Source organism: Panthera pardus, unplaced genomic scaffold (genome assembly GCF_024362965.1).
Source record: "Panthera pardus isolate Hobbes unplaced genomic scaffold, ASM2436296v1 HiC_scaffold_16, whole genome shotgun sequence".
Classification (NCBI taxonomy): domain Eukaryota; kingdom Metazoa; phylum Chordata; class Mammalia; order Carnivora; family Felidae; genus Panthera; species Panthera pardus.
Genome location: NW_026526721.1, coordinates 19,182,449 through 19,254,537, shown reverse-complemented (window position 1 = coordinate 19,254,537; position 72,089 = coordinate 19,182,449). Strand labels below are relative to the sequence as shown.

Here is a 72,089-nt window from a genome sequence, read left to right as displayed (position 1 = left end):
GACTCTGCTGACCTTGGCCAGGCTCACTTGATATTGGCTGGCTTTGCCCAGGCATCATTAGGCAATAGGCAAGTTGGTTAGAGGGTTAGAACATGCTGATCTGGGTTAACCTTGGGGAGAATGACTCAGTTCTTCTCCACGTAGTTTCTCATCCTTTAGTAGACTACCCACAGGCTTATTCTCATGGTGGCGGCAAGATCCAAAGAGACAGCAAGAAGGTACACAGCGTCTTGAGTCCTAGATTCGGAGCAGACATGTGTCTCTTCTGTCACATTCCACTGGCCAAAGCAAATCACAAGGAGAGCCAAAACTCAAGATATGAGGAAATAGATGGTATCTCCCAGTGGGAGTAATTATAAAATTATCTTTTAAAGGGCACACATTATAAACAACGTTTTTAAAATGGGATCACTTTTGCAATAAATTTACCACATCTAGCCACTAAAAATGAATAAACTAAAAACATCTGAAGATTTCTGAACCATTTGATATGCTGTTCTTATTTTTTAAATTAATATGGGGTGCCTGGGTATGTCTCAGCCAATTGACCATCTGACTCTTGATTTTGGCTCAGTTTGTGATCTCACAATTGTGGGATCAAGCCCACATTGGACTCATCACTGAATGTGGATCCTGCTTGGGATCCTGTCTCCCTTCCTCTCTCTCCGCCCCTTCCCCACCCACATGTGCACTCTCTCACTCATTCTCTCTCTTTCTCAAAGTAAATAAATTTTAAAAAATTAATACCCTTTTTATGTATAGATGGCAAGAACTTCTAATTTTATGCTAATGAAAACACTGATCTAAATCATCACCTGGATTTCATATTAATTTAAAGTACAGTAATGTCCAAGGTCAATTATTTTATCTAGCATATATCAGAAGGCAAGATAAAAAGCCAAGAAGGCAGATGATAAAAGCGATTTGTAGTTCAAGTTTTGCATAATGGGCGGTTCAAGTAGAAAAGGGAGTTAAGAATTGAATACATACAAAAAGTTGTTGAAATTGTTAGATATAAAGAAAACCTGACAAACGTTAATAAAATGCAAGAGTCCAGAAAACTAGAGATATAAGTATAGTTGAAATGTATGTGTGCTGGCAGGCCCTGTCTTAACATTTGTGAGGTAAGAGTACAAGTGAAGATGCACATACCATATGCCTAAATATATAAAAATTATGAATAGAGCCACCTGGGTGGCTCAGTTGTTTAAGTGTCTGCATCTTGATTTTGGCTCAAGTCATGATCCCAGGGTCATGGCATCAGCCCTCAGGTCAGGCTCCGCACTGAGTGTGGAGCCTGCTTGGCATTCTCGCTGTCTCCCTCTGCCCCTTCCCTGCCCATGCCCTTTCTCTCTCTCTCTTTCTTAAAAGAAGAAGAAGAAAAAGAAGAAGAAGAAGAAGAAGAGAAAAGAAAAGAAAAGGAAAGGAAAGAAAAGAAAAGAAAAGAAAAGAAAAGAAAAGCAAGGCAAGAACATTTTACTCCCAAAAGTGGTAAAAGTGTGCAGCCTACAGACATCCCACCCTGTTCATCTTCAGCTGTCAGCACGGAGCCTCCTTGGGATCCTCTCTCTATGCCCCTCCCTTGCTCATTCTCTCTCTCTCTCTCTCTTAAAAATAAAATAAGTAAAAACTTAAAAAAATTATAAGTAGAATTATAAACAGAGCTACAGAAGTGTTAAATAAAATATATCTACTCCCCATCTCCTGACTAAGCGACATTCACCATGACAAGGAAGGACCACCGTCCCACAGCAAATGGGCAACACAGAAAAAGCCAGATCAGTCCCCAGCCTGCCACCTTCCCTCCTTGCCCATATTTATCTCATACCAAGAGGGTATGTGTGGCCTGCATGCACGTGATTGTGGAATCTCACATGTCGAAGTTCCATTCATTTTCCTACAAACTGCTGCCTCTTGGTCAAACCTTGGACCTATAACGAGCAGTATCCTGAGCCACCCTCAAGAGGAATGACATAGCGAAGGGGCCTGTTTAGGTGTTTAAGGCAGGCTCAGGGGCACTTGAGCAGGGAACTCCAGCATCATATGATTCAGCACACAGTCTGGGAAGGAAGAGCAGGGGGTCCACGTGGGCACTGACGCTTCTCTGCGTTGAACTCCTAACCCCATCAGGAAGGTGCGTACAGAGGAGAAATAAAACCGGGTACAATAATGGGGACCATCTTGACTGAGGCTAAAGAGTAACAATATAATAATAAGGATTTGAAGAATAGAGGTCTGTGGGGTTTAAAGTTTAATCTCTGGGGTGGTTAAAGAGGCTTAAGAAATATAAGTTCAAAGCACTGGGTTGCTTAAGTGAAAAGAAGATAAAGTTAAGATGAGGCAGGTCAGGACACTGTATAAGGCTAGCCTCCAGATGAATCAGATTTTGGATGCTGAAGTGCCCCGGATGAGAGCCAGAGATAATATGGAGGAGAGCTTGACAAGTCAGGTGCCAAAGACTTCAATGAATTAAAAAAAAAAAATGAAGTTCAATAAAGGAGGGAATGAGCAGGAAGGAGGGGCATAAAAACCTAACCTAATGGAAGACTTTGGTGCAAGAACAATGGGGGTGAAGTTGGATGTGAAATTGCTTGGAAGACACTGTGAAGAACAACAACAACAAAAAGAACAGTGAAACCGCCTGCTAGTCCTATAAAGAGCAGATGTGAACACAAGCATCCATGACCTAAAGGCTGGAGGAAGATCCAAGTTTCGATTAGGGAGGAAGGCAGAGAAAGCAGAGGATGAGGCAGTAGGAGGGAGTAACTTCCTAAAGCTCTGAGATAGCGGACCCATGATCATTACTTACTATTCATCTCAGGGACAAGTGCAGTGACCAGCCCACGGTACGTGCTCAGTAAAAAGTGGCTGAATTTCTGGATTACACTTGCCGAAAGGAAAGACTTTCTAACAGTGCTTCTTTCCAATAATTGCCTCAAATGTGGAGAACCGTGTGGCACATTGGGAAAGGGATAATATAAAGCAGTAGACGGCCTTTCAGTTCTGTTCCAAAATTGTGCCGCTACCATGATCAGATGAACTGCATTTCGATGTCCGGGTATTTATGACACAAATGTGAGTTGTGCATGAAATATACATGCCCATGTACGCTTTGCACAGGTACTTTTAAGATATTCTTGTTGCAGTGTAAAGTTGAAAAATCCAACTGTCTTTAGGCTATAAAATGTCACAGAGCTCCACTAGGATTTTAACATCTGGAGAGAAAAATCAAAGAAATGTGACCACCTCCTAATTAATGCAATTGCTAAAAATATCATTAATTAGGAACAATTTTCACATCCACAGAGCAGTCATAACAGTGGTTTTGAAACTACAGTTGCAACCCATTAGTTAGTTACGACTACAATGCCTTTAATGAAATAAAAAGTAAAGCATCTCATGTTGTACATACCTATTGTTTGATTAAACTCCTGCCTTGGTTGCATATAACATATGAATCATAGAGGTTTTTTTTTTAGTATTTTCTCATTTGCTGTGTATGTGTTTATTGTGTTGAGTGCCAACTGTGCTAACAATTCAGAGAAGAACCATCTTAAAAGACATGGGAAGTTTCTTTACAAAGTTCATAGTCTAATAAAAAGGCAAATAATTATGGAAGCAATGAAGCAGTAAAGTAGGTAAGTATAAGTTGCCAAGGGAGTTCATAAGTAATTAAAAGGGTAAGGGAAAAATTTAGAGGAGGTATTGGTTAAGCTGATACCTAGAAAGTGAGTAATAGTGAGCCCAGAAAAGAGCTGGTCTAGTATATTCTATGCGGAAATATACTACATAGAAAAAGGCAAGCGAGAAAATATCATGTTAAGAAACGGAAAGAATTCAACCAGTTAGAGTCTAAAATGTAATGATCAGAGGTGAGACAAGAAGGGTGGGCTGGGGCCAGGTTTGCCTGGTTTTATACACAGCAATTTGGACCTTCAATAGGACACTGGAAGCCGTGAAGGATTATAAATTGGTTGGTGGCATAATCATATTTTTATCTTAGCAGGGTAAGGAATGGAAAATAAGAAGAGTAAGCCAGGAGGGTAGTTGAAAAGCCAGATGGCAAGTGAGACGTGAGGATGGTCTGGTCCAGGCCGGCAAGCCTGAAAATGAGAAAAGCATCATTTAATTGGAGAGTGTCACTGGTGCACGTGATCCTCGCCCCTTGGAGTTGGAAACATTGGAGCAGAAGCCCCATTGTGGCAAATGAATCTGTTCAACACAATTATTCGTTGACTTGGGGCACCTGGGTGGCTCAGTCGGTTGAGCGTCTGACTTCGGCTCAGGTCACGATCTCACTGCTCATGGGTTTGAGCCCCGCGTCGGGCTCTGCTGACAGCTCAGAGCCTGGATCCTGCTTCGGATTCTGTGTCTCCCTCTCTCCCTGCCCCTCCCCTGCTCACACTCTGTCTTGCTCTGTCTCAAAAATAAATAAACATTAAAAAAACAATAATATTAAAATAAATAAATAAACATTGCAATTAGTGACTTATAAGTCAATGAGCAGTTGACCTATAAGTTGACTTCAAAGGTTTGAAAAACATATGAGTGTTTATGGCCATGAGGCAGCTTGAATAAAAGGCCCAGACCCCAGCAGAAAGGTCTGTAACGAAGATGTGGGTATATGCAAGTCTTCAATGGACAAATGGGTAACGACACATTCAGGATTTGAATTACCATGAAGAAAGAGAATTGACCAGTGGTCTTTGACTCTACCAGATCTCATGCAAACTTTTTACTTTTTTTATCTTTAATTTTTTAAATGTTTATTTACTTTGAGAGAGAGAGAGAGAGAGAGAGCATGTGCATGTAGGAGAGGGAGAGAATGCAAAGCAGAGGAGGGGCAGAGAGAGAGAGGGAGAGGGAGAATCCCTCTGTACACTGTCAGCATGGAGCCCAACATGGGGCTCGAACCCATGAACAGTGTGACCATAATGAGCCGAAATCAAGAGTCAAACACTTAACCAACTGAGCTACCCAGTCGTCCCCCCCATGCAAACTTTTTAAACTAATATTTTCTTGTGCCCACCCCCCATTCACAAATAAAACACAAGGATAGGAAAAACTACCCATTCACATTATTTGAAAAAATAAAATACCATAGTTATATTCTAAAGGAGAAATAAAAGAAAAATGCTCTCTAATGTAAGGAAAGAATAATGAAGTGTTTATAGGTTTACCCTCTATGTGGGATAAAATGAACACAGCAACTGCAAATGCAGGTAATAAGCTGGGGTCTATAAGTGATTAAAATTCCCCAAGTGAGGTTGCCACTGGGGACGTGGTATTCCAGAATAGTGAGGAACTTTTGGGGAAAGTCCTGCATTTTGCACTACACTCTTCCTCAGTCTGCACAGGAGTTTCAATCCCAGAAAGTTCAGGGCATATGAAACCATCCGAATGCAGCAAAAAGTACTTGGTTTATATTTAACACAGATTTTTTCTTTCTTTTTTATTTAAATTCCAATGAGTTAACATACAGTATGATATTAGTTTCATGTGTACAATTTAGTGATTCATCACTTACATACACACCCAGTGCTCATCACAACAAGTGCCCTCCTTAATACCCATCACCTATTTAACTCATTCCCACCCCTCCCCACCTTCCTCCCCCCCCCCCCCCGCCCACCTCCCCTCCAGTAAACCATCAGTTTGTTCTTTATGGTTAAGAGTCCGTTTCTTGGTTGACCTCTGATTTCCCACCCTAAATTTGTTTGTTTTATTACTTAAATTCCACATAGGAGTAAGATCAGAGGGTATTTGTCTTTCTCTGACTGACTTACTCTGCTCAGCATAATATTCTCTAGCTCCATCCATGTTGTTGCAAATGACAAGATTTCATTCTTTTTCATGGCTGAGTAATATTCCATTCTAGAGAGACATAGATATAGATGATACAGATTAGATAGATATAGATAGAGATATACCCTCTCTTCTTTATCCATTCATCAGTTAACACAGATTTAGATGCAAGGACAACATATTTATAATTGGGTTTTGGGGTTTCCTCCTCCAACACATACTTACATGTATATCATGCAGAACTTGGAAAGTTATGTGGAACTCAGGAAAGTTCTTCACTCCTCAGGTTTTTAAAGATATCTAGTTTCCCTTACCCACCACTCTTAATTAAGCTAGTAACCCAATACCTTGAACACTGTAACTAAGAATGCAGAATCTCCAGAATGTTCCATAGGGAGATAACCCATCACTGATTTAGGAATAAAAATAAATAGAAAAAGAGAGATTTCTAGGGAAACTTGAAACAAATTTTTAGAGAGATAGGAGGAAAAGAATCCCTAAATTCAGTAAACCATCTCATCTCTTATCTTATTTGACCTTTAAGGAGCATTTGAAACTCAATTTGACAGCATCTGGACATGGAGAATTCTTGAGAACTGCATGAGAGGAGTTTCTATGGGTGTTCAGGACTGATTCCTGAGTGTTGAAGAATGATGATGTACACAGAAAAGATCTGCCAGGTCCAGAAATGTATTTATTAATTCAAATTTTATATTTATATAAAACATTTTATATTTTATATTAAATTTGTATTTATTAATTCAAATTTTATATATTAATTCAAATTACATTTACATTTATATTTTTATATAATTCAAATTTATGAATTCAAATTTTATATTTATAGATATAAATTTTATATATTACTCATTTTGTTTCATTCCTTCGATGAAAAAGGCTTCAACACCTATAAATGCTTAAATGAAGGAAGGTGTCCCTGAGCAGGTGAAGGGTAATTTTTTTTTTTTTTTTTTTACCTCAAATGTGGCAAATGATGGATGAAGGAATCCAGAGCCCAGGGGAAGGGATTCACTTTGCGCAGCCCGAGGGGACGGCTGGATTACATACAGCTGCAAGTCAGGTCCCAAGTTTGGTGCCAGGAGGCTGAGAGGTTCTCTTCCAATGACTGGTACTTTCTCAGTGAAGTGAGGGAGGCTGGAATCCAAGAGAACAAGACAGGAAGTGGCAGGATCTTACATGTGAGAAGGGGGAATGTTTGATGTGGCTGCTGTGGATAATGGGAAAAGAGGCACAGGGAAACGCATTTTGGAAATGGGGGGAAGCCATCTAAAACGATATTTCGTATTTCTTACACTATTTTTCTGCATGTTTAGTGCTGAAGAAAGTGTCTTGAAAACAGATGGTTCCAGTGAAGTAACATAAAAGGATGTTCCTTGACAACTCTGAGGAAAAGAGTATTTAATTCCCCAGGAATTCAGTGAACGACAGAGGAGAATGTAGGATACAATAGAGTGCCATTTCCTCTGTGGAAAACTTACAAACTGACCCCATACTTTCAAAGTACGAAGTATGAGGTCAGAATCTGCTTTAAACCTACACACAGTATATTCAGTCAGGTAATATTTCACTTACAGAAGCTTTGGGTTTTGTATCTATTTATGTCTATCACTGCAAGATGCTTTGAATGCTCACAAAGGGGGAAAGCAAATATTTACTCAAAACCACTTTTAAAAATGTCAAGTTTTAGGGGTGCCTGGGTGACTCAGTCACTTAAGCATCCAACTTCAATTCAGGTCACGATCTTGTGATTCCTGAGTTTCAGCCCCGTGTAGAGCTCTGTGTTGACAGCTCAGTCTGGAGCCTGCTTCAGATTCTGTGTCTCCCTCTCTGCCTTCCCCACTCCCATTCTATCTCTCTTTCTCAAAAATAAACATTTAAAATTTTTTACAAAAATAAAGATGTCAAGTTTTAGACAAATCTGACAACTTCTGCACAAAAATTCACCAACGGACTGCATGATGTTTGCTGGCTTTCCAATATGAATACAATTTAACACCATTCACCTTCCTCCTAAGTAAACATTCCCACTGGAAAAGCATCAGAAACACAGAGAGTCTACCTCTCTGCTCCGATGCGTAAATGGGGGAAGGAATCAGATGAGGAAAGGAATTACACCTCAGTGACCCAGAAGGACTATTACTTCAAGGCCTCTGAAATAACTCAATAAGTTATGGCCTCTTATTGGAAAGCTAAGCAGCTGAATTTTAAGCCTTCACTCTCTCCTTGATGGAACTGAGGAAGCTGGCACTGTGGCGAATTGGATTCAACAAATTTTTAGACACCTGCTTCGTGCTGGAGAACACCGAGATCCCAAGCCACAAGGCAGCTCACCAGTTGGCTCTGCAGAAAGACCTGTTTGGATGTAGCTGGGACACCAAACGGGGATCGTAGCCTCACGGTAACAGGCATCAACTCCTGAGTCATAGCTAAGATTCATCTCTGTTCTCACGACTCACTGTGTACTGTTGCAGAAGTTGCTCGTCTAGACTTCAGTCCTCTTTTCTGTGCACATGGGAAACTACGCAGGGCATGTGCCTGTCATAAGTGACCCAAGAAACAAATAGAAGAGAGAGGCTCTTGTTAAGTCACTGGAAGGTGAATACGGACTGAGAGAAATGGTCAAGTATAGAGGGAAAACCGCTTGCATTGCCGAACTCCAAAATTCAAAGTCATCGTCAAACCAAAAACTTCCAGAAAAATCTGTTTATAACTCATTTAAGTTGTTGTCGGCATTGAAAAGTTTTCCTTGACAAAGGTCATCCTCTACAGAGAGGCTTTACATTTTGGGAGCCATGTATATTAGATTTTGCTATCAGAAATCCCCCCACCTCCAGACATCTAAATTACATCAGCTATAATCTGATTACCCTGAATTCACTTCGACAGCAACAAAACTCATGTTCCATCTTTGGGGCTTATATCACTACCATGACAAATACCATTGAACATAATAATAAAGTTCCTGCGGATTTAGCAACCCTCTTACAACAGATTTTTCTGGCGGGGAGGGAAGGTGGTTAATGACCCAGCATGAAACTAGGTCAGTCTAAATACACCCATAAAATACACTGACCATATCAGCAAACTTTTCAGATGAACTGGCCCAGATTAGAAAAACCAACATGCAGAGGAAAGTTTAGTTTCATGAAACCTCTTCCTAAACAACCCTGAGTGTATAATGAGTAAGTCTTGAACGGCATCTAATTTTATTGCTATTTATGTAAAACCTAAGCCGGGTATAACAAATTCTCTCAAAGTCAGGAAAAATCGGGAACCACCAGTACCAACACGTCTTTGATGGAATTTAAAGGTTTAGATCACTATGAAAAGCAGGAAGCCTCAGAATATAAAACTCCCTTCAATCTCAACTTGCCCCCATTCGTGCCTTCTCATCTAACATTTGCATGTGGCCATCGCCAGAATGAGAGAACGAAGTAGTGTCTTTGCAACTATTAAGAGCAACCAAAACCTTCATTGCTTACATATGTGGAAGCAGAAAATGTACTTGTAATAAATTTAGCGGATTGCAGAAGGACGTGTACTGTAAGATCTCAATTTTAAAAAGAAAAATGTACGTGTAGAATGTGTCCACCCATGTGGCCCAGAATCTAAAATATCTTTACCTATAGCATCCACAGAGGGATAAAATTTGGAATTGAGGGAGATCTTTTTTTTTTTACTTTATACAATTTAAACATACATAGTTTTACAAGGAATATACATCGCTTTTAGAATAGTAGAAAATTCATTGAAAGAAGTAATAATGTGAAAGTCAAGACGGTGGCTGTTCCTGGGGAGGATGCTTGAGAAAGGTCACAAGGAGAGCAGGTGTGGATGATGCTAATATTCTAATTTTCGATCTGAGTAATGCTTACCTCACTCTTCCTTTCATAATACACCTTTCATTTTCACACTTTTCTTTTGTACCATTTAGGGGTATATTTACTTTCACAATAAAACCGCTTCAAAAAGGAGTCCTCAAAACCAATGACCAACATGACCATGTAAGTTATAATTTCTGTTCTGCCCCTGCCCCCTAATAATTACTAATAGCTCTGACTTTCATGCTCAAAATTATCCCACCTTAGGCAATACATTACATTGTCCTCCACAAATAACCTGCTACAATGTGGTATTTTTAAAATGAAAGAAAACTTTGGAAGTAAACTTGGGTCCAGTGGTTCCCCAAATGCCACCCAGTGGTGGTCATTAAGAGTGTGGTAAAGTTTTTCGTTGTCCCAATGCCTAGGAGAGCTTCCGGTATTTAGCAGACTATAGCCCATGGTGCTGATCTCTCTACGATGTGTGTGATAGAACTGCACAATGAATCTCACTTTTGTGTTAAAGACAAAAAAAACTGAGATCCTAAATGCTAAGTGAACAGTCTAAGAGCCTGCTCTTAGTAAACAGCTGAGCCCATGACTAAAACCTAGGGCTCTTGCCTCACTTACCAGCTTCTTATGTACCCAACAACAAAAAAAATCTGCTTCTGACTTTCCTTCCTTCCATCCTTCCTTTTACTTTTCGTTCTTTTCCTTCTTTCTCACTTGACTTTCTATTTTCTTTACCTGCAAAACTTGGCAATGCCATTCAACTTCTACTTTTAAATAGTGGAAACTCCAGTGTGATATCAGAAACTAGGGAATAGTTTATTAGCCAACTGCATTCAGTGATCTGGAGGATAAGTCACTCTGAAATACAGATTAAAGACATAAAATCTCACCTGTTCTACTCTTACCCTTTCCCCCTTCAAGTTTTCCTCCCCTACCACCCTGCCAAGTCCGGTTGCTTATTGCCCAGAAAGCATGATACAACATCTGTAGTGGCTTCTATGGAGATTTATTTATCCAGATTTTCATTAAAATAGCAACTGAACGGACTCAATAAAATGTTGCTTATCCTAATAAAGCTCTTTAGAGCTTTGCAAATTTGCATTTAATACTCTTTAGTGTCATTGTGACATTAATAATCGGTGCCTAGAGAGCAATAAAAAACTTTACACTTTCTATTTAATGGAGGTAGCTTCATAACCCTCTGTTTTCATGCAACTCAGCTCTTAATGTATCTTAAATGGAATCACTGACTTAGGTTGAATTAATTTGAGACGTCTTAAAATCTGCTGGCCTTCCCTGTTTACCCCATCATGAAAACTAATGCAGGTATGTTGGTCCAGGCCTATAGCACAAGTCTTCAGCATTTCCTTAAGAATAAATGACCTCTTGGGGCGCCTGGGTGACTCAGTCGGTTAGGCGTCCTACTTCAGCTCAGGTCATGATCTCACGGTTCGTGAATTCAAGCCCCGTGTCGGGCTCTGTGCTGACAGCTCAGAGCCCAGAGCCTGCTTCGGATTCTGTGTCTCCCTCTCTCTCTGCCCCTCTCCTTCTCATGCTCTGTCTCTCTCTGTCTCAAAAATAAATAAAAACATTAAAAAAAAAAAGAAGAAATGACCTCTGGGGCACCTGGGTGGCTCAGTTGTTTAAGCATCTACTTTGGCCCAGGTGATGGTCTCATGGTTTGTAGGTTCAAGCCCCAGGTAAGAGCCAGAAGCCTCCTTCAGATTCTCAATCTCCCTCTCTCTCTCTTCCCCCCCCCCCCCTTGTGCTCTCTCTCTCTCTCAAAAGTAAATAAACATTTTTTTTAAAAAAAAGAGTAAATGACTTCTGGTTTGCTCAAAGTGTTTTCACTGCTAGCGGGACTGAAAAGGAAAGAGAAGAGAGAGAAGTGTGTGCATAAAGGCAATAAGTCAGCACAAGTCAGACAGCACGAGCCACCCGTGGGCAGATCCTGCAGCTGAGATTTAGGGTCCACAGGAAATCCAGATGCACTGATGAAGAGCCATTGCCTATAAATCATGTGTCTGGATGGGTTCTTGAAAGAACCCCATCAAGATACATCACAAAGGCTTTCTGGTCCCCTTCCTCTCTCTCCTTCTTTATTTTCTCTCTTATTCTCTCATTCTCTCTGTCTCTGTCTGTCTGTCTCTTTCTTCTACTTAAACAGGAGCAAGTGGAAAGGAAAGAGAAATTAGAAGTTGTTTCGAAGCCCATTTCAAATAACACTAAAGACAACGGTACTGAACACCTTGTACAGTCAGCCAGAATGTTTGAGAATATGCTACTAAAGAGGTGACCAGGAGTTGGGATCCAGGGAGCTTACATGTGATGGTTTTTGTGGCTTCCGCTGTTGTTAGCTTGCTTGCTTGTTTATTTTTTTAAACTCAAGGAATGGCCGAAAATCAAATTCACAAGCAACCTGTGGTGTCAAAAGACAAATTGTCAAAAGACAATTTGATGGGAAAGCCTTTTTTTTTCTGTCCAGTTGAAGATCCATCTAGAATGAAACCAATGGGGGAAAGGAGGAAGCCTGTGAGGTACAAAAGGGGGCTGGGCACCCACATTTTCCAAGAACGTGTCTGCTGTGCTACAACTGTAGTTCTTTTGAACTCTGTCTAGGCTACGTTTTAGTTTTTAGAGTCTTAGATTTGCTCTGAGCTAAAGCCAATTACAATAACTTTTAATACCTAGTGAAAATAGACACAAGGCTATAGGGTACCATGCCACCACATTAGGCAAAAGAATTTTGTCATGACAATAGACCCAGAATCATCTATTTTTTTTTGAAAAAGACAAATTAAAGGAAACTGAAATAAAGAAGATGAATCTATCAAAATCAGAAAGACAGTAAAATAGTAATAAAGGCTGCAGGGCAAAAATTCCAGAAGAAAGGAGAAGGAGATGGGCAGTGGAGTTAGACACTGAAAAAAAAAAAATCTCTCTGATAAAAAAGAAAGAAAATATTAATATTAAGCAAAAATGTAAGGGAATACTGCACATAAGAACTGAGTACAAAAGAGCTTAAAATTCTGACAGATGTAAGGTGATATCTCACTGCGGTTTTGATCTGCATTTTCCTGATGATCAGTGATGTTGAGGTTCTTTTCATCTGTCTGTTAGCCATCTGTATACCATTGGGAAAATGTTTAGTCAGGTCCTTTGCCCAGCTTTAAATCAGATTGTTTGGTGTTGATTCATATAAATTCTTTAAAATTTTTTAATGTTTTTATTTATTTTTGAGACAGAGAGAGAAAGAGCATGAGCAGGGGAAGGGCAGAGAGAGAGGGAGACACAGAATCCAAAGCAGGCTCCAGGCTCTGAGCTGTCAGCACAGAGCCCAACGCGGGGCCAAACTCACGGACTGTGAGATCAAGACCTGAGCCAAAGTCAGACGCCCAACCGACTGAGGCACCCAGGTGCCCCTGATTCATATAAATTCTTTATATATTTTTGATATTAATCTCCTATCAGCTTTATAATTTCAAATATCTTCTCCCATTCAATAGATTGCCTTTTTGTTTTGTTGATGGCTTCTTACACTGTACTGAAGCTTTTTTCTTTTTATGTGGTTCCAATAGTTTATTTTTGCTTTTGCTTCACTTGCCTTGCAAGAAAAATGCTGCTGTGGCTAACGTCAAAGAAATTACTGCCTTATGTTGTCTTCTAGGAGCTTTATGGTTTCAGGTCTCACATTTAGGTTGTTAATACATTTTGAGTTGATTTTTGTGTATAGTGTAAGGAAGTTTGTGTATAATGTAAGGAAGTTTCATCATTTTGCAGGAAGCTGTCTAGTTTTCCCAGCACCACTATTGAAGAGACTATCTTTTCTCCATTGTATAGTCTTTTCCTCTTTTGTCATAGATTAATTGACCGTATGATTTCTGGAGTCTCTATTCAGTTCCATCAATCTATGTGCCTATTTTTCTGCCAGTAGCATACTGTTTTGATTATTACAGCTTTGTAATATATCTTGAAATCTAAAATTGTGTTCCCTCCAACTTTGCTTTTCTTTCTCAAGATTGCTTTGGCTATTCAGGGTCTTTTGTGGTTCCATACAAATTGTAGTATTATTTGTTCTAGTTCTGTGAAAACTGCTGTTGGTGTTTTGATGAGGATTGCGCTGAATCTGTAGATCGCTTTGGGTAGTATGGACATTTTGACAATACTGATTTTTCCAATCCATGAGCCTAGAATATCTTCCCATGTTTTGTGTTGTCTTCAATTTCTTTCATCATTGTTTTATAGTTTTCAGAGTACAGTTCTTTCCCCTCCTTAGTTAAGTTTATTCCCAAGTATTTTATTCTTTTTGGTACAATTGTAAATGAAATTGTTGTCTTAATTGCTCTTTCTGCTACTTTGTCATTAGTGAATAGAAATCAATTTCAGAGTAATAATTTCATATCCTACAACTTGATTGAATTCATTTATTACTTCTAATAGTTTTTGGAAAAGTCTTTAAGCTTTTCTATACATAGTATCATATCACCTGCAAATAGTGACAGTTTAACTTCTTTTTTTCCAATATGGGTGCCTTTTATTCTTCTTTTTTGCCTAAATGACTAAATTTTTTAAAAAAGAAAGAATAACAAGTGTTGGTGAGGATGTGGAGAGAAAGAAATCCTTGTTCATTGTTGGTGGGAATGTAAATTGGTACAGCCATTGTGGAAAGCAGTATGGAGGTTTCTCAAAAACATTAAAAACAAAAATGCCACATGATCCAATAATTCCATTACTGAGTACTTTCCCAAAGAAAACAGAATCACTAATTCAAAAAGATATGTGCACCCCTGTGTTTATTGCAGCATTGTTTACAATAGCCAAGATATGGAACCAAGCCCGTGTCCACCAACAGATGAATGGAAAAGATGTGGGGTGATATGGGTGTGTGTGTGTGTGTGTGTGTGTGTGTGCGTGTGTGTGAAACATATAAAATGGAATATTACACAGCCATCAAAAAATGAGTCCTCACCATTTGTGACAACATGGATGAACTTAGAGGATATTATGCTAAGTGAAACAAGTCAGACAGAGAAAGACAAATACCATATGATTTCACTGATATGTGGACTCTAAAAAAAAATAACAAATGAATAAACAAACAATTAACAAGCAAAATCAGGTCTATGAAAACAGAACAAACTGATGGTTGCCCGAGGGAAGGGAGGTGGGGGTGATGGAAAAACATGGACGAAAGGGAGTGAGAAGTACAACCCTCCAGTTATGGAATGAATAAGTCATGAGAATAAAAGATACATCACAGAAAAAGCAATCAATGGTATTGTAAAGCATTTTTTGGTGACAAAGGTAGCTACACTTGTGGTGAGCATGGAAAAATGTATAGAGTTGTTGAGTCAATATGGTATATGCCTGAAATAATGTAACACTGCATGTGAACGATACTTAAAATTTTTAAAAAGAGCTTAGAATTCCATATTTCCACTCAGAAAAAAAAAAAAGATCTTTGACATAAGGAAGGTAGGGTCATTGACCCTACATATAAGTGGGGTGGAAGGGAAGCAATGATTGAGGCAAAAAGCAGAAGCCAGTTTGACAACGGAAGTACAAGAAATGTGGAATTTAAAAAAGAAATTTGAAAATGGAGGCATTGGTTTGTCTTCAAAAAAAGGTAGATACGAACAAAATTGCACAATGGCAGAGGAGACTTGAACTTTATGACCATTTAAAAATATAGAATCACTAAACAATCACTTCTATGTCAAAATATGCAAGCTGAATTACAAATAGCCTTAACCAACTCATGGAATTTTATACGTGTAGGATAAGTAGAATACCCTCCAACTCATTCTCTAGAGCTGTTGTAAACTTGATATCTAACCTAGACAGGTGCAGTAGAAGAAAAGGAATCAGAGAGCAACCTCATGTGGGTTAGACAGAGGTAAAAAGGTTTTATATACCAGTAAGAAAAAATGGAGGATAATTCAGTAATGTTTCTGGCTCTTTATATAAATGAAGATAAAATTAAATACTTTAATACCACATGTAGAAACACAGGCTCTGAGTGACTTTTAGAATATTTTCTTTGGAGATTTACAAACGCTGATTTTTTTTTCACCTAATAAACTTTCCTTGTATATCATTTTCTTACATTTTTAAAAATCAAGAAAGGACAGAGAAAATTATAATTTAAAGTAGGAACCATAAGTCTGTGGGATAATGATCTATTTTTATTTAAATTAATTAATTTTTTTAGAGTACATAATTTAATTCAAGTTAGTTAACATACAATGTAGTATTGTTTCAGGAGTAGAACCCAGTATTCATCATTTATATACACCCAATGCTCATCCCAACAAGTGCCTTTATTAATGTCCATCAACTCATTTAGCTCATCCTCCCATCTATCTCCCCTCCAGCAACCCTCAGTTTGTTCTCTGTATTTAAGAGTCTTTTATGTTTTGCTTCCTTCTCTGTTTTTATCTTATTTTTCTCTCCCTTTCCCTATGTTCATCTGTTTCTTGAATTCTATATATAAGTGAAGTCATATGGTATTTTTTTTCTCTGCCTGACTTATTTCCCTTAGCATAATACAATCTAGTTCCATCCATGTTGTTGCAAATGGCAAGATTTCGTTCTTTTTGATCACTGAGCAATATTCCATTGTGTGTATGTAGGGGGACCTGGTTGGCCCAGTAGGTTGAGTGTCTGACTTCAGCTCAGGTCATGATCTCACAGTTTGTAAGTTCGAGCCCCACGTCAGGCTCTGTGCTGATAGACTGGAGCCCGCTTTTTCTGTGCCTCCCTCTCTCTGCCCCTTTCCTGTTCATACTCTGTCCCTGTCTTTATCTCTGTCTCTCTCTTTCTCTCAAAAATAAATAATAAACTTAAAAAAATATTCCATTGTGTGTGTATATACATTCATACATACACACACCACACATTGCATCTTCTTTATCCATTCATCAGTTGATGGACATGTGGGCTCTTTCCATAATTTGGCTACTGTTGATAGCTCCACTATAAGCATTGGGGGGCATGTAACCCTTTGAGTCAGCATTTTTGTATCTTTTGGATAAATTTATGGATTGGAAGAACAAATATTGTTAGAATGTCTATACTACCCAAAACAATCTACACATTCAATGCAATCCCCATCAAAACCCCAACAGCATTTTTCACAGTGCTAGAACAAATAATTCTAAAATTTGTATGGAACCAGAAAAGACCCCAAATAGCCAAAGCAATCTTGAAAAAGAAAACCAAAGCTGGAGGCATCATGATTCCGGATTTCAAACTCTATACAGAGCTGTAATTATCAAGAGAGTATTGTATTGGCACAAAAACAGACATATAGATCAATAGAACAGAAGAGAGAACCCAGAAATAGACCCACAAATGCATGGCCAACTAATCTTCTACAAAGCAGGAAAGAGTATCCAATGGAAGAATGACCATCTCTTCAGCAAATGGTGGTGGGAAAACTGGAGAGCGACATGCAGAAGAATGAACCTGGACCACTTTCTTACACTATACACAAAAAGAAATTCACATGGATGAAAGGCTTAACTGTGAGACAGGAAGCCATCAAAATCCTAGAGGAGAAAACAGGCAAAAACCTCTTTGACCTCAACTGCAGCAACTTGTTACTAGACATGTCTCTGGAGGGAGGCAAGGGAAACAAAAGCAAAAATGAACTATTGGGACGTCAGCAAGATAAAAAGCTTCTGCACAGCAAAGGAGACAATCAACAAACTAAAAGGCAATTGACAGAATGGAAGAAGATATTTGCAAATAGCATATCGGATAAAGGGTTAGTATCCAAATCTACAAAGAACTTATCAAATTCAACATCGCCACAAGAAAGAAGAAAAAGAAGAAAGAAAGAAAGAAAGAAAGAAAGAAAGAAAGAAAGAAAGAAAGAAAGAGAAAGAAAGAAAGAAAGAAAGAAAGAAAGAGAAAGAAAGAAAGGACCCAGTAAATAAATGGGGAAAAGACATGAACACTTTTCCAAAGATATCCAAATGGCTAACAGACACATGAAAAGATTCTCACCCAACATCACTCATCATCAGGGAAATGCAAATCAAAACTACAATGAGATACCACCTCACACCTGTCAGAATGGCTAAAATGAATGACTTGGGAGACAACAGATGTTGGCAAGGTTGCAGAGAAAAGGAACACTTTTGCACTGTGAGTGGGAATGCAAATTGGTGCAGCCACTCTGGAAAACAGTATGGGGGGTTTCTCAAAAGAATTAAAAATAGAACTATCCTATGACCAAGGAATGATTTATTTTATTTTTGAAGTGACTCTAAGAAAATCTGCAGTATCTAATGCACCAATACACCAGTTGCTGAACCTTTTTTTGCCCTCTTATCATTTATTTAAAGAAGTAATCAGTTTTAGGATGAATTTATTTTAAAGAAATGCTTTAAAGTCAGGTTTATAATTGCCTACTAATTAAAGAATAATCTTTACTTCTTGTGAAGTTGAAAGCAGTAAACATTCATTGAGATGAACATCATCACCTAGGGTTCTTAATTCATTTTCACACCAGATACTAGGAATATGCATCAAAGCAGGGGGAAAAAAATATTTTCCAGCAAAGCCATCTCAACTCAAATAAATGTTTTGCTGCAGAGCAAGGCAACTGCAGTTCCCTAATTAGCTACAAAATGAAGATTAAAGTCAGAAAAAAGAAGAGGAAGATACTAGAAGAGGGAGGAGGAGGAAGAGGAGGAAGGCCATGGCAGAAGTTTGGTTTTTCATATCTGCTTCTGCACTAGCTCTGTTGTTGTGAAACGGCAGAACTTATTTCTATATGTATTTTATTAAAATGGGAATAATACCAACCTACCTTACAAAACATGGGAAGAGTATGATAATAGCATATTTGAATACAGTATGAGAGTGATGGGCAGAGAAGTAACAGAAATCGTGGACATAAAAGAAATCAGAACATTTCAAACAATACAGAGACTTTCTTATTTCACTCATGCAGGATGCATCTATAATTTCTTCTCAGCTCTTTCAGGGATAATCCAGACATATGACTTCTAGAGATAAGGTAAATATTGATACGTAAAACAAGTTAAATTGTTATCATTGTCTTTGGTAGATTATACGTTTATGTCAAATTCATTCACAGCTGTATAGGAAATATTCCTTGATGTTTAAAATTTAAAGAAAAGAAAATCTAGGGAGAAAACGTGTAAATAGTGTGTCAGTATAGAACACCATTTTTGTTAATAGTTCCTTATACTTTTTTACTCTGGAATTTCTCATTTGCTTAATTCTGTCCTTATAGATGGAATTGTTACTACTCCCTTGCCACCAGGAAATCTAAGAGTCATCATTTTCATGTTACTTTCTAAGTTAATTAAGCCCTTTTTACAGACTTGAAAATTGCATCCTGGTTACTCAATATTTTCTAGGTGACTAAAAAGTTGCTTTGCCAAAAAGTCCACAAAGTATCTATAAAATAATTTACATGGCCAACTTAATGACAAACTTCTAAAATTACTTTTGTGACTGATAATGGCTTGTATTATATTTCCATTTGGCTTCTTTTTCCTTCCATGCTAACCTCAAACTTCTTTAAGACTGGGAACTGTTTAGTCATTTTAATGCACGTTCTAAATTCTAATAGGAATCTAGACACACAGATGTGATCAAACAATGTTTATTCTATTACTGAACCAAGTAAAAAGCAAATAAAGGGCAACAGCTATGCTCTCTGATAATTTTCATTTTCCACATAATTCAGCAATATTGTAACTGCAATACAAATATAGTAATAAATATTGCTTGAATGAATAATTAAATGCCATCTGATGACATCAAGTAAATGAATGAACATGCAAGCAGGTAAGAACTGTGCAAACCAACGCAATAGTAAATAAAACCCTCTCTAGGAGAAGGCAGCCAAGGCTTCCAATCTCCTCCACTTGGATCTTTACCTCCTTCTCATGTCCCTTCTGATCTTTAGAATAAGCATTAAGATCTTTTGGTTTATTTCCAAATCTTGAATCTGTTCTCTTGAACTCAGTATTTTTAGTTAATATCCCTTTCAGCTCAATCAACTCCTGACTACTTAAGAAGGACAGCATGTAATAGTTTGGTTATCTTGCAACTCACCTCTCAGCAATGATTCTCTAAGTCAGACTATCCCAGTAAGACTATTACAACCAAGATTGTGAGTGACTCTTAAATTAATTTTCCTGCCATGGATTTGATTATCTTTGTCTCTGAGTGCCAAGGGAACTTCCAAGTTCAGTAAATTCTAATCCTCACATGTTGATCTCATCCATACAACTCAATTTCTGCTTGTTTTCTGCTTAGAATTCTAGGGTTGTCCCTGTGTGGTTGGCTCTCTGCTAAGATTAGCATTTTTCCCTGGACTGTAGCCTGCTTGGCTGGGTCAGGAATGACTCTTTCAGTCACTTCCCCACGGGAGATGAAACATGACCTTTCCTGTGTGTAACCACCAGCACTCCTCCCATAGTGGACACACTGAGGACATTGAATTGAAGCAATGAATTCCACATCCCTTTTCTAGAACTGCCAAATGTTGTGATCCATCCATGCAACTGACTTTCTGCATGTAAAAATGTCTGCAGGAATCAATGTTTAATCACTAAACATTAGACAATGTGCTACCCTGTGAAAGGCTCACTCCGAATTAGATTTTTGCAGGCCCAACAATTTCCTTCCCCAGCAGCCCTGATGGTCAAGGTCACAACCTTTACTGTAGCCAGACCCATCTTGCCTCTGACAATCTGAAATTTGACCTTTCATATCATTGTTGTCTAAATTAAAGTTTAATGAAAAATTCTGAATGGAGGACAAATAGAATTCTGATTTGAATGAGATTATTTGTCCTTGGACTCTCAATCCATCCTCATATTTTGGCCTTCAGTTTAGCTGTCCTGCTTCTCTTTGTACTTACTACTGAACTGATGAGTTCACAGATTCAGAAAACCAAAATAAAGAAAAAAGTTCTCCAGAAAATATCCAAAGACTTAACATTGTTTTCCCTCCAACTTCCTTTAAAAAAAAAAAAGTTCCCAAAAGTACATGCAATCAGATTCTTTGGTTCAACATTTAAATAAATTAAACCCTTTGACTTCCTGAAGTCTGCTCCAACATTTTATTAAAACAACAGGTAAGCAAAAGATTTTGCCAATGTTAGTGAAAGATTTCCTGCTGAATCCAAAAAGAGCTATACTCTGCAGCATTGTAGTGAGTGTGGAGATCACTGAAACTTCAGGTATTTGCAGCATTCTCCTTTCAAGTCTGTAGGTAGAAATCATCTCTGGGACCAGTTGTATGAGTTCAACACCCTAGGGTAGTGATACCTTTTCCAGTGGACTTTATTTCCCCAACAAGCTCAGAGAAAGAAGGCAAGAATGACAGACTACAGGGGGTTTTTTTCTTTTAAAGATTTTACTTTTAAGTAATCTCTACACCAAACATGGGACTCAAAATGACAACCCCAAGATTAAGAGTTGTACCCTCTACCAGGGCACCTGGGTGGCTCAGTCGGTTAAGCATCCAACTTTGGCTCAGGTCATGATCACATGGTTTGTGGGTTTGAGTCCCACATCAGGCTCTGTGCTGACAGCTTGGAGCCTGGAGCCTGCTTCAGATTCTATGTCTCTCTTTCTGCCTCTCCCCCTGCTCACACCATCTTTCCCTCTTTCTCAAAGATAAATAAACATTAAAAAAAAGTTTTTTAAGAAAATTTCTCATAAACCTCTTTGATTTTCTAGTTTGTCTATCGGAATAGAATATTAATTTGTGTAATTGAATATGACATTGTTAATTTTGGTAAAACTCTTTCCTTGGTGGAATTGTTTCCAAATCCAAATGGTCAATACTAAATAATTCTATGGCACTCAAAGAACCAATTTGTTTACAAAACTTGCAACTAAGTTTGGCAGGCCCATTTCAAGGCACCATTAGCCATGGTGAATGTGTTAAGCAAGCCAAACATCGTGCTCGCCAAAATTATAGCAGCTTGTCCTTGACCACAATTTCCACAAAGGATTACTCCTGGCTTTTCTTTTAGCATCGTTGACCATGGATTTTCCCTGTCCTACCCAGTCAGGAAACGAGCCACTGAAGAGCACCTGGGCCAAGGACATACAAGGTAATAGTTGGATCAAAGGTGGGCCCTCCCCCAAAAGATATGTCCTAACTACTAGAATCTGTGAATGTGACCTTACTTGGAAAAAGGGTATTTAAATTAAGGATCCTAAGAAGACTTCATCCAGGATTTTCTGGGTGGGCTGTAAATCCTATGACAAGGGTCTTTATAAGAGACAAAACAGAAGAAGACACAGACACAGAGGAGAAGTCGACGTGAAGACAGAGACAAAGACTGGAGTTATGTAGCTATAAGCCAAGAAAGCCTGGAGCCATCAGAAGCTGGAAGAAGCAAGGAAATATTCCCCTCTAGCCTTTGGAGAGACTGTAGCTCTGATTTCCAAAACTGTGAGAGAAAAAAAATTGCTGTTTTAAGTCACCAATTCTGTAATAATTTGTTACAAGAACCTTAGGACACTAACAAATACATACAGATCTTCCTTAATTTACAATGGGGCAATGGCCTGATAAACCCATTAAAAGTTAAAAATATCATTCAATTGAAAATGCATGAAATACAACTAACCTACCAAATATCATACCTTAGCCTAGCCTACCTTAAACGTTCTCAGAACACTTACATGAACCTACAGCTGGGCAAAATCATCTAACACAAGGCCTATTTTATAATAAAATGTTGAATATCTCATGCAATGTATTGAATGCTGCACTGAAAGTGACAGACAGAATGGTCGTATGGGTACAGAATGGTTTTCAGTGTATCCACTGTTCACCCTTGCAGTGGTGTGCCTGACTGGGAGCTGCGGCCACCACCATTGCCCAGCATCACAGAGGAAGATTGTACAGCATATTGCTAGCCCAGGAATAGATCACAATTAAAAATTCACAGTGCAAGTTCTCCTGAATGGGTATAGTTTTCAAATCACTGTAAGTCAAACCATTGTAAATCAGGGACTGGCTATAATTGAAATGGCTAAAACGGTAGCCCTAGATAAACACTTAGCCCAATAGGGACACTGGTGCTTAGATTATTCCAACAGGTTTTTCTCTGAACATTTGGAAACAAAACAGAAAAGAATCAAAGTGTTCATAAATGAAGGAATACAAAGAGCGCAACGTAGTGTCAGCTTACTAGTAGATACTGTGTATGTTTTCATGTCCATGAACTTGAGCTACTCCTGTGCAGTTTTGTGTATGAGAATGGAGTAGTGTTTGTGATTTGTATCTACATCATCATATGGTTGTATATTTATTTATAAAGCCATTACTTTCAAGCCAAAAAAGAAGGAGAAGAAGAAGAAGAAGAAGAAGAAGAAGAAGAAGAAGAAGAAGAAGAAATACAAAGAGAAGAAAAGACAGAGAGAGAAGGAGAGTCATATTTATGGAAAACCATAAAAAGAAGGTTGGCATGGCGTGAAAACAAATGAGCCCAGCCAGGGACCCTTACTTCTCACCAGTACCATGAGGGACACTTTATTTTGCAATTCTCATTTCTAAATGTAACCTCCATGGCCAAACTAACATTTGATCTTTATAACCAAACAATTCTTATTAACACCATCATTCTAAAAAAGCAATATGGGGTTTTGCTGAGGTCAAAGTTTATGAGTGGTGCTAAATAAACTTTAACAGATCCAATCATAATCAGCCCTGCTTTGTTCTCTAGAGCAGGACTATCATGTCACAGACTAGCATTTGCCAGGTTCAAGAACAAATGCAAAGCTGCTCTTTGGAGAAACCCTTAAGTGTTTCCTATGAATACATGTGTGCAAAGGTGGGATTAGCTCTCATCCTAGTGAGAACACAGGTGAGTTATCTCAGCTCCACAAAAGCCCATTAACAGAACCTCCTGCAGGTTAAAGGGTTCAAAGAGTATCTACTAATCAAAAAGGATCCCTCGAAGAACCCAAAACTAAATTTTATCAGCTTTGCCCATGAAATTATATTTTAGGAGATAATTACTATTCATCCAATCACTTTGGTTTTTCAAGGTCAATTTTAATTCCAATTTAATGACCAGCAGACTGCACTCATTAACAAAACATCATTGTACTGGATGACATTTTATGTTATGCTTGTTTTCAGAAGAAAGGTAAGAAAATGGAAAAGAAAAAGCCATATGAAGAATTCTTTAAGATAAGTTAAATTTGTTCAATATCATGTCCCCCATAAAGTCTTAGGTAATTAATATCTTACAGAGTTTAGTAGCAAAATAAATTGTTCCTTTCTTGAAGAATGGTCATGTTTTCTTTTAATTATGAAATCATGTTTTTGTCTGGTTTGCTCATCTTATCTTAGTCATCAAGAAGCCTTGATCTCGATATAATGCTTAATTATACTCCCTATTTTGGTAAACTTCATGAGCACAATGTGTACTAGATAGAAACATAGACTTTAGAATCTTCCATAGCTATGTTTAAATGCTGAGTCTTATATTTGACAGCTGTGTATCCTTGAGCATCTCATACTGAGCCTCAGTTTTCCCATCTGTGAAGTGGAGATAAAAACAGTACTTACTTCATAGGGTTCTTGTGAAGATTTAATGAGATAATACACAGAAAATACTTAAAAATGTGTCCATAGCATGTTTTTGTCTCTATTTTTTCCTTTAATTCATTTATTCCAGACAACTTTGTAAACAGGTAAAAATGAATATAAATGCTAAATATGGGAAGAGAATACCCAATTTAAAAAGGACCTGAATGGTTTAGAGGAATAGGTTAATAAATGTAACTATAGAGGGGCACCTGGGTGGCTCAGTCAGTCAAGCATCTGACTTTGGCTCAGGTCATGGTCTCGCAGTTTGTGACTTCAAGCCCCACATCGGGCTCTCTGCTGACAGCTTTGAGTCGGGATGGAGCCTGCTTCAGATTCTGTGTCTCCCTCTCTCTCTACCCCTCACCCACTCACACTCTGTCTCTCTCTCTTTCTCAAAAATAAACGTTAAAAATTAAAAAATAAAAATAAATAAATGTAACTATAGAGTTAAAGTGTCTATGCACTGAATCTCTGAGCTTCCTTTAAATTCTTCCTTTATTCTCCCTTTAAAATACATCTATTAATGGTTAGGTAAGTTAGAACAAAAGCAGACAAAATGTGGCATTTGGGACACCATAAAGTGCTGCCTGGTCAAAAAGGTGAGAACTTTGGCCATTTCCCTTTATTGATAGAAGTGGGAATTAATCTTGCTGGTTGGTCACAGGGTGCTACTTTCACTGTGCCCTGAAGTACTGATTCATTTCCTTCTCCTCCAGCATAAATTTCATTCTTAGAAAAAATAATAGCATGGTTATTCCAAATACAGGAAGCACTGATTCAAAAGATAAAGCAAAATTAGAGTGGTCTAGAGACGAGTTGCTACAGAAGTGGTCATGCGTCAAGCCTTAGCAAATCTAAATGATGATGCATTTTGACTCAAAGATGAGCAGACGTCCAGCACGTATGAATATTTGTAAGTAACTGAAGAAAAATCCTAGTGGAAAAAAGAAAATCAAGAGGCAATCAATAAAAATTGTTATGTTGTGAAAACGGTCTTCTATTGTAAAATGCAAACCTACACCAAATTGTGTTGAAACTAAGAAAAAGTTTGGGACATTGTAAAGCATGATTTTTAGCTCTGTTGTTAATTTCTCTAATTCAACATATGGTCGAGACCCAAAGACCAGGCACTGGCACTGTTATATCAACACTTCTTCTAAGAAGTCTTCCAGTTCAAGAAAAAATACAGCTGAAGATTTTAGAAATGCATCATGTCAAAGTCTTTAAATGCAGAGGCTATAGGCATATGCAAATCTCTGCATACCAAGCAATTATTTCAGTATTAGCTATGTTGTCAATCAACTATACCTGTCAAGCACTCTGCTCCGTTGTCCTATTAAAATTTTTACTTGGGCTTTGCAGCATGGATTGATGCAGAGAGGTTATTAATAGTACTTATAAGTTTACCAAAAAAAAAGTTATTTTAACCCACAAAATTATGCCTGTATCCCTAAGTCTCTTAAGAAAGAGCCACAGATTCTGAGTTCTATCTTCATTTAATTCTGGAAGGAAAGATTTTCAGCCATGTCTGGTGTCTAAGAGATTAAAGTAAAATGGCATAGATTCTATACAGTTGCGTTGGTTGCTGCCTTTTTCCATCTTTTAGTCACCTTAACTGAGGTCACAAAGATAAAGAATCTTGCTGGAGGGGTTGTGGGAGGGGGGATGGGCTAAATGGGGAAGGGACATTAAGGAACCTACTCCTGAAATCAGTTTCCCTAGATGCTAACTAATTTGGATGTAAATTTTTAAAAATAAAAAAATTAAATTAAAGAACCAAAAGCTTTTGTTCTCCTTGATGCTACTGCACACCCCCAGCTAGTGCTTTCTCTGGGTGGAACTAAGGCGCAGGCACTTAAAAACCAAAAAAAAGAATCTTGCCTTGATTTTCTTACTTTTGATTTGAAGCAAAAATCAGGAATTCAACTGAAAACATTCAATTATTAATGCACTGTGTATTTATTAAATATCTTAGATGTATTAAGTCCTTATGAATTGTATCTCCTAAACAGTGCCTCCTCCATCAACCCCCACGTGGGTGGGAATTGGTGTAGTAGAACAACAAATTGGGGTGACAAGAGTTTTACTGGTTTTTGTAGCCATCAAGAGTTTCTCTAATCGTAGAAAACATCCTTGAATGCAGGAGGCTGAAAAATGCCCCCCAAGGTATGTTAATCCCCAGAATCCCCGATTCTGTCACCTTACATGGCCAAAAGGACTTTGCAAATGTGGCTCAGTCGGATCTTGAGATCAGAGATTGTCTTGGGTTATCTAGATGGGCCAGATATAATCACGAGACGCCATATAATAGGAAGAAAGTAGATGTAGATTCAAAACACCTAATGTGATGACAGAAGTAGAGAGAAATTGGAAGATGTTAAACGTCTGACTTTGAAGAAGGAGCGTAAGGCCACAAGCCAAGGAATGCAGGTGGCCTGTAAACTAGAAAAGGAAGGGAAACGAATTCCCACCCCCCCCACCCCCCCAGAGCTTCCGGAAGGAATGCCGCTTTGACAAATACTTGATTTCAGCCCAGTAAGATCCATTTTAAATGGAATCATAAGAGAATATTTTGTGTTGTTTTATCCACTAATTTTATGGTAATTGGTCACAGCAGACATAGGAATTTAATGTACTGAGTTATTTCCTGTTTACCATGTTTTTACTTGTATTTATGTATGTGGTTCCTGCAGGTGTAGCAAAGGTGATACACAAATAGAAGCCAATCCTAACAGCCCCTTTGGAGTATGATCTGCTCTTTATCTGTTCTTCCCAACCCAAGTATCAAAATCTTGGTTAGCCATCTCTTTCTGGCCCAGCTCTGTAGTTGGCTTATAGTAGTTGGTTCTGTAGTATCTTCAAGTACCTGAAAAATTATTTTATAGAGACTTTATGAAGCAATTAGTTGAGAATTATTGAAACCGTGATATAGAAATGTGTATTAAATAAGTGAGTTATTAAAATAAAATTATAGGTAAGTTGACTATATTTTATTCTACAATTTCTATGCCTTTCTCACTAGGAAATTTGTGAAATCGTTAGTCAAATAATATAAGGGAAGTGTGTAGGTGCTCCCTGAGTGAATCGGCTTCATTTTTGTCACTTGATTCAGTATTAGCCCCAGTCATCTTGAATTTTCAGTTTTCTTGTACTAGAATGGAATGTCAATCCAGGGATGATCCTGTCTGGGTTTTGTTCAAGATTCAGAATCTTAAAACTAGGATTTCTTTTACTAGCAGCTAAGTTTCTTCTGATTTTCTATCAACTACTATTTCATCCAACAAGTATTTGCTGAGTGCCTCTGAGTGCCATCTTTTGTGCAGGGTACAAAAATGACAAAAATTCCTGTTTTATGGAGTTTACATCTAGTGGGTTTGGGAAAATATGTAAAGAAATAAATGTTCCTTCAATGTCAGACTAGTAAATATACCTACTGGAATCACCTCCAAACATCAGAGAATGGCTTCTTCTCTTTCACTGATGAAGAGAGAAGGAATATGGGTGGTGCAAGGGGAGAGAAGTGAGATCAAAACAGGCCTTAGACAAGTGATATTTAGCGGGCTACTGATAGGGAACACACACACACACACACACACACACACACACACACACACATTCCATGTGAGGTACTTTTTCACAAAGTTTTCACCTACTACTACAAATTTTCATGATGATTTTTTTTTGGTGCCCAGGTAAGCATTGCCCCTGGTCCAGAGTTCTGGTTTTGCTCTTGGGCAATACCGTGCCTATATAGGCACTGTTCCCTTTGTCTTCACCATGGATGAGGAAAATGAACCAGTAAGGGCAGTCATGGCTTAGACCTTGGGCACTACAACCTGCAGCTTCTTGGATAAGAAACCAACTTAGTGCCATAATATGGGAAGCCTTAGCTCTAGATAGGAAACAGTCAGGTGCAACAGCAAGAAGATAACCTGGGCTCCCCAAATACCTTCAGAGAAGACATTCCACCTCTGGGTTTCTCTTTCAATCTATATTTATTCAGAAATTTTAATTAGATGATCTTTAAACTCCCTTAGCTCCAACATTCTATGATTCTACTGAAAGTAGATATTAAGAACACAGAAAACAAACGTGGTTACCAGAGGAGAGGTGGGGGAGGGGATGAGTAAAATAGGTGAAGGGGATTAAGAGCATACTTATCATGACGAGCACTGAGTGGTGTGTAGAATGTTGAATCACTATATTGGACACCTGAAACGAATATAACACTGTGTGCTAATTGCACTGGAATTAAAGAAAAAAGACATTAGATATTAAGATATGTAAGTTCAGAATCTTTAACCCTATCCCTATGTGTAACATATGTGATACTGTGTGAATTGTTGCACCAATTCAGGCTCTTACTTCTTATGCACGTGAGCATAAAAACTTTCGAAAACTATTGTTCTCAAGTATTGTTAGCATAAACACACAGACATGACCAACTGTATTTACACTCTGAAATCATATGTCTGTGTACACTCCACATGGCTCAACATCTTAAGAAATAGGATTTTTATGTCACATTTGTGAAAGAACCATATAAGAATTTCTTCATTTGACATAGTATGATATTTATATATTTTTGCTTTATAAGTTATAAAGGATTCTTTTTATTTTTGTAGAATAAACCCTCAAATAACTAAAAATCCTCAATTAACCATATCATTTCACTCCACTTATGAGATTTCTCTTTCACACACACACACACACACACACACACATGCATACACACACGAATATACCTGTCAAAAACTAATTAAAAACTAAGCAAACCACTTCCAGAAAATTCCAGAATCCAACTCACATTTAGCTTTAACTCATTATCCCCATAAAATTAGCAGTGCTTAAACCCATGAAGTCCATAGAAGATCCTCAACCATAAAATTTTAAAAAATCAAATATACAGTTTATGTATTATACCTACTAGTTTAGGAAAATAAACTGAAATTCTTTATAGTTTTTTCAGATGAAGTCAAAACCCCAATAGAGGGTTTTATGACTCATATTTAATCAGAAAACTCAAGTAACATAACGTCTAAATTTCTAATACTCTGACATGAAACTTGAAATATACAAATTCATTTAAATTTGTATATGAATATTACAGTACCTGTAACTTAAGATAAAAGTCACGTATTTATTCAGAAGCACAAAACTTTTGGCAAACAGAGGCTACTACTATAAAAACGATTCTAGTCAAATCACCCATTGATATTTTATTAAACCAAGAGCCCTCTTGTACATAATTGAGACCAAGTTACATTTTTTTAAAGTTCATGATTTTGAATAACTTTTAAAGGGCCCCGGTGAAACACCACAGAATACTCTATGAGTTATTCAGCATTTGGACATGATCATGAATATATTTACTATCACATTTTCATGATCTCTTAAATAATATTTTCAAAACATCTTGAGAGGTCTCAAAGGAGCCATTTGAGCAAAAGGCATATTCCAAACTACAGTTCTGCAGATGTGTATATGGTTACTCTGAGATGAAGTGACCCTCAGCCATTAAAAAGAGAGATTTATCCAAGCAATGCCCAGTCGTAGGGTGGCACATTATTTTCAATCAGCAATTTTTCTTGAAACACTGTCACTGGACAGGCCATGAAGCACAGCCCTTTGATAGATTCTGTCATGAAGATAGAGAACAGTTATTCCTCCAGGCAGAACATGCCAAAGAAGAATTTTGTCTAACTGTAGCAAACCCAGGGTGGGAGGAAGTATTTTTGCAATGGCTCAATGTTAGTGCAAACAAGAAAGATATATTTGTTTCAAAAAAATAAATGAGTATGAATTTATATTCTACTATATATAATGAAGTTAAAATGCACACATTTCCAGCATGAAACTATTTACATAAAATAAATAAAATATTTCTATGTCCAAATTTTTTCTTGTGGTTGATTTCAAGTTTCATAGCTTTGTGATCTGAAAATATCTAAGATGTGATCTCAGCCTTTTTGTAACTGTTGAGGGCTGATTTGTGACCCAGTGTGTGATCTATTCTGGAGAATGTTCCATGTGCTGAATATGTATCCCGATGCTTTAGGATGCAATGTTCTGAACATATAGGTCAAGGCCATCAGGTCCAGTGTGTCATTCAAAGCCATTGTTTTCTTGTTGATTTTCTGTTTAAATGATCTGTCCGCTGTTGTAAGTGGGGTATCAATGTCTCCTACTATTATGGTATTATTATTGGTAAGTTTCTTTATGTTTGTTATTAACTGATTTATATGTTTGGGTGCTTCCAAGTTGGGTGAATAGCCAAAGTAATATTGAAAAAGAAAACCAAACCTGGAGGCATCATAATACCAGACTTCAAGCTGTATTATAAAGCTATAATCATCAAGACAGCATGGTACTGGCAAAAAAACAGACACATAGACCAATGGAGCAGAAGAGAGAACCCAGAAATGGACCCACAAAGGTATGGCCAACTAATCTTCAAAGCAAGAAAGAGTATTCAATGGAAAAAAAGATAGTCTCTTCAGCAAATGGTGTTGGGAAAACTGGACAGCAACATGTAGAAGAATGAAACTGGACCACTTTCTTAGACCACACACAAAAATAAACTCAAAATGGATGAAAGACCTAAATGTAAGACAGGAAGCCATCCAAATCTTCGAGGAGAAAGCAGGCAAAAACTTCTTTGACCTAGGCCACAGCAACTTCTTACTCAACACATCTCTGATGGCAAAGGAAACAAAAGCAAAAATGAACTATTGGGACCTCATCAAGATAAAAAGTTTCTGCACAGCAAAGGAGACAATCAACAAAACTAAAAGGCAATTGACAGAATGGGAGAAGATATTTGCAAATGACATATCAGGTAAAAGGTTAGTATCCAAAATCTATAAAGAACTTACCAAATGCAACACCCCCCAAAAGCAAATAATCCAGTGAATAAATGGGCAAAAGACCTAAACAGACACTTTTCCAAAGAACACATCCAGATGGTTACAGACACATGAGAAGATGCTGAACATCACTCATCATCAGGGAAACACAAATCAAACCCACAATGAGATATCACTTCACACTCGTTAGAATGGCCAAAATTAACAACTCACAAACAACAGATGTTGGTGAGGATGCAGAGAATGGGGAACACTTTCGCACTGCTGGTGGGAGTGCAAATTGGTGCAGCCACCCTGGAAAACAGTATGGATTAAAAACTAAAAATAGACCTACCCTACAACCCAGCAATTGCACTGCTAGGTTTTATCCAAGGGAAACACTGTTTCAAAGGGGCACATGCACCCCAATGTGTATAGCAACACTATCAACAATAGCCAGATGATGGAAAGAATCCAGATGTCCATTGAATGATGAATGGATAAAGAAAATGTGGTGTATATATACACTGCAATGTTACTCAGCAGACGAAAAGACAAATCTCGCCATTTGCAACAATGCGGATAGAACTAGAGTGGATTATGCTAAGCAAAATGAGTCAGGCAGAGAAAGATATCATCTGATTTCACTCATATGTGGAATGTAAGAATCAAAACAGATGAACATAGGGGAAGGGAAGGAAAAATAAGATACAAATGGAGATGGGGGGCAAACCATAAAAGACCCTGAAATACAGAAAAACTGAGAGTTGCTGGAGAGGAGGTGGTTGGGGGGGATGGACTAAATGCATGATGGTCATTAAAGAGAACACTTGTTGGGATGAGCACTGGGTGTTGTATATATGTAAGTGACGAGTCACTGGGTTCTCCTCCTGAAATCAATACTACACTGTATGTTAACTATTTATGTTAACTTGAATTTAAATAAATTTTTTTAAAAAAAGAATATTTCTATGTACAAGAAAAACTTAAACATCTTCTATCAAGCACACAATCATATGCCTTTTATCACTGGAGAAAGCAAAGAAAATACCATTTGTTTGTCAAAAAAAGTTGCTACAGGTTGTCTATTAGTCAAGTTTTACATTTTCAAAAATGTGAATCAGTCTTATTTTTAAACACAATAAATTTAGGACATTCAGATCTGTGCATTCAGGTTGTTTAAGGAACACGACCTCACCAGAAAGAATGACCAAAGCATTTTGATAGCAGAGGCTTGTCTCACCTTTAAACAGCATCACACTTACACCTCCTAGATCACTTCTGGGCCCAGAAGGTAAGTGTCACGACCGACGCGACAAACACCGAGGTCAGGGTCCTGAGGGTAGGAGAATGCAAGAAAAAAGAGAGAAGAGAAAGTTTGGGAACAGGAGGGTCCCCTGGGCTGATGGCCCAAGTGACAGCTTTATTGTTGCTGTACACAATCTTTTATATCCAGACTCTTATGGGTCAGGGCATTCTAAGAATAAACAGGTTTCACATAATCGCTGCCCACCAAAACATTTAGTTCTGTGTTTCTTGTGCATTTTCTAGACGGGTCACAAGACCTTGTTGATAAGATTGCTAGCAAAACACAATTCCCATGTTTGTTTCTATCTGACTCGGGGTAGAAAAAGGGAGGTAGCATTACTGCCAACACCTGCAGACCACAGGCTTCAGGAATTAACTTTCCCGGCCTTGACAAGGCTTTCGTATGCCCTTGAAAGTGGGGGAATGGGAAGGGGAACCACCGGGTTGGCTTGAGTCAACAGGGAACATTGCTCGACCCGGTCTCAGCCTGGCACCGGGGCCCGGCCCCCCACAGGTAAGTATGCACTAATACATCCTGATTGTTTGGTGGTGTTTCTATGGAAAATTTTCCTTTTTTTAAGATTTATTTTTGTTTTCATTGAGTTTTTTATGTAATCCCAGGACAGTTAACCTACTACGTCATATTTGTTTCAGGCGTACCATGTAGTGATTCAACAATTCTATACATCATTACTCAGTGTTCATGATGGTAAGTGTACTCTTAATCCCCTGCACCTCCCCCCACCTCCCCTCTCATATGCTCTATTTTAAATGAGCACCTTGAGTATAAACTGAATGAGTATATGAGTTTAATGAGTATAAACTGAAGTCATACAAAGAATGTTTTCCAGCCACGATGGTACAAAACTACAGATCAACAATAAAACAAAGCTGGAAACAGTATCGACTCCACTACCCAATGACTGATTTTGGCCAAGACACTTAAATATCCCTCCAACTCTTCGCTTATCTGCAAGAAAAGAGCCCTGCACCTAAGAACATAAAGACAGAGATCTGGTTGTGGGCCCTGCTACTTTTAACTTTGTGGCCTGAGGCAAAACATTTAATCTTCCGGTGCTCAAAGCTCCTCATCTGAATAGGCTAGCTCACAAAAATATTATGGCACCGCAGGAGCTTTGCAGAGTAAGTGTGAAGTGATATTGAAGTGAAAGGGGCAGGGGCACCTGGGTGGCTCAGTCGGTTAAGTGGCCGACTTCACCCCAGGTCATGATCTTACGGTTCTGGTTCGTGAGTTTGAGCCTCACAATGGGCTCTGTGCTGACATCTCGGAGCCTGGAGTTTGCTTTGGATTCTGTGTCTCCCTCTCTCTCTTCCCCTCCCCCACTTGCATGCATTCTGTCTCTCAAAAATAAATACATTCTAAAAAACATAAAAAATAAATAAAAAATAAAAAAATAAAACAAAGCTGGAAAATCTGCATGTAAACATTAAATATTTAGTATGTAAATATAAAACAACACAATTTCATCTCAGGAAAATTTTCTAGTAGATTTTAAAAACATCCTTAGACAGCAAAACATTTAGAAACTTACATCCCTCCCTTCAGTCTCACCCACCGTTGCATATTTCTATCATAAAATCAGCTGTTACTTTTAACAGATATCGCTAAGATATAAGTTACAATGGCATAAAGCATGAAAAAGCAGATATAAGAGTCTGCTGACCGAGGTCAATGCAAAAGTCGATATGACTCCATATGGATAGATGATGCTACAACAGACTATATACTGAGGAGGCTGCTACCTGACAAAACATCTCAATAGTTTCCAGCAGTGTGTATAGCAGCAACAACCCTTATTTTCAAGTTTCTAGAAGCTTCTTTTTGCTGTAAAAGGTGAATTTGTATCATTACATTTTGTAGTTGAAAAAGACAATGTTTGGGTCAGAAGCCACTTCTGTGTCTTGGGTGGAAATTGGATGTTGTTTGGGGGGGGGGGGTAGGCTTCCCTTTAACTAGCAGGAGGAGCCACCTGGCTAAGCACGATGAGTCAGCTGGCTGTAACAAACCTAGCCATTTTTCATGGAGACGTCTTGAACCCATGCCAGGTAAAAGCATCATCAACCCTAGAGATTGCTACTTCAGGCTCCAGAAAACTCGTGTGGGCTGCATGGATAACAATTGCAGGAATCATTGCTACAAATCAGTAGTTCAGGGACAGAATAAAGGAAGTGATATTGTTTGGGCACAGGAAGATTTCATTTATTTATTTGAGTCTGCGGACTGGAGCTTGGACTCCAAGGAAGTGACAAAATGGTTGAAAGTGACTCCTTAGAAAGGTAGGCATGGCAACAGCCTGGTAGAGGGTAGAGGAAGAGGAAGGGTAAGGGGGAGCCAGAAGAAATAGGGAACCCATGAAGGAGAATGCCTGCACTCAAAGGAGCGACAACAACGGTGGGAGGGGTTTTTATTTTTCTTTCCTTACTTATATTTTTAATATGTGGCATTATGATTCCATTCTGCTCTTTCAGATTTCTTTTTTAATGCTACATGGCAGTTTAAGCTTCCCTGGCCTTTTGCTTTGGAGAATGGTGTGTGTGTGTTTGTGTGTGTGTGTGTGTGTGAGTATGTTACCAGAGAGGGTGGAGGGTGTGACCTTGCATGTAACAAACACTGTGCAGAGGATCATTGCCCAGAGAGAAGATTACAAGAGGGCAAAAATTGGTCACCAGAGTGCTCAGAACAGGAATTTCAAGCAAAAGACGACAAGCAGTCATTTAAGATGGATTTGTGGGACATTTAAGGATCCCTAGGCTATTGAAACTGACAAAGGATCTTCCCATGAAAGGCAGGGATTTACTACCATCAAAATGGGAAGATGACCCAAACTGTGTTATGTGTTAGCGGCATTGAAAAGGGAAAGGTGATCCGTGAAGACATGAGAATTTGGGGGCATTCAGGTTTCATCATAGAACGATGTTAAGATTCAACAAGAAAAGTGAGACTCAAGCAGCCATTTGACTCCAACGCTCTCCCACCACTTGCCAGCATTTCCCAGAAACAGAAGTATCCCTGTCCCCTGTTCTTCACTTAATATATCAGTTCATCTCATTTGCTGAGCAACATGCTAATGTGAAATACCATTTGGGTTAGAAAGATTATGGACGAAGAAAAATTTTTATAGCAAATTATAAATTCAAAGCTTTTGATATATACTTGTTTTTTGTTTCTTTTTTTTTTTAACACTTATTTATTTTTGAGACAGAGAGAGACAGAGCATGAACGGGGGAGGGTCAGAGAGAGAGGGAGACACAGAATCTGAAACAGGCTCCAGGCTCTGAGCTGTCAGCACAGAGCCCAACGCAGGGCTCGAACTCACGAACTGTGAGTTCAGAACCTGAGCCAAAGTCGGATGCTTAACCGACTGAGCCACCCAGGCACCCCATGATATGTACTTGTCTTTGAATTTCCATCTACTATGTTGTGCTTCCCCCCGCCCTTTTCTCTTCTGTGAGACAGTATCAGAGTCAACAAATTACTTGATTTGGACTCCCATGGAAAGTGCCTGGAAATTCAGAAAACATCCTCAGCCAGTGAGAAGACATTTCCTTTGTCTGATACAGAACTCCCAATAATTCTATGCCGTTTATGTTTTCTATTGCTTCTGATTTCTTTTTTTGTTTAAATTCCATGTTTTACTACATGATCCTGCCTAGCAGTTTTGGCTACAGGTTCCAAAGCCCTTTTTCTTGACATTTACAGTGGTTTCTGGTTCCCTGTAACTGGTAAGGAAGGCGTGGGAACAATAGAAACCTGGGAATAAGTCGTTGATACCAAATCATGTTCTTATACATCCATGCAACACTAAAGAGATATGTTTCCAGGAAAACCGGTTGCTACTTATATTCATTTTAGTGTTACATTCACTGAGAGAGGAACTTATATGTAATGAATTAGAAAACCACAAAGCACAACTCTTTTGTTTTGTGTTATTTTAGTTTAGAAAAGTCGTCCTTTATATTTTTCCCTTCCAAATTTCTATTCAAATTCTAGTTACAAAATTTCTCCTTTAGTTAGTCATTGTTTAGATTTTAATAAAATGTTTAAAAATTTGTAATATCACTTGCTAATTAAGAGGACAATCATCACTATATATATGTATACACACACACACACACACACACACACACCTATATGCATATAAATATATATACCATGTAATAGTGCACTTTAATCTGATTTCATTAAATATCTTGAAATGTATAGGGCTTAATAGCTGACCAAGGTAAAATTTGAAAATCTCTTCCATATCGCTGTTTAATTCTTCCATCTCTGCTTCATGTAGTAAGGAAATAACACCCTTAGTCACACGACAAGGAAATACAAGCATAAATCCATTTTAAATATCTATATTTTTAATAATTTGGAATCGACTTTGGTTTCCTTTTGCTTCAAAATGTTTCTGTTTTAATTATTTTATGACCAGGATAGGAAAGATGCAATTTTACATCAATAGACTCCCTACATTATTTGTCTAAAATTGATTTAGAAATTCAAAGCAAAAATAAAAAACACTATAAGTGTTAGCACATGTGGATGACAGAAAGTTGGAATTTGTACCAGATGTGCTTTGCTGTTTCTCTGTGAGTCTTTCCCCTCCCCACATCTTCCTGGGCAGAGCTGCAGTATAGAGCAAATAACAACCTCGATTCTTTTCTTGGCCATGCCCTGAAGGAGGTTACCTCACCCTCAGCCCCATCAAATTAATCTTGGTAACTCCATTGTGGTGGAAAATAATTTATCTAAAAATTGACACGTGATTTCTATTTTCTACAAAAAGAAGTCATTTGTGGGAGCCTTTTGATTAAAACAAATATTTTTCTAAATGTTTATTTATATTGAGAGAGAGTGAAAGCGAGTGGGGAAGGGCAGAGGGAGAAGGAGAGAGACGATCTCAAACAGGCTCCACACTGTTGGCACAGAGCCCAACATGAGGCTTGATCTCACCAACTATGAAATCATGACCTGAGCAGAAATCAAGAGTTGGACATTCAATCAACTGAGCCACCCAGGCACCCCTAAAACAAATATTTTTTATAAGAATACTTTTCTTGCCTCTGTATAAGGAAGGTACTGAGATGCAGTAAAGGCTGGAGCTGTGGCAGCTAAATTATAGCCATGAGGGAATGAACTTGATGCTAAAGCCAAAGTTCTGAGGACAGCTGAGCCTTCAGTAATATTGCTAAGCAGATGACCTCACCAGCCCTGCGAGTGTTCTCTCCCAGACTTCATATTCTGTAAGACAGTAAGTTCCAGTAAAACCTTCTAAGACTTTTTTCTGTTATTTGAAATGATAACATCTTTATGGAAACTTATATACATCTACATGCACAGATACACACATAAATATAAATAAATGGGAAGGTATACAACATTTATATATATAAAATATACATAAACACATATTGTATGTATTTTTCATGATTTCAAGGAAACAATATCTAGTTATATATTGTATCGTTCCACTTCAACCTGTGTTTGGAACGATTTATCAATTTTTGAAGAAAAGGCATTAAACTCAAATGAACAGATAAATTTGCTTTCTAACTTAAAGTTTACAGAAAGACATGTTTGTCGGCAAAATCTCTCTTAGAGAAGTAGAATATGCTGTAAACTGTATTGAACTTCAAGTAATACAGCTTAGAATAAAAGTTTGACTACACTGAAGCACAGACTATTCAACTCCTCTATAATCTGTAACGCTCTTTTGTTTCTGTTATTGTAGCATGGCGGAGGGGGGTGGTGTGTGTTTGTTTAGTAGAACGTGTTTCAAAATTGTCTTCATCTTCCTGGACTGTGCTCACTGCAGTTCCATCATGGCTACTGAAAACCAGGTGTCAACGGCAGGGTTAAAAAAAAGATCTCATTCAAATTTTCTCTAAAGATATACCGTCAACGATTAACTTAAAATTACATTTACTAGACGCAATTACATGTTTGAATGTTTTCATAGCTTAGCATCATCTTTTTTTTTTTTTTCCTAGCACCACCTTTTTAATTTTTTGTCTTGGCAAAAATTACAGAAAATAGAATATAAGGTGATTGCAGACTGAAATGAAAACTTCAAAGGGGTTATTGCTCTTTTCTCATCACATCACAATCACATGATTCGTGGAGAAAAACTACTGGCAATCAAGAGCAAGTTCAGGACAATCTAAGAGAAAAAAAAAAGTTGGTCTAACTCTGCAAATGGAGATTTTCAGAATTCCCGAAGAGGACTCAGGTGTAACATCCTCACAAATGCAGTTCCAAAAGCCATCACACCCTCAGATGTGGCCTGACCCAAATGAACACTCTTTGGTCAGTTCATTGATTCATTGACCACCGCACTACCGTACTTGCTTTCGATGAAGAGAGCTTTGCCATTCCCTCACAGGCTAAATCTAAGTTTCCTCCAAGAACCTGAGAAAAATAATATGTAACAAATATGCCAAACTGTTTCAATTTTGTAGATTAATAAATAAATCCTAGGGCGTCCTGGGTGGTTCGGTCAGTTAAGCATCTGACTTTGGCTCAGGTCATGATCTCATGATACATGAGTTCCAGCCCCTCGTCGGGCTCTGGGCTGACAACTTGGAGCCTGCTTCCGATTGTGTCTCCCTCTCTCCCTGCCATTCTCTCTCTCTCTCTCTCTCTCTGTCTCTCTCTCTCAAAAATAAATAAACATTAATTTTAAAAAATAAAATAAAATAAAATAAAATAATAAAATAAAATAAAATAAACCTTATGAGTCTCCTAATTCCCCAAAGAACCAAATGTTTTCGTTTCCCAAGGTGAACTTTATAAGATCTGTCTCACCGGCTACTGAAGCTCCCAAATCTCAACTTTCACATCATGTTCAGAGGTCAATGATAGTTGGCCAGCAAGAACCCAGAGTTTAAAAAACAGACATACAAAGCAAACTCCTATGATTATCTGACTACATGTGACATACTTACTTCGATTAATACCACCACTGCATGTCCATGGGTCTATCATACTTGCAGTGTTTGACTTCCTGTATCATTTATTCATTCACTCACTCATTAAATCAACATCATTTATTGACCTTTGCATGGGCCAGAAGCCAGGAAAGTATAGTATCAAGAAAGATATGATCTCTGTCCTCAAAGTTTAGAGTCCAGAGAGTGACAAGAACTCATATTCATGTAATTTATTATTGATCTGTAAGATGCACTGGTCTAAGTTCTTCACACATATCTTCGGCTTTATCTTTCAATCAACCCCTGTATTGCTATTATTATTATTATTATCATTTACGTTTTTATTTAAATTCCAGTTAGTTCACATACAGTGTAATGTTAGTTTCCGGTGTGCAATTCACTGATCTGGCACTTCCATACACAACCTGGTGCTCATCACAGCAAGCACACTCCTTAATCCACATCACCTATTTAACGCATCCCCCAACCTACCTCCCCTCTAGTAACCATCAGTTTGTTCTCTAGAGTTCAGAGTCTCTTTCATGGTTCGCCTCTCTCTTTTTCTTATTTTCCTTATGTTCATCTGTTTTATTTCTTAAAGTTCACATACGAGTGAAATCATGTGATACTTGTCTTTCTTTGACTAACTTATTTCACTTGGCATAATACTCTCTAGCTCCATCCATGTCACTACAAATGGCAAAATTTCATTATTTTGGTGGCTGAGTACTATTCTATTGTATACATACACCACATCATCTTTTTTCCATTCATCAGTCAATGGACACTTGGGCTGTTCCATAATTTGGTTATTGTAGATAATGCTGCATAAACATTGAGGTGACTGTATCCCTTCAAATCAGTTTTTTTGTATTCTTTGGTTAAAAACCTAGCAGTGCAGTTGCTGAATTATAGGGCAGTTCTGTTTGTAACTTTTTGAGGAACCTCCATACTGTTTTCCAGAGTGGCTGCACTAGGTTGCATTCCCACCAACAGTGCAAGAGGGTTTTCCTTTCTCTACATCCTCGCCAACATCCTGCATTGTTAATTTTAGCCATTTGGACAGGTGTGAGGGTGATATCTCATGCTGTTATTATTATTAAACATATGTTATAAATGAAAAAAATGACCTTTATAGACCTTAGATAACTCAGACATATTTGCCAGGCCAACAAATTTTGCTTTTAGGCGAAAAAAAAAATAGCTCTGATTATATATCCATTCAACAAATATTAATCGAGCCAACTATGAAGCAATCATTACAATGGGAGCTTGGAAAAGAGTAGAGGAAAAGACAAGATCCTTGTCTATAGAGAGCCAATCTTTTCATAGGAAAGACAGACCGTTAAACAAGTATACCAGTAAATCACTTAACTCAAAGTGGAGATAACTTCTAGAAAATACGTAAGTAATGTGAGTGCATTGAGAGGGAAGAGAATGGTTGTCAGGAAAGTACTCTCTGAGTAAATGACATAGGACCAGAGACATGGATGATTTGAAAAAACAATCATGCAAAGATCTGAGAGAAGTATCCGGAAGTTCAGAAGATGAAAGAGCAAATGAGAGGGCCCTGAGATGAGACCAAGCTTCTCGTATGTAAGGATCATCAAGGACAGGGATTGGCAAACTGTTCTGTGGGCCAAATCTGGCCCATTGCCTGCATTTTGTACAGCTCATGCCTTAAGAATGGATTTTTATTTTAATGGAGTGCCTGGGTGGCTCAGCCATTTAAGCGTCCAATTCTTGACCTCAGCTCAGGTTGTGATCTCATGATTTGTGAGATCAAGCCCTGCATCAGGCTGTGCGCTGACAGCATGAAGCCTGCTTGGCATTCTCTCTCTCCCTTTCTCTGCCCCTCCCCAGCTGGCGCTCTCTCTCTCTCTCAAAAAATAAATTAAAAAACTTTAGAAAAATAATGGATTTTACATTTTAAATGGTTGAAGAAAATGCAAATACATATATCTTGTGATATGTAAAAATTATGTAAGATTCCATTTCAATACCTAAATACAAACTTTTATTGGAACACTACCACATTCATTTGTTCCCATATTGCCTATAGCTCTTCATGGGCTATAATGGCAGAATGGAGAAGTTGTGGCAAAGACCATATGGCTTTAAAAGCCTAATACATTTATTATCTGTTTCTTGCAGAACAAAATTCTGATGAAGAGAACTAATGTGAATGAAGGCAATTGCATAATGAGGAAAGAAAGGCATAGGAAATGTATGAAGGGGGTAGACATAAGGTAGCTCATGTGGGGTCTTGCAGACCACAACAAAGGGCTTTCGATTTGACTGTGAAAGAAGAGATTTTGGAAGGTTTTGAATAGGATATTTGACTTAAATTTTAAAAGTATGCCCTTATATGTTTTCTTAGGGGTTGGAGCACTGGGGAAAGAGTCAGAATGAAAGCAGAGAAAGGCATCTGTGGTATTGCACCATTTAGGGGAGATGTGATGGAATCTTAAACTGGGAGCAGTAGCGGAGCAGTTGGAGAGAAGCGTCCATTTATAGTAAACAGGATTTTCGATGGACCAGAAGTCAAATGTCAGGAACAGAGAGAAAGCAGGGAGGGCTCTGAAGTTTCTAGCCTTATCAGTGGGACAACCTTTGGAGATTTTTACCAAGTCTGTTTTAAACATAATAAACCTGGCATAGCTGTTAAACTCCCAACAGTTCATGCCAATTAGTCTAAAGAACCTAAGAGTCTGAAATTCAGCAATGAGATCAGAATTGCAAAGGTACAGTTTTATATCACTCTGTTGATAGGATTAAAGCCATGGGGCTGGACGGGATCATTTGGCAATGTGTTATGTAGGGAGAGTAGAGAAGACAGCAGGGAACTGAGCCCAAAAGCTGCTCCCTTTTTCAGAGTTCCGAAGGTCAGGAACATAACATAGCTAAGTGACTAGTGAGATAGAAAACCATGAAAGTATTTCTTGGAGGAGGAAGTGTAAAATACTTTTTAGAAAATAAGGAATATAGTAGTTCTTAAACTTTAAAACATTATCTTTTTAAAAACTAAATAAAATAAAACATCATTTTCTTATTACTTATTATTTTTTCTTCATGGTGCCCTGGTTTTCTTCTTCCTAACAAAGAAGATCCTAAAACATTTTTTTTAATTATTATATTTTAGTAAACACAAAACTATCATCAAAGCCAGAAAATTATCATTCCGTGAGTTCAGAAGATTCAGAAATTTTCCATTTAACTTCTTTTACAATGACAAGAAGAAAGAAGAAAGAAGAAAGAAAGAAAGAAAGAAAGAAAGAAAAAAGAAAAGAAAGAGAAAAGAAAAGAAAAGGAAGAGGGAGGAAGGAAAGAAGGAAGGAAGGAAGGAAGGAAGGAAGGAATGAAGGAAGGAAGAAGGAAGGAACCTTAAGTTCCATCCAATAACAAAATCTCCTCTTGATTAAATGACATTGTTTAAATGTCTGCCATCTACAGCCTCTAGTAGTGAATAACCAAGTGTATGTCACTGTTGCTCCTATGGGGTCCCAGTAAGTGTTCTGCTCTTGGGTAAGGAACTAAAAGACAGTAAGATAAATGATCCATGCTCTTATGTAATATGAAGAAGAATTTAGCAACTCTGTATTTTGTAGCTAAGCAAAAGAATAATAATAATAATAATAATAATGTTTTTTTCATTGCAATTTTGTTTGATTTTTATAGACAAAAACACGTTGATTTGTGGGGCTTTATCCCTTTTAGTTCTAAAAGTTTATTCAATTTTCAAGATCATTTAAATTACTAATCAACTTTTGACTGGCTTGCCGTGTTAATCAGCATTTTAACCACAGTAGTCTCTATCATTTATCAATATTTAAAGGGCAAAAGATAGCTAGCTTTCATGGTTGCTTTGCTATAGCCAGGAGAATGAACTATGCAATATTTAATGATTCAATGTACTAAAAATAATGCCTGAAAGAAACTCCTCTCTCAGTGTATTTCGCTCAATGCCAACCAATCATTTGATTATACCTGATAAACATTAGATTAGTTAAAAATAAACTGTCGGGGCGCCAGCTGGCTCAGTCACTAAGCATACCACTCTTGATGTTAGGGTCGTGAGTTCGAACTGACTGAAAAATTAGGTTCAGTGTAGTGATTACTTTAAAAAATTACAAAAATAGACAAAAATCTTCTGCCAAATAACCATTATGCAAGCAATTTGCCAGGAAAAAAAATCAAAGGTATACGGTTATTAACTAAAATAGAAAAATGTTTGTTAGGTCAAGATAAATTTCCTTTATTGTTTCTGCCCATCACAGAAAAGGAATTGTATTTGTTAGAAATTTCTGCTCTCTTCAGAACTACATTTATTATTATCTACAAACCTCTGTGATCACCAAAGTTGTTAAGCAGAGTAGAACTCAGCATTCAAAATTGATTAAATGACTTCTAAGAGGCAGACTCTGTACTAGATGTTGAATAATTAGAGACAAAGGCTCAGTTCCTGCCCTGAAAGAATTTACATTCCAGTGGGGAAAACACTCAAGCCTAAGCCAGCTTCCCAAAGAAAATAGGATTGAGTTTCCCTAGTCCAGTGTTAGATATGCTCATGTTAGTGGTTTAAGTAAACAGAAATAACTATTCTTCATCAAGACTCTATTGAAATGCCAGGTACACAGACACCTTGCCAAGTGCCTTTTACACATTTTAGCAGTAATCCTCAAACCAGTTTTTGGTTTATGCACGTGAGGTCCTAGAGAAATAAAATATTCGTTATGTCACCCAGGGTTACAGATGTAGAATCACAGGTCAGGATTCAACATCCTATCATATCACCCCACCTCCCCATCCATGTCTGCCTGACATAAAACCTGCCCTCTTTCTCCTAAAAAGCACAGTGTCCACCCTCCCCCAATGCTGATTCAATTTACTTCAACCAGCAAAGCAATGGAAAAACATCTACCATAGTTTACACATTTGTCCAATTATCTTCCTAAGTGTTTAAATATCTCTTTTGAGGGTAGCTGCTAATCTTTTGTTAATGGACAACTCCAGCTATCTTCTGATTATCATGTACATTCACACACCCCGTGTCAGTGAAATTTATCAAATGAGGAGGATTAATTTCAAAATCAGGGTGTATTATAACTAGTCCTTAGAGTAAAATGTCTCCCTCTGATTTTAATTCTCTATAATTCTATCATGATATCACTTTCCCCGATGAGTTGAGTATCTTCATCTTTAAGCCAATTTGTGAACTTACGTCATTCATAAACAGGCCTAAATCTTGGGTTGATCTGGGGCGATTGCGTGGCCCTCCAGCAGATTACCTCGGACCCCAAGCTTGCAGGGTGTCGAGAGCATAGGGCATTGAAACTTCTGTCTCCTCCCTGAACATCACCAAAATTCAATGCTGAAATTTCTGTCTTTAATGATACTCTATGGAGCCTCTGAAAGATGTGACCATAGATCTTCCCAGTTCACACTGACGATCTTGACTAGGCCCTACACTTAGTCAGTTACCCAGGCCCCTAAATATACTTCTACATGCAAGACAAATTGTAGATGCTCAAATGTTTGATAACCTATTTTACTGAGATTTAAAAAAGAGATGCCATGCTATTTGTCTTTGCATTCATAAAGTGTAATACAAAGTGTGACACACGGTAGATATTCAATAACTGTTTAGTTGGTGGAAATTGATAAAATATCTCAATTTGCATTACCTAATTATAGTTGCTTTCAGAGAAAGATCCAGAGAGAAGAATAAGCCTTCTGGAATTCTAATAGGTTGCCAACACCCGCTCTCACATAGAAATTCGCAGATTTGAAACATAATTCTTTAGGCTAGGGTTATCAAGAATAATAAAAAGTGATAAGAATAACTTGTTATGTGCTAGGTATCTGGTAAGTCATGTGATCTTCATAATAGTATAAGAGGTAATATGATTCCAGCTATAGAGAAGAAATGGGGCACAGAGCAATTATGTAAACTTGTTCAGGGCGAACAGTAATGAAATGTAGAATCAGAATTTGAATTCAACAGCCTGGATTCAAAGTCCAAAGGAAGTTTAGTGTGGAAATTTAAAATAACTTTCCCAAACATAAAGGGGTCACAAATAGAAAGCATCTCCCTCCATTTCTCTAGGAGTTTTTGGACAAACCAGAACTGGAGTTTGAATGTTATTATACAGTTGCAGAAGTAGTTAAACCTTCACTAATAAACTGCTGATACTATAGTTAAATAACATTGGGCATTTTAAAAGATTAATGTGATTTTTCAGAAACATAAACCTTCTATTGTAATTTGACGTGTTGTGAAATTTAGGTATTAGATGTATAAAATATATCAAAATGAAGAAGCCAAAATACAGCTTTGAAGTCCCAACGTCGAATTATCCATAGCCTCTTATAAACTACAAAAGAAATACCAACAGCTGAATTCATTCACAAAATACACAGCATGGTCTTTTTATTGTAGACACCTTCACAAGCAATTCAGCCCAATGAGGGAAGGGCCATCAATCAATCAACCAGACAGTTAATCAAAACACACCTCGAAAGCTCTATCAAGTCAGGGTTCTGAAAAGACATTAATTTTGATTATTTGAAAACTAAAAATGCCTGATTTAAGAGTTGAATTTCTTTCAGATAGAAGATGGAGCTATCTCTTTTTTTTCCCCCTATGAAATAGATGGTTCTACATTATTCAAAATGGGTCAGCCAATCAATCAAATTTCTGAAAGGCAATTCATTCTAAATGTTCACAAATAACCAAGTTTAAAAGAGAGATGGTGCAAATAACAGTGTTTGTTTTGTTCTCTTTAAAAATGCTGCAGAAATGTGTCACATATAGAAAAATGAGACCTTTAAATGAGTCTAAATCACTAAAACCGATTATACATCAAGGAAGAAATAAGATGAGGTAAAACTGTACCAGCCAACTTGACTTCTCCTCTTGTCATTTACCATAAATTCAGACAGCAAAATTTGTGCTTCTATCTGAAGTCTCAAACTTTTGTGTCTCTCTCCTAAAGCAATCTCTAAAGCTTAACTACAAGTTAAATAGCTGGGAAGGAAAAAAAAAAAAAACATCTTCAGTTTCATCACTTCTTACAAGCTAACATCATATTATAAAACTTTTTGGATAACAAACTTTTTGTTTGAAAGTCATTAAGACCACAGACATTTATAAATATCCATTTCAGTAAGTTCTAAACTCTGTCCCACCTCACCTCTGATAGGGACAATATACATTCCTAAAATCAACTGAAGGCATGTCCCCAAACGAGGGGATACTTAGAAATTAGAAGTAAATAGCATATAAAATTTTAAAAGATAATTAATGTGGAAAATGAATATATTCATCACTAAGCAATTTCATTCTTCTTTTTTTAAAAAATGTCTGAATAATTAATTTTTGTAGCTTAACTATATTAACCTGTGAGAGGTTTCGATTTGATCCTCAAAATAATCTTACAAAACTAGCCTCAAGAATTAACAAAAGAGCTCGTTTCCCTGACATCTCAGAGGCGGTAGGCTGCTTTAGGACAAAGCTGAACATCTCTTTCCCAGCTACTGGCTGCCAGAAACTCATTGAAGGAGACAAACTTCATGTCTTTTATGAGAAGCACACGGCCACAGAAGTTGCTGCTGAGGGTCCAGGTGAAGAATGGAAGGGTTACATGGTCCAAATCCGTGGTGGCAATGACAAACAAGGCTTCCTCACGAAGCAAAATGTCTTGACCCGTGGCTATGTCCAACTGCTGCTAAGTAGGGAGCATTCCTGCCACAGACCAAGAAGACTGGAGAAAGAAAGTGCAAATTTGTTCAGGGTTGCATTGTGGATACCAGTCTGTGTTCTCAGCTTGGTCACTGTAGAGAAAATTGGGGGCGCGGGGAGAAGGATATTCCTGGACTCACTGATACTAGTGTGCCTCATCGCCTGGGCCCCAAAAGAACCAAAAGAATCGCAAACTACACGGATGGAACTAGAAGGTCTCATGCTAAGCAAAATTAGTCGGTCAGAGAAAGACAAATATCATATGACTTCACTCACATGAGGACTTTAAGATACAAAACAGAGGAACATAAGGAAAGGGAAGCAAAAATAATATAAAAACAAGGAGGGGGACAAAACATAAGAGACTCTTAAATATGGAGAACAAACAGAGGGTTACTGGAGGGTTTGTGGGAGGGGGGATGGGCTAAATGGGTAAGGGGCACTAAGGAATCTACTCCTGAAATCACTGTTGCAATATATGCTAACTAACTTGGATGTAAATTCAAAAAATAAATTAAATAGAATTTTTTAAAAAAGAATCGAAAACTTTTTGATTTCTCTAAAGAAGATTATGTCCACCAGCATGTTGTTACAAAGCCCTTAAACAAAGAAGTTAAGAAACCTAGAAACAAAGCACCCAAGATTCAGCATCTTGTTACTGCATGTATCTTCCAGCAAAAACTCCAGCGTGATTCTCTGAAGAAACAGCATATAAGAAAAATAAGGAAGAGGCTGCAGAATATGCTAAACTTTTGGCCAAGAGAATGTAGGAGACCAAAGAAAAATGCCAGGAACAGGTTGCCAATAAACGGAGGCTGTCCTCTCTCAGAGCTTCTACCTCTAAGCCTGAGTCCTGTCAAAAATGAGATTTTCTAAGGGTTATAAAGAAATAAGTTCAGACATCCAAAAAAGAAAATGAACAGAAGGAGGAAGGGAGGGAGGGGAAAGAGAGGAAGGAGGGAAGGAAGGAAGGAAGGAAGGAAGGAAGGAAGGAAGGAAGGAAGGAAGGGAAGGAAGGGGCTGAAACTTTGGCTATACATGAATAAATCCTTAAACCCCACATTCTTCATGAGGAAGGTAAGAATAAAGTTGTATTTCTAAATCTATGCCTCTCATTAAAGCCCACTTTACCACCACTGCACTTCATGGGACTCCATTCACTGCACTTCACCAAGAAGGGATGTATTGTCCTTTCTTTGCATATTGTTTTATAAGAAACATCTCTGTCCTCCAAATGGAGGGCAGTGGACAATAAGCACTGACGTGACCCTTTGCCCCTAAAAACAACTGTATCTTCTTCAGCCTAAGGTGATATTTAGTGGGTTTCATGCTCATCCCGGTATTTGAGAGATGGCCCCAAAAATATCCATCTAGATTCCAGGGGTGCCCTTGAACACGACAATGTTCACATGACATCAATGGCTGCATTCTCCCACTGTTAAAAGGTCAGCCAAGAACAATGTGTCTGCTAGAAATGAGCAAATGCAGAGAACCTTGTCCTTTTTCTATTCACTTTGGTAGGCACTTTCCTGCACCCTTATTAATCCAGGTCACAGGACCAGATGGAAAAGTTGGAAGGCTCCTGCCTTCCCTTGGGAACTCCCAGACCATTGTCCCTCCACCAGTGTTCTCAAAATCTAGATTCCTTCAGGCCACCGGCTTGTTTGTAGACCACATCTAAAAGGAGATACAACACCAGGAGTCCTTGTTAAGGGAACCATTCTCAAAAAGGCATACCCGGCAACAAAGAGGCACAGACAAAAGCTATACCAGAGTCTGCTTTGGTTTTTGCCCTAAAAACTCAACACACATATATCTTGACCAATTCACTCGTGGGACTGTTCCCATTGATTTTCATTTTTGTGAGCTGGCACATCTCTGTTTACTGGAACCCTGTCATGGTGAGATTCTGGCTTGTATATTCTAGTAGTCCTTGATGGCTGACTTCTTTATCTGGACATGTGGGAAAGTGGCCCAGCTCTTTCTCTACCCCAGCTTATGTACAGGCATTCCCTCTTGGGACTTCCTTGGCAACATGGCACCTGCCGGGAAGCTCTCCAACTTCTCTGGCTTCCCACTAAAGAGATGGGCTCCTATGAGCTAGTCAATCCTTTGGTTTTGGAAATCTTATTCATCTGACAGTCTCACTTTCAGGAATTCCTTTAAGGTTTGCGACCAACTCTTGCTCTCCTTTGCAGTAAAACACTGGTTCCTTAAAGTGGGCACTTAAGAAATGTTTGCTAAATATCGAATGAATGATTAGTATCTCATCTTTCACCAGTGCGTTTATTTTCAACCCAAGTTATAAGCACTTGACTATATTAGGAAGAGTCAAGGCCATAGTCTAATTTACGGGTATTTGGGGGATAATAAATGTACAAATTTTAAGAAGATAGTATTTTTTCTTGGCGTACCTGGGTGGCTCAGTCAGTTAAGCATCAGACTTCCGCTCAGGTCATGACCTTACGATTCATGGGTTCAAGCCCCGTGTCGGACTCTGTGCTGACAGCTCAGAGCCTGGAGCCTGCTTCTGATTCTGTGTCTCTCTCTTTCTCTGTCCTTCCCCTGCTCACACTGTCTCTTTCTGTCTCTCACAAAATGAATAATTGTTTAAAAAAAAAAAGAAAGTTGTATTTTTTTTCTAAACCAAGCCACCTGTGGAGCTAGGTACATATACTTGGAAGGTGAGGGGGTTTTTACCTGAATTTTCACCATTGGATTTTATTAGTGCATTAACGTTATGCATGGAATTATTTGCATTCTTCAAAGTTCTAGGAACCATGATTATCTGTAAAGAGAGTGGGAAATTGCCTAAATGTTCAGGTACAGCCTCTGATTCAGAGCTTGGAGGACGAGCATCTGGGGCTCGGGCTCTCCCGAAGGTTATCATTCTTACATTTTATCTTCTTTCCTGTTTCAGAGAATGACAAATGGGATGAAAGAAACAATATGATATGAATTCCAGCATGATAAACAAAATCACTGAGGACCAAGCCAGTTTCTCTGCTTGAAACCAAAGAGACTAAAACCCCCTTGTCAAGAGCCCTGAGCTCCTGGAGGAAGAAGTTGGGTTTCAGCCTTCGGGGTGGCATTCCCAAAGGGCTAGTTACAGGCACCTTAAAAGAAAGCCGGAGGGAAACAACCTTCCCCTGCCACATGCAATGCCTCAGAGAGAAGAGGAGCCTATAAGCAAGTAAGGCTGCTCTCAGCTACTCCCTATCAGCCTGCGACAGGCACCCCCTTCCCAGCCTCCCCCTCGAGATGCCATCATTCTGTGCCCTCACAGTGGCACCTGGAGGTGGCACACAGGGTTCCCTGGATCCCTCCCGGTCGGGAGTGAGCACCTCTCTCTGGCTTCTCACTCTGTCATTTATGAGCTGCCCGGCTTCGGACAAATGACTGGCCCTCTCTGTGCTTCGGTCTCCAAAAGTAAAGTGGGGTCAATAACAGCCGTGGCCTCGTAGATGACTGAACATGTGCAAAGCTTTTCAAACAGGACCATGGTAGGAAAGACTGCAATAGATACTGAGTATTCTGGTTTGGTGCCTTACACTTTTTAGAGTACCCGACACATACCAGCAATCTGATTATCGCAACCACGTTGTAACAAGCTAGTGAGGTGAGCACCCATGTCCCTAAGTTAAGAAACTGAGGCGCAGAGAATACAAGTGATGATGATTTACCAGAATTAGCACAGCCATCAAGTGGTGGAACCAGACTAAATGTCAAGTCTTCTCATATTTGGTCCAAGTTGTTTCTACAATACCATGCTGGTTGAGTTCATTAAAACATTCCGGAACTTACCCGGAAATCCCAGCCTGTGAGATTTCCCACAGTTTCACACTCCTGATGCAAGGGTGTGGGGGTTCTAGGAAGGGAAGAGGTATAGCTTCTCCAATACCTGGTTGTGGGTCATTTATACCATGATGCTGCTGATAATGATGACAAGTATTAGTAACTAATATTACCTACCACTTAAGGAAAGGCAATCATTTCCAAATTTGCATAAGCATAAGAAATAATAAATGGTTGCCCTTGCACAACACTAACTTTTGAGGTGATCTTTTGCACAGCGATAGATAATAGGAACAATGTCCTTTATCTTCAATGACCTTTCTAAGCTTATAGTATACTGGGAAGACATTGGATGTGTATTTAAAAATGAAAATGAGAGGTGTCTGGGTGGTTCAGTCAGTTGAGCATCAGACTTTTGGTTTCAGTTCAGGTCATGATCTCTCAGTTCATGTGTTCAAGCCCCACAATGAGCTCTGCACTGACATCACAGATGCTGTTTGGGATTCTCTCTCTCTCTCTCTCCCTCTCTCCCTCTCCCTCTCTCTAAATATAAATAAATAAACTAAAAAATATAAAAATAAATAAAAAAGGGGCACCTGAGTGGCTCAGTTGGTTAAGTGTGCGACTTTGGCTCAGGTCATGATCTCAGTTTGTGAGTTCGAGCCCCGCATCGGGCTCTGTGCTGACAGCTCAGAGCCTGGAGCCTGTTTCAGATTCTGTGTCTCCCTCGGTCTCTGCCCCTCCCCCACTCATGCTCTGTGTCTCTCTGTCAAATAAAATAAACATAAAAAAAACAACTAAATGATAGATAGATAAATGAAAAATAAATAAATAAATAAATAAATAAATAAATAAATAAATAAATAAAAATGAAAATGAGTGGGGCTGACCCCAGCCCACGCTAACAGGAGGCAGGAAATGCAAACATGGGCACAGGGAAGCAGATGGAGCATGCGTAGGTGCCATTACCTTAGGGAAAGCGGAGGGCTGCTCCCGAGGATGAAAGGGCAATGGCCAAGTTCATCCAGACCTGAGAGACATGTGCTCTCTCGCAAGCGTGAAACTTCCCTTGAAGAGCTGCCTAAGAAAAAGTAGAATTCTATCACTTGCCACTCATTTAATTCATTAATATGGGAGGTGGAATAGTGATGGGGTTGAAAGCATGACCTCTAGAGTCAGAAGCCTGGGTTCTATGCTTGGCTTCGCCATTTACAAGCTCTGAAATCTTGGCCAAGTTACTTAGATTCTCTGTGCCTCTGACAAAATGGAGATATTAATAGCCCTTATCTCGTATGAATAATAAATAAGTTAAGCCATGCAGTTCACTTAGAAGAGTGCCTGCCACTTAGTAATGCTCAAGAAGTGTCGGCTATTAATATTAATGTAGATTTTCCAGCAGCCGTTCTGTTACTCTGCTTGCTTTACCCTTTAGCCATCGACTTAGCCTTATAGCATCAAGCCAACAGTCCCACGAGGACTTCGGACTTTGTTAAAGGCTGATAATCCTATAGTTACAACACTCAGCCTACTCATTAGTGCCACATGTTTATCGGGTCCTCATTATCACCCAGCCTGCTGCCTCCTTTATTCCTAGCTTCCAAACCTACTAGGGCAGATATGTACACGTAAACTTATATCCCACCCTCCATCCTTTCTTCCCAACTTCAAATCTCTGGTGACTCCATTCTATAAATTAACAAACATGTACCACACTTCCTTAAGCCAATACCCAATCTCGATACTTGCCCTGTTTAAAATGTCCTCTGGACTGCCACATGATATGAGCAGATCAACCTCTATCCTCCATTTTTCCTTTAACATTTCCTTACTTTCCTGAATGATAGCTTCACACACATTCCTCATCCTCAGTCTTCTCTGTCTGCTGTTTTCTTCAATCAGATTATGAAACTGCTCAAGTCTGTGCACACGGAAAACATTTCCTTATGTCTGTTACCCTCTCTAATAATATGGCACCATCATATTTCTCAAAAGTGTGGTCAAACTCCCTGCCTTCACTTCTTCACCTACAAATACCGTTACAGCTGACTTATGGTTCAATAATATTTTGGATGCTTTCTTTCAAACAAAATTATAAGGTTCTTGGAGGGGCAATAGGTGTTTGTGGGGTGTGTGTGTGTGTGTGTGTGTGTGTGTGCTGTGTGTGTGTCTGTGTTTATATTCCTCATCCTCCCAGGTCTCTATAACGTTTGATGCTGGGCCTTCTGCTTTATTGTTGAGTCGCTCTTTGCATTCTGTGACACAGTACTTCTCTCTTTCTGCCTCTCTTACTCAGACTCCAAGTAAATAGATTGCCTTCAATTGGCTCCTTTTCTTGCTTACGTGATTTTTTCTTTTGCTGAGACTTCCATTATCATTTTAGGTCATCATTTGTAACTGCTTTGATTTACCTATAGCTTTTGCTGCCAATTGTTAAAAAAAAAAGTATTTAATTTGATTTTGAGAAGCATTTCCGTTTGTCACTCTCTTCAGCCTCCTCCTAATGAAGGATGACCTACATGTGGTAATGAACCGCCTTGTTCTTCTCGACTTGGTCTGGGTGTCCTGTGGGAGATGCGACCTAGAGGTGTTACAGCTCCCATCCCGAACCTCTCTTTTCCAGCTTTGTTGAAGTATAATCGACAAACGTAATTGTATATATTTAAAGTATATACTGTGATGACTTAACATATGTCTGCGTTGTAAAATATTTACAATAATCAAGTTAATTAACATATATAGCACTTCACATAGTGACCTTTGTGTGTGTGTATGGTGAGAGCTCTTAAGCTACACTTGGCAAATTTCAGAATTCTGTCAGCTAAAAACCGGAATCCTGGGGTGGGTTCGAGTCTTGCGTCAGGCTCTGTGCTGACAGCTCGGAGCCTGGAGCCTGCTTCAGATTCTGTGTCTTCCTCTCTCTCTACCCCTCCCTGCTCACGCTCTCTCTCTCTCTTTCTCAAAATAAATAAGTGAACTTTTTTAAAAAATGCAGAATCCTTCCTCTAGCTTCTCGCCTTAGACCCCAAAAAATGTTTCTTACAGGTTTTTGATAACGTACCTGGAGAACTGGCATAGCAGCTGTGGCTGCTAAAATACTCTATGTCCTATGTTCTATGAAATCATGGTTACTGATTTTAATGCATGTGGATTTGTAAAAGACTGTGAGATTATGTAAAGTGTTGATTTTACCTTTTGGTAATCCGGTAGAAAAATGCATATATAAATGTATGTCTACCATGCATTGACTATAGGATTCTTACTGAAACACAAAATTTTATTGCAATCTTAATGAGAAGTTATTGAGTCCAATCTTACAAAAAGAGGAAGCATTTCCCAAAGTCCTACTTTTCTATCTGAGGCTTACCTCTCTTTCATATGACTCAGTGTCTTTTGCTTACTAGTAAACAGAGTGACTTTTTTTTTTTTTTTAGTCTATTTATTTATTTTGAGAGAGAGCGCTAGCAGGGGAGGGCAGAGAGGGGGGGGGGAGAGAGAGAGAAGCACAAGCAGGCTCTGAGCTGTGGGCACAGAGCCCGACATAGGGCTCAAACCCACAAACCATGAGATCATGACCTGAGCCAAAGTCAGACACTTAACAACTGAGCCACCTAGAGTGACGCCCCCCGAGTGAATATCTATCTTTAAAATAAACACTGTAAGGTTTCTCAAAGAAACCTCTAATTATATTTTGAAATAATATGCTTCCTATATGTAAAGATCGACGCTGATGTTCTAGCAGGCAAAGGGAAACTACAGTCAGTACATGAAATTCTATTCTGTACACTCCCTTTTTTAAAAAAATTACCTTTTCTGAGTGTAGTTCAGATACTATAAACAGCACCTGTTCCTAAGTGGTACAGCTTGATGAATTTTGACAAATGTATACACCCCCGGAACCACCACATCAAGATACAGACCATTTCCATCCCACTCAAAAGTTCCCAGATGCCCCTGCCACATTTTAATTTAATCAACAAGATTGTCAAGACCAGAGCAAGGAAAGTGTGGGAGAAAACGTATTCATTGCAAAAGAAAGTCGAGTCAGCGTGCAATAGAAAATCAGATACAAACGTTTACTTGAGCTGCATGTTGTAGCCAAAGAAAATAATAGCGACTGAGAAAAAAGCTTCTGGGAGTAACCTAGCACTGGTGGGAAAGAGGAAAGTATGCCATTGCCTAACAACAGACAGCATAGCAGCGTCTTGTAAGAAACAACTATGTTTACCCCTCCCCCCTTGGCAAGTGGCATTAATCCCTGGAAACAGAGCAATAAATGATATCGTCAGTAGCAATTTTAATTGAAATGCAGGCATTTCACTTTTTCATAAATTGTTTTTTAGTAAAATACTAGGGCCTAGAGTTGGGAAATATGCAGCAGGGGTACAAAGGGACTGTCCAGTTGTGTGGTTAGTTATCAAGCTAACATGGGGATATGAATTCAGATAAGGAGAAAGTATCCTCTTCAGGTTGTTGTTGTTTTAATGTTTATTTTTGATGGAGACAGAGACAGACCGCAGTCAGGGGAGGAGCAGAGAGAGAGAGGGAGACACAGAATCCAAAGCAGGCTCCCGGCTCTGAGCTGTCAACACAGAGCCTGATGTGGGGCTCGAACCCACGAGCCGTGAGATCATGACCTGAGCCAAAGTCGGACGCTTAACCGACTGAGCCACCCAGGCGTCCTATGCTTTTTTTTTTTTTAAATAAAGCATTGCCTCGATTGGCTGTGTAACAGAGGTGGGTCCCACACTTAGTATGCAGGTAGCCAGGTAGATGGGCGGGATTCTCCCCCACCTCCATGGAGGTGGGCAGGCAGTGGGAATACCTGAAAGGAGATACTTTTCTCAGACACCACTTCTGCATGTGCCCACACTCTTACCCGCTTCCTGGGGGCAGACACAAAATGCTGCCCCATAAAACACGGAAGAGGTTCTTTTGACCTGCATGTGACTTGTGGCATTTTGGAGAGAAGCGAATGTAGCTCAGGGAGCATGGGAGCTGAAGCCTGTCAGTCAGTGGCAGATGTTTGGTTCTTTAAAACGGGGGGGGGGGGGGGGGCGCCTGGGTGGCTCAGTCGGTTAAGCTCCGTCTGACTTCAGCTCAGGTCACGATCTCGCGGTCGTGAGTTCGAGCCCGGGCTCTGGGCTGACCACTCAGAGCCTGGAGCCTGCTTCCGATTCTGTGTCTCCCTCTCTCTCTGACCCTCCCCCGTTCATGCTCTGTCTCTCTCTGTCTCAAAAATAAATAAAACGTTAAAAGAAAAAAAAATTAAAAAAAAAAAAACAGGGGGGACACCTCTTGGTCAAATCCAGTTTTCTTGGCTGCCTGGGCACCTGCACCATGAGCAGTAACCACAGCAGAGACAGACTGACACATGGCCATTGGGTCCAGAGTATCGTGAGTCAACTGCTTTTTATCTAAGAGTATCAGTCACTTTATGTTTCTTTATATCCTTGAAAATTATTCCAGCTTACTCTGAGAAATCCTGGTTAGCTGTTAGAAAGATACTATCTGATTAATGATACCCTTGAGATATGGCTAATAGAATTTTCATTGAAAATAGCCACTGAAGCCAGGATGTTGAGAGAAGAATTAACACATGGGAAAAAAAAAAAAAAGGAACCGCTAGTTTAAAAAAGAAAAAAAAAAAAAAAAAAAAAGATCATCTTTGTCCAAATGGATTCAAAATGTCTCTTTCAATCCCTGCTGCAATTTCCCAGCAGGAAAGAAAAGATCAGACAACTTTTTCTTTGATTAGGCAGCTCAGTGTTTTCACGTGCAATAAATACAAAAAGGAAAAACAGTGGTATAGGTAACTTCTCTAGCGAAGGAATCTTTTCGAACAAAAAATGGTAAAATGAGCAGTAGCATTGACAATAATATTCCTTTCTTTTCCAAGTTAGGATATTCGCAAAAGGAAGAATGTTTTGTGTGTCCGTATTCATGTTCTTAAAGTGGAGCCCTGCTTAGATGAGAAAATTAATCAGGTGTGCACATGGTTCTCAGGCGTGTGGTCTGATTGCGTGAAAGGCTCTGAATAAATAAATCTGTGGCTCTACCTAGAACAGTAAATAAACTCTTGACATATTATATTATTAAAACTGCAGTATGGGTAATAGAAATTAATCCTTGAGATTAGAGACTGAAATTCATAATAAGATAATTTTCTCCAGTAGCAATGTTGTCATAATTACAATAGCAGTAATCATGCATTGTTAACAAAAAACAAAAAAACATTGTTCCCTAGTGGTGGCCTCTACCTTGGGTTGGATGAAAATTTTTTGTCGTTAAAAGGAAAACAATTCATTACTCAGATGAATAACGTCAGAATTCCAGTTGTAGACTGATATTTTCGATGATCCATTTGTCCAACAACTGGGAATTAGTAATATATGTTACACCCATTTTGAAACATTCATAAAATCATTAAAATTGTTGTTGTGATATACACAAGGGTTGGGTAGCCAACAATGCTTATTCCTTCTTTTTAAGTAAAAATAATCTACGAATCTCATGTTAACAATGACTTGCTCTGGGAAATAAGGGATTTTTCTTTTCTTTTTGCCGTCTGTTCAAAGTCTACTAAAATAAGCATGTATTATTAATATCAAAATTAAACCTATGCAATATAATGTAAACATTAAACACTTTGTGTTTTGTAAATGCAGGTCTATTCCAGTTGTTAATCCATTCATCACCTATTTTCTTGTAGAAATGGTCCCCAAATCTCTTAATCTGAAGACAGTAATTTATAGAAGACTGAACGTCCTGGTCGCTGCAGAAGGGGGGGGCTGAATCAGTAGCACCTGCTGCAGAAACCTGGTATGTCTCTCCTTAAAACATTGGGCAACTGCTGGGCTACATCTCCTCAGAGGAGGGTATGTGCATTTGTGCGGGGAGGGGAGAGTTTTAATTTTGCACAGAGGCAACACGCATTAGCAGGGGTCTTAACACATGAGTTTTCTACATGGAGTGGTTTTTTTCTCTCCGAACAATTTAGATAACAATTTCTGTAATTCAGAAGTGATTTCTGGACTAGAATTCCTAATTCTGGGAGTGAGGAGGAGGGTTACAAATGAAGCAGGTGACCATCTACAGTGGGCTTCAGGTTATTTGGACTCTGGATATGATGCGAGGTGTATATGACTGAGGGCATCAAATATGGTTTTGAGTGTCTTAGTCAATTTCATGATCAAGACGAACCTGTGTGCTTAACGGGCAGAACCGAACACTAAGAGATAGATGGGGGGAGCTCCGGAATGGGGCAAGCAAAGGATGGGAGACAATCAACAAAGATGTATCTAAAATGATACAAGTGCACAAAGCCTCAAAAGTTTTAAACTTTGTGTTTACATGGAGATGATGCTACTTACAAGGAATAAATCTCTTTTTAAAGAATCTTGCCTGCAGTGTTCAAAAACGTTTCTTCATTCTGACTCGCTTAAAATATAGAAAAATAATACATTCGTTTGACAGTGCATTTCGAAGCATTTGTATTTTCCAGATAATGACTGCAAATATTTAAAAAGAACATCAAAAACCCATTAAGATATAAAACATAGAGAAGTTTTACGAAGGAATAAAGTCACCATTTCCTTCTTCCTATAACTCTTTGGCTGGCTTTGAGAAGAACCAGCTTCAAAATTTATGTAAAAATGCAATTATGAAATATCTCCCCTAATTCTCCCATATAAAAATCAGAGGTATTTCCAATGTTTGGCCATTTGTCTAAACATATTTTCTGAGAGGAACAGTGCTTTTAAAAACCACATTTAACGAAACGTTCAGAACGCAAAGAAACTCTCAAACCTATGCCCAGGCACACCCATGGTTTTGATGCAAATTATGTTTGTTATAAGAATTAAATGGGTGATGGGAATTAAGGAGGGCACTTTTTGGGATAAGCACTGAGTGTCATATGTAAGAGACGAATCACTGGGCTCTACTCTTGAAGCCAAGACTACACTGTATGTTAACTAAGTTGAATTTAAATTAAAAAAAAAAAGAATTCTTAAGTTCCCCCATAAGGGGGATATTTTACTCTTGCCCTTCTTATCTTTCTTGCTTATTTCCATACTTATCCCAAGAATCCTTTCTTAATGTTTTCAACCACATCTTGAATGAAATTCCGAGGAGGTCATGCATACCTGTATGCAACATACTTATTTCCAATTTGTTGACTTTTATCTGGTTTCTTTTGAGAACTTTCAGTTATTATACACAACACACAAAATGTTAGTGCCTAATGGTACACTGTTCTCTTTGCTTGTAAGACACCATTTTACAGTAAGTATAAGTAAAAATTGATTAGAAAGTGTTTTACTTACCTTCTGGAAGTTCGTTTCTGTCTTCAATGAATAACCTTCACGACTTGTAGACTACGACATTCTGGACTTCTACAATAATATTCAAAAGGCAAAATCGAGTTATATTTTTGACCGCATGAAACTCCTGCAGTTTTTTATTTCGATTGAGTTGTAAAGTGTATAAAAAACGAAAATGTTGCAATGAGGTTTAACAAGTAAATGGTAAGTTATGCACTCTCTCCTCTATTAGGCATATTTGCAATGCCGTGGAACATTTAGCACTTTCTCCTGGGTAGCACTCGACATTTTATATGCAGGTGAATCAATGGGTTTAGTGAACTTTTGCCTAACCTATGCCTTAATACACAAAACAAACAGTGAAAATTGTCCCGTTGCTTAACCAATCTGTATGCAGGAAAAAAGCCAGTTCACTACTTTATATGGAACACCATTTCCAGCCCTGTCATTCAGGGTATTCCTACTCAAGAGTGAGCAAAGAAATGCTCATTTTGATTTCAAATTAAAATGTTTAATGCATTCAATTAATTCTTCACATGACAAGTGACTGTAAGATCCCAAGCAAACAAATGAGTATAGTTTTCCTGTCACAATTAATGGATGACACTTTCTTATCTTGCAACTGTTCCCATTCATCTGCATTAATTCTGGCTGTGTCAAAAGACAAGAATCATTTTCCAATTTTTAAAAAGTCGAAATCAGCCACACCAAAATCACTGTCATTGCAAAATAATTTATTTTTCACCTAAATCTATTTTTCTCCTGGTTTACAGATCTTGATGCTGAATCAGCTGTTATCAGGGGATCAGTTTGAATTTGTATTTCTAATTGCCATAAGGCACATGACTTCAACATTTTCTGCATTTAGTCACTTGGACTTTAAAGTCAATGTTCTTCTAAGTTGAGTCAAACATCTTGCAAGTATAATAAAATAGTACATGTAGAAGTAAGAGAAACCAAGCTTTCTCTCTTCAAAAATAAATAAATAAATAAATAAATAAATAAATAAATAAATAAAGGGATGCCTGGGTGGCTCAGGTGGTTGAGCGTCCAATTCTTGATTTCTCCTCAGGTCATGATTCCAAGGTCGTGGGATCAAGCCCTGCATTGGTCTCCATGCTGAGCATGGAGCCTGCTTGGGATTCTCTCTCTCTCTCTCTCTCTCTCTCTCTCTCTCTGTCTCTCTCTCTCTGTCTCTCTGTCTCTCTCTCTCTCCCCTTCTGTCTCTCTCCCCCATTCATCCTCTCTCTCTCTCTCTCTCTCTCTCAAAATAAAATAAAAATAAAAATAAATTTTAAAAATCTAAAAAGTTAAAAGGAAAATAAAGGAAAGCAGAGAAAAGGGGGTGGCAGGCGTCAGACTCTTCCAATTCCATCCTCAGCAATGATGTTGTTCTAGTTGGGGGTTCACTTTTCCTAACTTCTTTGAATGCCCAGTTCCATAATTTGTTTATCATCATTCATGCTTCGCATCACATTTCTTTCTACCCTTCATCACTGCAGCCCCCGTGTAGGTCCCAATAACTGTATTCACCACCATTCCTTCTCCCATCCTTGCTTTACAGGGGATAAAAGGCCTCCATTTAGCACTTTGGATTTTTTACTGTCTTATCAAACTATATCACCATTTAATTAGGAAAGCGGAGGAGAGGCACAAAATAATAAGTATTTAGGAGTCCAAGAAAGTCAATGAGAGAAGAATAATTTCCTGTATTCAGAGCAGACCAAAGCAAACATTATTTCCCCAAAGGTCAGGTTAACACACAAAGCTTAAAAATAACAGTCATAATTTACTGCTAAAATTATGGTATTGTTCATATTTGTTGGGTCATATGGGTTTTGTGAGTACTTCTCTACATATGATTCCTATTGAGTTGATTTTCCTCATCGCTAATAGTGATAAAATTTAGGAGTTCATACCAAATAACAACAGGAGACTAAAAAAAATATCATTACTTGGAATTATTAGCTATTATATAATGAGTTCATATATTTAATAAAAAAGTAAGCAGGACTACATCAAACTAAAAAGTTTCTGCATAGTAAAGGAAACTATAGCAAAAAGAAGAGGCAAGCTACAGAATGGGAGAAAATATTTGCAAATCATACACTGATAAGGGATTAATATCCAAAAGATATAAAGAACTCATATAACTCAATAGCAAAAAAACAAACAGTCCAATTTTAAAACGGACAGATGATCTAAATAGACATTTTTTTTCAGAGACATACCAATGGCCAACAGATACATGAAAAGGTGCTCAACATCAATAATTATGGGGGAAATTCAAATCGAAACCACGATGAAATATCACATCATCTCTGTTAGGATTTCTATTACCAAGAAGACAGGAAATAAGAAGTGTTGTTGAGGATGTGAAGACAAGGGAATCTTTGTATAGTATTGGTAAGAATTGGTAGTAAATTGGTGTAGCCACTATGCAAAATGATATGGAAATTTCTCAAGAAATTAAAAATAGAACTACCATATGGCCCAGTAATTTCATTTCTGGGTATTTATACAAGGAAAATGGAAACACTAACTTGAAAAGATATCTGCACCCCCATGTTCATTGCAGCATTATTTACAATAGCCAAGACATGGAAGCAACCTAAATGTCCATTCATGGATGAATAGATAAAGTAAATGTGGCATACACACACACAATGGAACATCATTCAACCACAAAAAGAAGGAAATCTTGCCATTTGCAACAACATGGATGGACCTTGAGGGCATTATGCAAGGTGAAATAAGTCAGAGAAGGACAAATACTGTATAATCTCATTTACATATAGAATGAAAAAGCCAGAATGCACAGGTACAGAAAACAAATCAGTGGTTGCCAAAACAGGAACTGGGAGTGGGCAAAATGGGGGATGAAGTCAAATGGTACAAACTTACAATGATAAAGTAAATAAGTCATGAGGATTTAACATACAGTATGGTGACTACAGTTAATACTACTGTATTATATTTTTAATTTAAGTTCTAGTTAGTTAACATATGGCATAATATTAGTTTCTGGTGTGCAACACTTACATGCAACCCCCTGTGCTCATCATAAGTGCCCTCCTTAATCCCCATGACCTATTTTATCCATCCCCCCACCCACCTCCCCTCTGGTAACCATCAGTTTGTTCTCTGTAGTTAAGAGTCTGTTTCTTGGTTTGCCTCCTCTCTTTTTTCCCCATGATTGTTTGCTTTCTTTTATTCCACATATGAGTGAAGTCCTACAGTGTTTGTCTTTCTCTGACTGAATTATTTCGCTTATCATAATATTCTCTATTTCCATCCACGTTGTTATAAATAGCAAGATTTCATTCATTTTTTATGACTAATATTCCATTGCACAGTGAATTTATCAACAAAGGCAACCTACAAAATGGGAGAAGATATTTGCAAATGACAATCTGTTAAAGGGTTAGTATCTAAAATCTGTAAAGAACTTCTCAAACTCAACACCCAAAAAGCAAATAATCCAGTAAAGAAATGGGCAGAAGACATGAATTGACATTTTTCTAAAGAAGACATCCAGACGGCTAACAGACACATGAAAAGATGCTCAACATCACTTATCATTAGGGAGACGCAAATCAAAATCACAATGAGATACCACCTCACCCGTATCAGAATAGCTAAAATTAACAACACAGGAAACAACAGGTGCTGGCAAGGATGTGGAGAAAGGGGAACATTTTTGCACTGTTGGGAATGCAAACTGGTGCGGCCACTCTAGAAAATAGTATGGAGGTTCCTCAAAAAGTTAAAAATAGAACTACCCTACTATTCAGCAGTTGCACTAATAGGTACTTACCCAAAGGATACAAAACTACTAATTCAAAGGCATACATATATCCTGATGTTTATAGCAGCATTATCAACAATAGCCAATCTATGGAGAGTCCAAATGTCCATCAACTGATGAATGGATAAAGATGTTGTATTTTATATTTGAAAGTTCCTAAAAGAGTAGATCTTAAAAATTCTAATCACAAGAAAAAAATTTTATATATGTGGTAATGGACGTTTACCACTTACTGTGGTTTATCATTTCACAATACATGTAACTATTGAATCATTATATCTTATATCTGAAACCAATATTATATGACAATTATATCTCAATGTGCTTTCAAAAGTAAGATCAAAAAAAGTAAACAAAATATTTTTTGAGGTGTCCAATGACCCTAAACTTTCCAAATGTTGAAATGATGATTTCCAAAAAAAAGAGTCTTTTTTAAAGCCCATATCTTACAATATTGCACACAATGAAAATATAATCACAACCATCCACTAGCTTTAAAAATGCTTTGCTCTTCTTTTGGGAATCTAGGCAAAGAAAACTGAAAACCAAAGGAAAAGCATTATTATAAGAAATCAGAATTCATTATTAATACAGAGTTGGGACGTAAGAGCTGGAAAGGCAGCCACCAAGTGGAAAGTCCCATAGGCTGAAGTTTTGGCAGGAAGGACCAGATCCAAGTGTTAGAGCAAAAAATGTTTCAAAGGAAAAGGTAGGCTAAGACTCAGCAGCAGCCCAACTAGAAATCAAGTCTCCCCTTGTGCAAATGAAGTTTGGTAACAGAGGAACCAGAGGAGTCTATAATTGGAGCAAAAAGCAAGCAGATATCAAGACTTTGAGATGGGATTTATCTCCTGTAAGAAAAGAGAATGATCAAGGCAAAAGCCTAGTACTATGGAGGATCCAGAGAAATGCGTCCATTTAACTAAACTGGGAATTAAGTCATCATACCATTGAATGTTGATCCCATTGTACCACAGTCTAATTGGAGAAAGGAGAGACAGAAGATAGAAATGAAGTATTTGAAAGTTTGGCCAAAGTTAGCCTGAGTAATAGTCTCTGCACAGAACAGCCAGGATACATGATCAATACTAATAGGACAGGGGAAAATTCAGAAGTGGGTGTTAAGAGTGAGCTTCCATTTCAGAACCAATACAGGAACATCTTAAATCAGGGATGATACCTGCTGGAGTCTAATCAGGAAAGGGTCTAATACCAAACTCCCCTCACCATTGAGTCAGGGCCTTGTGATTGCATATGAATTCCCACCTAAAATGATCTAGTTGCTGGGTGGGAAAAACCTAACAGAGATCATTGGGCACTTTTATTCTTTGGCTACAATTATTTTTTTCAGAAGTGAATAAGTCAATATGTAAAAGATTCATGAATCTTTGAATGAATAAGGGCCTGATTATGGTTTACATCACCCATAAGTCAAGATATAGGTGAAAATTTTATTTGCTCCTCTTACTATCTTTCTGAGAGTTTTATGGATGCTTCAAGATTATGACTTTCAAAATTTTATTTATCTGCAGGGGAATAAATTAAAGATGAAGACACAAAATGCAACAGTATCCTTGTTTGCAAAAGCATCATTTCTCTTTTAAAATTTTATTTATAAATTCTAGTTAGTTAACATATAATGCAATAATGAATACAGGAATAGAATCTCGTGATTCATCACTCACACATAACACCCAATGCTCATCACAAGTGCCCTCCTTAATGCTCATCACCCATTTAGCCCATCTCCCTCTTACTGTCCTCTATCAACTCTCAATTTGTTCTCTATCATTGAGATCTCCTATGGTTTGTTTCCTTCTCTCTCTCTTTTTTTTTTCCAAAGGCATCATTTCTTACTTCCATCTACTTTCAATAATTTGTGAAGCCCTACGAAAAATATGTAAACCACCTTTTATATTGGGAAAAGGGACAATATTTCTAAGAGAGGGATGACAAGTGAAAAGATGAGTTTTCATAAGCTATCATTCAAATAGGATATTTTTAAGAATTAGCCAATTTACATTACATCCAGATCTAAAATAGTACACTTTACTGATAAAGTCAATTATTCCGTGTAAGAAGAATTTCCCACAATACGTAAAATTGGGTTCATTTTGATACAAATGATAGAAACCCTGACTGAAACTATCGTAAGCAAAAAGCGAATTTATGGGTTTGTGTTACTGGCTGAATATAAATAGTGTAGTTCAGATCTGGTTTCTTACCTCTTCTTGGGCCACCTCAATCTCAGAGAGATCCTTCCCTTATGCTTACATGATGGCAGCCAATTGATTTCCAAGCAACAGGTAAGAGGACGCTTTCCTGCTAAGAGTTGCTGTATAGGTCACATGATACATACTTAAAGCTTAGTTTCAGTGATATACTCACGTCTAAACAAAATAGGTTTGGCCTAAGTCACTTTTGCAAACTTTGGAGATGAGAATAGAGCTCCAGCTGGATTGCAGGGAGTGATGAACAGGGTGATCCCTGCAGGTCATGATCTCATAGTTCATGGGCTCAAGCCCCATGTCCACTCTCTCTCAAAATAAATAAATAAACACTAAAAACTTTTTTTAATAAAAAAATAATAAATAAATAAATAATTCTATTGAAACCAAAGTTAGAGGGAAAAGTAAAATATTTAGTTCTAATAACATAAAAAGTGCCAACGCCTTAAATATTTATATCTACTTCTTTTACATTAATGTATCAAAGCTATCCCCAAGATCAATTAAAATCAATATGTTTATTTCACTTTGAAATGGTTTTCAAAATACTTAAAATTTCAGATTGTAACTGTAAAAAAAAAATGCACAAAGATTGACCAATTTGTCATCATCACAGTAAATTTTGTTGCTCCTATCACCTTTATAAGCTATATGGTAATGGACATTTATGCCAGTATTCTGTATTGAGACATGGCGAGGAATATAGGAAAGAAAGAAACCAGTATGACCTAGCTTTTATTTGAGCATCTAAAACTGAACTTAGCTTGGTTATCTAGGCATGTGGAAACATTCACCTGAATTTCCATCATAGTACAAGAGGCACTGGTGTCATTTGGAAATGGACTGAGTTGGATAATTAGGAACATCTACAATCAAGCAACAATAATTCCAGTTAGGATCATTTCAAGCCAGCTACTTAGATTGAACCCTGGCTAATTTTCATATTAGCAATTAATCCATTCTCCACTCTCTTTTTCTTATTAACCTGTTTTGTTCCCTGGTTATATTCCTGGGCTACAGGATCAGGAAGAAAAGATTCCTACTTGCACATGACTCTGAACACAAATGGCTCTGTCTCTTCTCGGGTGTCATATTCTATAAAGGATGCAAACAATAATTTAAGATTTTTCCAATAGCACAAACCTAACTTACCCTGAGGAGAAGAAATATTGAAGTATAAGATGAAATTGTATCATTTCAGGAGCGCTCATTACTGGATATGCCCGGAAGTCCCTGAATCCACTCTACTGCTTTATTTAGATGCTCTGTTCAAAGCTTTAAAATACGAAAGAAAATGACATGCTTGAAAAACATAAGAAATTGAACATTGTTAACTCATTCACTATGTGAAGTAAACTTTATACAGGTAAATATATATGGAGAGAAATGTATGTATGTGATATATATGGAGAGATGGGTATATATGTGACATCTACACAACGAGCACATTGAATCTCACTTTTGCTCCTTTATCACTACAGTATACAGAAATAGATTTTTTTAAGTAACTGAAATATCCAATGCAAAAAATTAAAATTCTTCGGATTAAAAATAATAATATAAATACACATATATATAGGTAACTATATATATGTATGCACAGATAACTATATACTGTATATATGCATATAAAGTATTTATGTGTGTGCATATATATGTGTGTGTATATATATATGTGTGTGTGTGCATATATATATATGCATATATATGCATATATATGTGTGTGTGCATATATATGTGTGTGTATATACATATATATATATATGTGTGTGTGTGTATATATATATATACACACACACACATATATATATAATTTATTTTCTGTTGTGTGAGTGGCAATACACAAGGTTTCTAATAAATCAGTTATGGGTTAGCTCAACTCTCTGCTCTACTTTTCTTTGTTTTAGATCAAATAGCTATTCCAGCCAAAGAGAAAATCTCCAAACCGAACTGCTCCGGGCACCCACGTGAATTCGGTTATTCATTCTCTCCAACAAGATACATCTTGAATACTTGAATAAGTATGCTTGCGTCTTATAGGGAAAGTAAGTTGTGATGTAAAATGTTTTCAGAGTGCCTGGGTGTCTCAGTCGGGTAATTGTCAGCCTTTGGCTTGGTTGGTGAGTTCGAGTCCCATATCGGGCTCTGCTCTGAGAGCTTGGGGCCCGCTTGGATCTTCCATGTTCCTTTCTTTCTCCCCCTCCCCCGCTCGTATCTCGTTCACTCTCTCTGTCTGAAAAATAAACATTTCTAAATAAATAAATAAATAAACAGATGGATAGATAAATAAATAAAATGTGTTCATGCCACATAAGCTAAAGATCACTTACTTTCATTAAATCTACTTTTAACAGCTTTATTGAGATATAATTTACATACCACACAATTCACCTATTAAAAATGTACACCTTAATGGTTTTTACCCACCACCATGACCTATTTACTCCTCATTTCCTCACTCCTTGTTAGCCCTGAGCAACTTCTAACCTACAAAGTTCTAATAGAAAGTTGTCTCTGTAAATATGCCCATTCTGAATATTTAATATAAATGGAATCGTACAATATGTGGTCTTTTGTGACTTTTTTTTTCACTTATGCATGTTTTCAATGTCCACCCATGCTGGAGCATGTGTTAGTAGTTTATTCCTTTTTCTTCTTCCTTAAAGTTTATTTATTTATATCAGAGAGAGAGGGAGAGAAAGAAAGAAAGATAGAGAAAGGGAGGAGCAGAGAGAGAGAAGGAGAGAGAGAATTAAGCAGGCTCCACACCACCAGTGCAGAGCCCGATGCAGGGCTCGAACCCATAAACTGTGAGATCACCACCTGAGACGAAGAGGCAGATGTTTAACTGACTGAGCCACCAAGGCGCCCCAGTACTTTATTCCTTTTTATTGTGAAATAATACTCCATCATATAAAGACACCATGTATTTTTAAGTGTATCCATTATAGGCATTGGGGTTATTTCTTGCTTTAAGCTATTATGTATATGCTGCTGTGAACATTCATGTACAAGTTTTTGCACGTGCAAGAGTTTTGATTTATCTTGGTATATACTTAGGAGTGGAGTTGCTGGTTCATGTGGTCTCTCTCATTCTGACATTAGAACTACTTTCCAAAGAGGCTGCACTGCTTTGCATTCCTACTAGCAGTATATGAGGGTTGTGATTTCTCCACATCCTCAGCGACACTAATCTATCTTTTCAATTAAGGTCGTCTTCATTGGTGTGAAATAGTATCTTATGGTGGTTTTTTTATGTTTTCATTTAAATTCCAGTTAGTTAACACACAGGTAATATTAGTTTCAGGTGTACAAGTCAGTGATTCACCACTTTCATACGACACCCGATGTTCATTCATCACAAATGCCCTCCTTAATCCCCATCCCCTATTTCGCCCGTCCCCCCACCCACCTCCCCTCTGGTAACCGTCAGTTTGTTCTCTATATTTAAGAGTCTGTTTCTTGGTTTACCTCTCTATCTCTGTTTTTTCCCCTGTGCTCATTTGTTTTATTTATTAAACACTACTAGGTGTTTACCCAAAGAATACAAAAATACTAATTCAAAAGGACACATGCATTGTGGTGTTTATAGCAGCATTATCTATAATAGCCAAGTTATGGAAACAGCCCAAGTGCCCATCAACTGATGAGTGAGTAAAGAAGGTGTGGTGTATATCTACAATGGAATATTACTCAGTGACCAAAAAAAATGAAATCTTGCCATTGGCAATGACATGGATGGAGCTAGAGAGTATTATGCTAAGTGAAGTAATTCAGTCAGAGAAAGACAAATACCATATGATTCTTATTCTTCTGTTTTATATTTGTACTTTCCTGATGGCTAAAGATGTTGAGCATCTTTCCATTTGTTTACTGACGATCTGTATGTGTGTGTGTGTGTGTGTGTGTGTGTGTGTTCTTTTGAGAAATATTTATTCAGATACTTTGTCCATTTTTTTGCCGTTAGTAAAGCAATTTTTATTTTACTTTATTTTATTTTTAATATGAAATTTATTGTCAAATTGGTTTCCATACAACACCCAGTGCTCATCCCAACAGGTGCCCTCCTCAATGCCCATCACCCAACTCCCCCCTCCCTTCCACCCCCCATTAACCCTCAGTCTGTTCTCAGTTTTTAAGAGTCTCTTATGTTTTGGCTCCCTCCCTCTCTAACCTTTTTTTTTCCTTCCCCTCCCCCATGGTCTTCTGTTAAGTTTCTCAGGATCCACATAAGAGTGAAAACATATGGTATCTGTCTTTCTCTGTATGATTTATTTCACTTAGCATAACACTCTCCAGTTCCATCCATGTTGCTACAAAAGGCCATATTTCATTCTTTCTCATTGCCATGTAGTATTCCATTGTGTATATAAACCACTTTGTCTATTTTTAATTGAGTTACTTGTCTTTTTATTGTTGCTTTTTAAAAGTTCTTCATATATTCTAGACATAAGTTGTCTATCAAATATATGATTGCAAATATTTTCTCCCACTCTGTCTTATTTTTTATTTTCTTGATGGTATCCTTTGAAGCACAAAAGTTTTTAATTTTGATGAAATCCAATTTATTTCTTTTTTATTTTGTTGTTTGTACTTTTGATGCCATACCTAAGAAATCATTGCTTAACTTAAAATCACAAAGATTTATGCCTTATTTTCTTCTAAGAGTTTTAAAGTTTTAGCTTTTACATTTGTCTTCAATCCATTTTTAGTTTTTGTATATGGTATCAGGGGTTCAACTTAATTCTTTTTCAAACGGATACCCCATTGTCCTAAGACTACTTGTTGAAAAGACAATTTTTCCCCAAATGAATGATCTTGACGTAATTGTGAAAAATTAATTGGCTATAAATGTGAGAGTTTATTCTGGACTCCCAACTCTATCCCACTGGTTTATAGGTCTGTCTTAACGTCAGCATCACACTGTCTTGATTACTGTAGCTTTGTAATAAGTTGTAAAGTCTGATGGTGTGAGACTCTATTCTTTGTACTGTAAGATACAAGTTTAACTTACACTCCTATTATGGTAAAGATACGTCAGTATTATATATACATATGTTTATTTAATCATCTCCTTCAGCTCTTTCTATCCAAACATGCAATGATATTCAGTTGCGCATTTAATGGAAAAAATTGTATGTTTTCTACAAACAAGTTGTTGACTTTTAATGGTGTACTCTTTCACAGTTTTATCATACCCAATTAAAGATAGAATTAATCTTAGGCGTTCTGGAAACTTCTGGGCATTGTTGAAACACACATACACGCAAACATACATCTAGTTATTTAACAACGGTCTTATTACATTCAGATACAATGCTTCTGGACAGAAGACAGTGCTGAAGATCATTTTGGAAAAATTGAGTTTCTTCCTATTAAAAGGATGATTTTAAGGACATGCTACTATGTGTATCCTTAAAAAGTGGTAGAATGTAATTTGAGGCCCGAGCTGATAAATCAGAGTCGTCTGTCTGATATTGCAAATGGAATTTGTTCAAATGGTATTTGGAAAAGGAGCAAAATATTTGGAATTCAGCACCGTCCAAAGGTAAAGAATATTCTCCCAAGGAGAAATTGCAAATAGAAGGAAGGAAAGGCCATCTGCACGTGCTCCTTTCTCTCCTTTTCACGTTGTGTGAAAAAAATCGCATGCAGATTTCAACCTAGCTTATGCACTCACTCTGTATTTGGCAGCATGTCTCCTGCCAAAAGTTTTCTGAAGAGAATTCTGATGTGATGAGGCTTTCTTTTTACTCTTTAAAATGAATAGTAGGGGCACCTGGGTGGCTCAGTAGGTTAAGCGTCTGACTCTTGATTTCTGCTCAAGTCATGATCTCACACAGTGCAGAGCCTGCTTGGGATTCTCTCTCCCTTTCTCCCTGCCCCTCCCCCACTTGTGCACTCGCTCTTGTTCTCTATCTCTCAAAATAAATCAATAAATGTTAAAAAGTAGATAGATGATAGATGATATATAGATAGATGATAGATAATAGATAGATATAGATAATATTTTACTATTTACATAGTACTATTTTACTATTTTGCTTTAAAATAGATAATATTTACTATTTTACTATTTTAGATAACACTAAAATAAATGACAATAAATACTGGGCACCCCAATATCTGGTAAGACCACAACTATATCTCGGAATTTATCTCTTCATATTTTCAATTCTATTGAATAAGGGGCAGGACATCCAGATTCATTTAAAACACACATTTCAGGAAACCAATAAATTTTGATTTATGTTCTTGAAATTACATTTCATTTCTATTTCTTAAATCCAGTTTTGAGTTTCTTTCTTAAATTTACTGAACATTCGTCATATTCTCATGGAGCTATATCCAGAATCTTTAATGGTGATTCAAGGTGACTGTGGCAAAAACATCACACATCCTGACTCTGTTTAGCCAGTATTAAAGACCTATTGGAGGAAATAGTCAATTTCCAGTTGTTATGCACTGAGAAAATATGAAATATTTTCTTTTCGTAGTTTTTAAAGTTTGTATTTAAATTTCAGGTAGTTAACACATAGTGTAATGTCAGTTTCAGATGTACAATATAGTGATTCCACACTTCGTACAACACCCAGTGCTCACCACAAACACACTCCTTAATCCGAATCACCTTTTCTCCCATCGCCCCCCCCCCACCTTCCCTCTAGTAACCAACAGTTTGTTCTCTATAGTTAAGAAACTGTTTCTTGGTTTGCCTCTCTCTCTCTCTCTCTCTCTTTTCCTTTGCTCATTTGTTTTCACTTTTTGGAATCAAATGCTACACTATTGCTTTTGTGAAAAATACATAAATCCATGATTATGGAAAGAGTAGCAC

General features: G+C 37.9%; 1 pseudogene; it reads left to right on the top strand.

Annotated features, from left to right (window-relative positions):
• Nucleotides 1-21,701: 21,701 nt before the first annotated feature.
• Nucleotides 21,702-47,968, top strand: LOC109277893 (40S ribosomal protein S6-like; annotated as a pseudogene).
• Nucleotides 47,969-72,089: the final 24,121 nt, after the last annotated feature.